General features: G+C 38.4%; 2 protein-coding genes across 2 annotated transcripts; one reads left to right on the top strand and one right to left on the bottom strand.

The window, feature by feature from the left end:
- Nucleotides 1–11,322: 11,322 nt before the first annotated feature.
- LOC110889031 lies at nt 11,323–11,703 on the bottom strand. The gene has a single exon (XM_022136524.1). It carries the CDS (start codon nt 11,701–11,703, stop codon nt 11,323–11,325), a length of 381 nt encoding a protein of 126 aa, XP_021992216.1.
- Nucleotides 11,704–22,298: 10,595 nt separating this feature from the next.
- LOC110914616 (protein SRG1) lies at nt 22,299–25,342 on the top strand. The gene is made up of 4 exons (XM_022159405.2): nt 22,299–22,565; nt 22,703–22,950; nt 24,285–24,609; nt 24,965–25,342. Exons 1-4 carry the CDS (start codon nt 22,326–22,328, stop codon nt 25,202–25,204), a joined length of 1,053 nt encoding a protein of 350 aa, XP_022015097.1. The 5' UTR covers nt 22,299–22,325; the 3' UTR covers nt 25,205–25,342.
- The last annotated feature ends 39,007 nt before the right edge of the window (nt 25,343–64,349 follow it).

Genomic DNA, 64,349 nt, shown 5'->3' with positions numbered 1-64,349 from the left:
ATACAACATAATAAAGCTATAAAGCATTTCTGTACCGGTTCCGAAAGAGCGAAGAAAAAGGGGATGTTTTGTTAATAGGAACAAGAACGTGTTTATAGCCGTAGTGACGGGGTGTGGTACTGGTTCTCATTTCCTGGTTTGGATTTCAGTGAAAAAGCTTTGAAGCCGATACTGACTTACGGTATACCGCTGTTAGTGGACTAACAGCGTCAACTGGAAAGGGGCTTTTCCGGAGAAAATGAAAACTAAGAAACAAGAATAGAAACAGTCTCTTGAAAGAAGGGAGCATTTGCCCACTCTGTGATACATGTTACAATATGTATTGCAACAAAGTGATGCAAATTATATTATTATATAATATATAATATATAATATATAATGTGTATTTTTTCATCATTCATTTCAATTAGGACACTTTCCCATTTTTTTTTTTCATACCATTATTTTTAGGACACTAACCTCCACTCTAAAATTTACATTTTTTTTTGACATTATCAATGGTGTGAAAACCTAAAGTATATTTTTTTAGTCAAGTCTTTTCCTTCTTATATTTGAGTCTTTTACATTGGTTTAGGTAGGAAAGTTGTTAGGGGCCTTTGGTTGTTTCTAATGGACATAAAATCTTTTTAAGATTTCCATCCATGATTTCAATGCCCATTTGAGCAAACTATTGTACAAGTTAATTATTTAATATTAACATAGTATTCCAACATGAAAACTCCACTATATATAATGTCGTAATATATTGGAATTGACATCAGTATTGGACAAGTTTTGTTCTAAAACTAGTAGTTTCTCCGCCTGCGTTGCGGGGCGATGGCCGAATAATTCTCAATCAATTAAAAAAACACTACTATAATTTTGCTAGGAAAAAAACTAAAACGATGATAATATCGTAATTTTTGGCTCAGGGCAAAACTGTAATTTTTCAGGACTAATAAGCGAGTGTTAGGCAGCTCCTTGACACGGGAAAAAATTAAATGGAGTTAACCAATGAAAACAAAAAACTTTTATAGTTTTGCTAAAAAAACTACAACGATGGGAAAAACGTAATTTTTAACTGAGGGCGAAATCATAATTTTATTTCAGGGATAAAATCGTAAATTAAATGGACCAATGGGGGAGTGCCAGGCAGCTGACGGCATGACTGTAATTTTACATTGGGGGCAGAATTGTAACTTAACCAGGAAAACAAAGAAAAAACGATGGAGAAAATGTAAATTTAAGTTGAGGGCAAAATCGTAACGTAGTTGTGAGGAAAAACCTAAGGGCAAATCTGTAAATTTAAACGGGGCAAAATCATAATTTTGATCCGATGACAAAATTGAAATTTTTAGCTGGGAGCAAAATCGTTAATTTATTTTTAAGTGGGGGGTAAAAACATAACTTTGAACTGATGACAAGATCGTAATTTTAAGGGAAAAAAACTAATTGCAAAAATGTAAATTTAAACAGGACAAAATCGTAATTTTGAACTGAGGGAAAAATTTAAATATTTAGCTGGGAACAAAAACATAAATTTATTTTTATGTAGGGACAAAAACATATTTTTAAACTGATGACAAAATCATAATAAAGTAAGGTAAAAATGTAAATTTATTGGGCCAATAGAGAAATACCAGACAAACTGTCTGACACTATTACCCTAGCCGCCCAATTCAACCAATAAATGGCCACAACTATTAGCGGCCATCTTTTTTTTTGTATGTGTTGAAAATTGAAAATGAATGATAAGTTATAGGGGTGTTCAAGATCGGATAATCCGGTTTTCGGATATCCGAAAATCGGATATCCGAAATTTCGGATAGTGAAATATTGACATCCGAACCCGAATCCGAAATTTCGGATATCCGATTTTCGGATATCCGAAATTTCGGATTCGGGTTCGGATATCTAATCGGATATCCGAATATCCAATTTTTTATTTATTTTTTATTTTTTTATTATTTTTTAATATTTGGAACCAGATTTTTCGGATAGTTTCGAATATCCGAATATAAATTTCGGATATTTTTCTGATATTTTTCGGATATTTCGGATATTTTTTCGGATACTTCGGATATTTTTCGGATATTTCGGATATTTTTTCGGATATTTCGGATATTTTTCGGATACTTCGGATATTTTTGGATATTCGGATATCCGAAAAAAATAAAAATTAAATTTTCGGATAATCCGATTATCCGAAAATTCTCAAAATCACTATCCGAATCCGAATCCGAATTTTCGGATTATCCGATTTTCGGATATCCGAAAATTCGGATATCCGAAAATTCGGATATTTCGGATACGGGTTTTCGGATATTTCGAATTCGGTTTCGGATTCGGATTTTTTTGAACACCCCTAATAAGTTAACACATGTTCCTATCATGTGCATTTAACCTTTTTTACAATCAAGAAAAAAAAATCACTTTGTGGGCCCTTAATTCCAACCTAAATTTTCAATTGAATGGGATGATAAGTCATCTAATATTATTATTCAACGTATAAAAAAACTATGTCCGGCAATAGTACTTTTATTGGATTGGTTAAGTTGGCAGTCACATGCCACCCACATTTTTCTTTTCTTGCCAAATTATGTTTTTGCTTCGTTTATATTTATAGTCATGCATTATACTCCTCTATTGACCCAACAAATTTACAATTTTATTCCGTTTTAAAATTACGATTTTACAATTAGTTCAAAATTATGCTTTTACCCTCACTTAAAAATAAATTTACGCTTTTGCTCCCAGACAAAAATTTTCAATTTTGCCCTCTGTTCAATATTACGATTTTGCTCCGTTTAAATTTATAGTTTTGCCATTAGGTTTTTTTCCTTATAATAACGATTTTGCCATCCATTCAAAATTATGTTTTTACCCTCATTTAAAAATATATTTACGCTTTTGCTCACAGCTAAAAATTTCAATTTTGCCCTCGGTTCAAAATTATGATTTTGCCCGTTTAAATTTACAATTTTGACATTAGTTTTTTTTTTCTCTCACAGACAAGTTACGATTTTGCCCTTAGCCCCATTGATCCATTTAATTTACGATTTTATCCCTGAAACAATATTATGATTTCCCCCCAGTTCAAAGTTACGTTTTCCCCATCTTTTTAATTTTTGTAGCAAAACTGTAAAAGTTTTTTTTAATTGGTTGACACGATTTAATTTTTTTCGTCTAAAGAGCTGCCTAACACTCACTCATTAGTCCTGAAAAATTACAGTTTTGCCCTGAGCTCAAATTTACGGTCTTATCATTGTTTTAGTTTTTTTCCTAACAAAATTATAGTAGTGTTTTTTTAATTGATTGAGAACTATTTGGCTATCGCCCCACACTCAAAACATTATATTATATTATTATTATTATACATATTAAACTAAAGTCTTCATGAATAGTAATATAATATTTAAATATTGTTATAGTTTTTAAATCTTTATATTTTGTTTTTGTAATGTTATATATTATTATTATTATTATTATTATTATTATTATTATTATTATTATATATTAAACTAAAGTCTTCATGAATAGTAATATAATATTTAAATATTGTTATAGTTTTTAAATCTTTAATATTTTGTTTTTGTAATGTTATATATAATAGGTTTAATGTTATATTATGGATAAGAGCTTTATAATATTATTATATGTGCTAACTTGAGTTGATATGATAATAACTTATAGTGTTTATTTATATTTTATTATTATAATTAATCTTAAATATGTATACATATTAAACTAAAGTCTTCATGAATAGTAATATAATATTTAAATATTGTTATAGTTTTTAAATCTTTATATTTTGTTTTTGTAATGTTATATATTATTATTATTATTATTATTATTATTATTATTATTATATATTAAACTAAAGTCTTCATGAATAGTAATATAATATTTAAATATTATTATAGTTTTTAAATCTTTAATATTTTGTTTTTGTAATGTTATATATAATAGGTTTAATGTTATATTATGGATAAGAGCTTTATAATATTATTATATGTGCTAACTTGAGTTGATATGATAATAACTTATAGTGTTTATTTATATTTTATTATTATAATTAATCTTAAATATGTTTTGTTTCTTTTAGAATTTTTAAAGACTTGATGTTTTATAAATTAACGTCGTTTACTATTTTTCATTACCCTAATAATATTGTGTAATGTTTTATAAAATTCTGAATATACTGTTGTGACATGTTTATGTTATCTCTATTTGGATAAAAGCTTTGTTCAAAATTGAACGAGTCAATTATAATTGTTTTTTTTCCTTTACTATGACAAACTGAATCAATATTGTTCGAACAACTTTGGTAGCCGTATAGAGTGCCTTTTTTATATCATAAGTTATAGGGAGTGTCGGTGATGAATAAAACTGATATCGGCCGACCATCGATACCCTGTCGATTTCAACCGAACATCGGTACTGGTATTTGTACTTTTGATACCTTTATCAACATTCTTATGGTTTTCTATCAGTGTAAAGATGTGTCGATATCCTTTTAGGCATATCATGACTTTATTTTTTTGGATTTATCTTATGATCTCCATACAAAGTGCCGATTACTGTATCGATACCTTATTGAATCGGACTGATACCAACCGACTTCCCGCCGCAAAGCGCGTGGGAGTAACTTTTTTATATTATAAGCTATAGCGAGTGTCGGTGATGAACAAAACTGATACTGTTCGAACAACATCGGTACCATGTTGCTTTCAAGTGAACATCGGTACCGGTATTTGTACTTTTGAGACCTTTATCAATATTCTTTTGGTTTCTGATCGATGTAAAACATGTGCCGTTATCCTTTATGCGTATCATGATTTGTTTTTTGGGGCTTATCTTTCGATCACCATATAAATGGTTGATTACTATACCGATACCTTAGTAAATCGAACCGATACCAACCGACTTCCCCGCTGCAACGCGCGGAGAAAGTCCACTAGTTATGTAAACAAACTTTAGAGTTAAATGCCATTATAGTCCCTATGGTTTGGGCCATTTTGGTAGTTTAGTCCAAAGGTTTGAAACGTTGCCATTTTAGTCCAAATAGTTTCAAGCGTTGCCATTTTAGACCACTAGGTTAACTCCGTCCATTTTTCTGTTAGCTAGAAGGTTAATTCGATCATTTTATATGGTCGAATTGCCCTTCTGGTTAACAGAGATACATATAAAATGACCGAAATGCCCTTCTAGTTAACAGAATAAAGGGATGGAGTTAACCAAATGGACTAAAATGGCAACGTTTGAAACTATTTGGATTAAAATGGCAGTGTTTCAAACATTTGGACTAAACGGGCAAAATGACCGAAACCATAGGGACTAAAATGGCATTTAACTCTAAACTTTAAATAGAACTGTATAGAAAGATACCCACCTTAGGCGTTCGTAGACAATACACATAAGCAAATTCTAACCTGATGAAACACAGGTTAACACCAAGGTTAATCTGTGGGGTTATTTCTTCTGTGGGTTCAACCTCTTTCCTTACCCGTGACAATAGCTCGAATCCTGCAAAACAGTAACACCGTTAGTCTCGTTAAGAGGGGGAGATGGGGGTTTTCCCTCTTAACCAGGCTCCAGCGTGAGAATAAGTACTGTTCTGAGAGAATAAAACAGTGTGTGTATAGAGTGAGTAAAGAGAGTAAAGGATCCTGAACCTGAATGGTGAAGGGTCCTATTTATAGCCGGAGGGTGAAGAAGGGAGGAGCAGCTGTGCCAGCTGTGGGTGCGCGCCAGCTGTCCGACCAAGGGGAATATTCTCTTAGTCTGCTCTGTCACGGCAGGTGTAGTGATACACGTGGCGCTCTTACATTTGCCCATGCTGGAAACCTTGTACCGGTGTTGTCAGCTCTGCCCCCTGATTTGCCGCAGGCCTATGTGGCGTTCTGCGAGTGGTGACACGTGTTGTCCTTTTTGTCTGGTAGAGCATCTTTGGTGCCACCTGCAGATCTTCCAGAAGTTTCTAGAAGCTTCTGGATTGCTTTGCTGATGTGGTCGCCATGTATGCTCAAAAGTGGTGTGCTCCCTGCCATGTAGGCAGGGAATTGGGACCATACCTCTTCAAGTCCCCCAGTCCAGTGTGCCTTCTAGTTGAGTTGATCGTCTAGGAGGGATTCTGGACTTATAAGAGTAGTGGTTTTTATGGCGCGTGGAGTTTGGTGATTTTTATAAAAAGTGAGCCAAATGGACGCATGGCGCATGGGTTTTGGCCTTTTGTAAAAAGTGAGCCAAATGGACGCATGGCGCATGGGTTTTGGCCTTTTGTAAAAAGTGAGCCACATGGACGCATGGCGCATGGGTTTCGGCCTTTTGTAAAAAGTGGGCCAAATGGACGCATGGCGCATGGGTTTTGGCCCTTATTGTTTCCTTCTGGTGGAAGTTTTGTGGACTTGGGGAAGGTTTTGATGTGACTGTCTGATGTCCCTATCTTATCGGAGATGAACAGGTGCCTTTTCAGTTACTTTCTGTCACGACGTCAGGCTCTGTTACCCATGCTTCCCGAAAAAAGAGGTGACGTCTTCTCTCTCTTCTGACGTGTCACTCCCTTATTGTTTGCTTTTCCTGTATTCTGACGGTCCACTATCCATCGCATTAAATGCAATGGGTATAAATAGGAGGCGGTTACTTCTTTCTCTTCACCTTTTCAAATTTGAAGTGTGCCTTTCCTCCATCTTCTCCGTTCGTTCTCCTTTGTTTGAATATTTTGCTTGAGTTCTTTCTTCCGACTTCTCTTCATCTATATCATGTCTGGTACAAATCCATCCCAAAAGAAGAGGAAACACAAGGGGAAGGCTCCTCCTGGTCCTGACCAAGCCGTTATTGGATGGAAGGAAGAGGAGTTTCAGAACCTTGTTCAAGGTATGGGTTTCCGCCCTGAGTGGGGGGCTCAGTACCCTACTGCTGGTTCCACCGTCGTGGACGCTCCTCCCGGCTACATGCCTCTGTATGCTGCCTTCTTTCGGGAGGGTAACTTTAGGTTGCCTATTACCAAGTTCACTGTCGCCGTCTTGAGGAACTATGGGCTGCATATCTCTCAGATTAATGCGATTGGGCTCCCTCACATTACTCACTTTGAGTATGTTTGTAGAGCTTGCCGGGTTGAGCCGACGTTCGAGATGTTCAATGTTTTTTATAGTGTTACTTACACGAGTGGCTTCTATTCTTTTACTGCTCGGTCGGGTGTGTCTCCGGTTTGTTCTGTTCCCTTAAAGAGCCTGCACGACTGGAAACAAAAATTTTTCTATATTCGTCATGGTGTGATTCCTATAGATATGCACTACCGGTCGGTGAGTGAGGGGATTCCGAGGGTGGATGCACTGGTGGATTATGCTTCCCAAGATTGGTACAAGAAGATAACACACAAAGCAACTGCTATTGCTCAGTTGGAGGAAATGGCTCTAGTTGGTGCGGGAATGAGTTTGCTGTGGGTACCCAAGAATCCTTTGGGTGTACCTGTTTATAGCTACCAGGGCAAATGTATGTGACCTTTTTAAAGGATATTGTATTAACTTGATGTTTGTATTTGTGTGTTTCCTTATGGCTTTGTCGTTTGCAGTTGGATATAGCTTGATAAATGTTTTGGGTCCCAAGGCTGCCGATGCCATGGTTGAGGCAATTCAAGAAGAAGGAAAACCAACGTGGTTGGATCAAATTCGTGGACGTTTCTTGCACCCCTCTGACGAAAGTTTTGCTAAATATGCTGGAGTTGCCCTAGGTGAAGATGCTGGGGACGATCTTGTTGGTCTTACCCGAGAGGAAGTTGTTGTCCTTTCGAGTAGTAGTTCTGGTAATTCCCTTGAGGATCTAACGTCCCATTCCGCGCGTGCAGGTGCTGCGCATGCTGCTGCTAACGAGCCTGTTCATGAGGTCGTCGGTGATGATGCAGAGGTGTCTGTTGACCCTTCTGCACAGTTGGAGACAAGGAAAAAGGCGAAGATTGATAAGTCTGAGAGGAAAGAGGAAAAGGCGGAGGGAAAGGCTACTGGTTCTTCTCGTAAGCGACCCTCTATTCTTCCTTGTCTAGATTATGTGGTTGTCTCTGACACGTTGTCTGGTCTAGGAGTTGGTGAGAAAACTCGAGAGTCGGATCCGGGTGACAGTGCTACCTTAACTGAGCATATGAGGAAAAAAGCCCTGGAGGATCATAAACGCAAACTTGATGAGCAATCCGCTGCTCTTCTTGCTTCCAAAAAGGCGAAACTTCGTAAGGAGGCTCCTCCCGCGCCTTCCGAATCTGAGATTGATCTGGGTGTTTTTAGTGGGGGTCGCGGGAATCTTCTGGAGGAGATATATGCTGCGTCTGCTCCTCCTGCTGGTAATTGGTTTTTAGTTGTATACTTCTTTCGTGTTTCTTCGAGTTGTTTTTAATTGTTGTTTTGTGACAGTGGTCAAAACTGGCAAGAAGCCTCGGATGGTGGATATTTCCCAGATCACGCCCCCTGCTTCCCCTCCGTCGATGACCGTTGGCTTGACCCCTCCCCGCGATAATTTTGAAGCGAAGAAGAAGGGAGGTGAAGGGGTTATTGAAAACGTGGGTGAAGGTGGTGGTGATGCTGGAGGTGCTGGTGGTGAGGGTGTTGATGATAAGGGTAAGGGCATCGAGATGGAGGTGGAGTCCAGTGACGCCACCCCGCGCCAGACCATATATACTAAGCGCCCTTCTGGTGGTGATGGTGCTACTTCTGGTGCGGCTCGTGGTGCGCAGTTTGTAAATATCTCTACCGAGTCTTGGGGAACCCAAAACCCTGCATGTGACGACTTGCCACACGCCCCTCGCTGGAACCTTACTCAAGGTTCTAGGATGAATGATGCGAACAACTGTCATGAGTTCTTTTCCATGTCCCGTCCCCCTGCTGAAAGGATGTTCCAGAAGAACCGTAATCGGTTTGCTTTGCTGGACGACCATGTGTGTGCTGGAGTTAATTACTTTGCCACTTCTCAGGAAATTCTTCGTGAATGGCGGCTGATGGGAGAGGAAACTGCCGAGTTTGAGAATGCAAAGAGGTTGTTTGCTGAAGAGAGGGAGAAGTTTAATGCAGAGAAGAAAGGGTTGCAGTGGAGGGTGTCCGACGCTGAGCAGAAACTTGAGGAACAAAAACAAGTTAATGTTCAAAAACAAAAAGATTAGGAAACCGCGTGTGAGCGTACCAATGCTGAGATGCAATCTCAACGTGAAGCGATTGTTCGGTTGTCCGGTGAAAAGTCGAAACTTGCTGAGGAAGCTCATCAGGCGCGCCTTGCGGCCGAGAAGAAAGAGAAAGAATACGTTGACCGGATTGATAAGTTGGAGGTTCTTGTGCAGCAGAAGGTGTCTGAGTGTGAGACTGCACAGCGCCTTCTTGACAAGAAGACTGCTGAGTGTCGAGCTTCTGAACTCCTTGCTGAGGAGGCGTCTGCTGATAGTAAATGGTTGCTTTCTCGTGGTGTACCCTTGGTAATTTCCTTTGTGTTTGCCCCTCTCTTTCTTCTTCTTTTATTTTTGTGACTTTTCTTTTATTTAGCTGCCTTGCTTTACGCAGCTTGCCGACCGTATTTTAAACTCAACTGAACTTGCTACGTATATGTTCGAGTTTGGTCGAGCGGGTTACAATAGTGGTCGGAAGTCTGGTTATGCTGAGGGCAAGGCCGCAGTTATCAACAAAGAGAAAGATTACCATTTCGAGTTACATAAAGAAGATTGTGACGACACATATGCTGCTAAGCGCAAGGAGTTTTCAACCCTTGACTTTGCTGTCGTTCGGGCTGCGCAAAAGTTGTCCCGGAAACCGGATGGAGTTGCTCTGCTTAAAAAAGCTCTTAGAGATGACGCGGGTGCGGCAGGAGGTGCTGGTACCAGCCATACTTGGCTGGTGGATTCCGGCCTGTGAGCCGCGTATGGCCTTGAGTGGCCCTGTAATGTTGATGGTGTGTTTAGACAATTTTATTTTGCTTTACCTGTTATGCATGTGGGTACTTGATCACGTTTGTTGATGGATATTTTAACGTTGTCTTTATGCTTATGCGAATTTTGTTTATCATCCTAATATGTGCATGTGGAATTACTTTGATTAGGTGTCACGAATGAACGATGGCGCTTACAGGTGATGTTGTGTTAACTACAACGTTTTATTCTGTCGTTTTTGTGCGCACATTGATTTGTGACTACGAAGTGATCGAGTTGCAGGTTATTGTGTGAGCTCAGCTGTGTTCAGCCTTGGGAGCATTACAATGTTTAATTACCTTGCTATCGATATTTTCGTGTTTATGTGGGCACGAAGTTTTGTTTTGGCGTTTTGTAGGCTTTGGTTGTGTTTCCCACCCGGCTGTGCACTTGGTTGTGACGAGCCTTGGAGGTCTACAACGTTTCCTATGGTCGAGCCATTGATGTTTTCGTGTACGCCCGAAGTAATAAATGTAGTTGTGACAAGAAATTCGCATGAATCAAAAGTAACCAAACACTTCTTGTATTAAGTAAATGTGTTGGCGTTTCGGCCTTTGCGATTACATAGCTGTTTTACATATAGCACTTCCTAAGCTGCTGAGCGTTCCAAGTTCGTGGAACCTCTTTGTCGTTGATGGTGCGCAGTTTGTAAGCTCCTTTGCCGAGTACTGCATCGATGACATATGGGCCTTCCCATTTGGGGGCTAATTTTCCGGGCTTTTCTGCGTTGGAGGCCTCATTGTCTCTTAAGACGTAGTCTCCCGGGTTGAAAGTGCAGACTCGGACTCTGGAGTTGTAATATTTTTCCAGCTTCGTTTTGTACTTTGCCTCATTGATTGCTGCCATCTCTCTCCTTTTTTCTAGGAGGTCCAGATCGATCCTCCTTTCTTCTTCATTGTCGATTAAGTTCATCGAGAGCATTCGTGGAGACGGCAACCCGATTTCTGCTGGTATTACTGCTTCAGACCCAAAGACTAAGCTGAACGGTGTTTCACCGTTGCTTGTCTTTGGCATTGTCCTATGGGCCCACAGTATGTTGGGCAGTTCGTCTACCCAACCTCTTCTTTTCTCGCCTAGCCTTGCCTTGATACCATCGACAATGCTTTTGTTGACTGCCTCTACTTGATCGTTCCCTTGCGGGTGCGCAACCGATTAGAAGGTGTGTTCGATGTTCAATTCTTTGAACCATCGTTCGAGGTCGTCTGCTGCGAAGTTCGTTCCGTTGTCGGTGATGATTCTGAGAGGTAGGCCAAAACGACATATGATTTGTTCCCATATGAATCGCTTAACGACTGTTGATGTGGTTGATGCAAGTGCCTTCGCCTCTACCCACTTGGTGAAATAATCGACTGCGACTATTATGAATTTGACCGTCCCTGGTGCTTCCGGGAAAGGACCTACCATGTCTATGCCCCATTGTTGAAAGGGCATGCGGTTGTGACCGGTACTAGTTCATTTTTGGGGCGCATGGTCTTAGGCGCATGTCTCTGGCATCCACTGCACTTCCTCAACTCTTTCACAGCGTCTAAATGCATCCCGGGCCAGTAGTATCCAGCATTCATCACTTTTGCCACCACCATTCGAGGCCCGGCATGAATACCACAAATTCCTTCATGAACTTCCCGGATTAAGTAGTTTGCGTCTTCAGCGTCTACGCATCTTAGCAACGGGCCCAGGTATGACTTCCTGTATAAAATTCCATTGGCCATCTGGTAGTGCTCGGCCTTGTATTGGATTTTTCTTGCCTCTGCTTTGTTTTCCGGGAGAATCCCAGATTGAAGGTACATGATTATCGGAGTCATCCAAGACGTTGTCCCTGTCTGGATGACGCTTACCTCTCTGAGTGGAACGGATGGGTTGCTCAAACTTCTATGCGCACATCCTTTGCTAGATGTTGAAAACTTGTCGATGCGAGTTTACTCAGTGCGTCTGCTGGCTTGTTCTCGCTTCTGTTTATGTGATGCACCTTGTAGGAGTAGAAGGTTTGTAGCAACATTTTTGCTTGACTTAGATAGAGCGCCATTACATCACCATTTGCTTCGTATTGCCCATTGATCTGGCCAGCCACTAACATGGAGTCCACATGCGCTTCGATGTGTCGGACCCCCATTTTGATCGCCAACCTTAAGCCAGCAAGGAAAGCTTCATATTCGGCTTCGTTGTTCGTACTTTTGAAATCCAGGCGTATGGCGTATGTGAATTCATGTTTATCAGGACTCACTAGCCGGAGTCCTGCGCCTGCTCCGTCTTCGTTAGACGCGCCGTCTGTGTATAACAACCATGGTTCTTATACTTGCTTTTTCTCGGCCTTTTCCATTGCTTTACATTCTCGATCCTTGTCATCTGGAACTTCCGTCATAAAGTCTGCCAAGACTTGGCCTTTGATTGATGGTCGTGGTCTGAAAACCACATTGTGACCTCCTAGCTCAATCGCCCATTTAGCTAGTCTTCCTGAGATTTATGGCCTTGCGAGGATGTTGCCAATGTTGTAATTTGTTAACACATGGATAACGTGGTTGGCAAAGTACCTGCGCAGCCGTCTTGAAGCATGAATTAGTGCGAGGACTAGTTTCTCCATGATGGCATACCGCGTTTCTGGGTCAGTCAAGGTTCGTGACACATAGTAGACTGGTGTTTGGATACCTTGACGATCGACAAGTAAGACTGCTCCAACTGCCCTATCAGAAGCTGATAGATATAGTACCAAGGGTTCTCCTTTGTTTGGTGCGGTTAGTGTTGGCAGCTTGATGAGGCAATCCTTCATCTCGCGGAATGCGCTCTCTGCTTCTGGAGTCCATTGAAACTGGCTTTTCTTCATGCAATTGCGCAATGTTTTGATGAACGGAAAAGACTTTGCGGCGTGATTAGCTAGGAAACGATTGAGCGCGACTAAACGTCCTGCTAATTTTTACATTTCTTTGATGTTTGATGGGGAAGGCATCATCCTTTCAATTGCTTGGACTTTTTCTGGATTCACCTTGAAACCATCTTTTGTGACAATGAAGCCTAAGAATTTCCCTTCTTCCATACCGAATGAGCATTTTGCTGGGTTCAGTTTAATACTTACGCTGCGCAGCGTGTTGAAAGTCTTTTGGATGTTTGCTCATAATCACCAAATCGTCCATATACACTTCTATGTACTTGCCGATGGCATCGCTGAACGTTTCGTTCATCAATCTTTGGTAGGTCGCGCCCGCATTCTTTAGAACGAAAGGCATCTTGGTGTAACAGTACAGTCCTGTCGGCGTGCGGAATACGGTTTTGTCCTCGTCTTGGACAGCCATTTGGACCTGGTGATATCCTTTGTAGCAGTCGAGGAAACATTTCCACCTGAATGTTGCCAGAGAATCGATTTTTTCGTCTATGTCTGGTAAGGCATAGCTGTCGCGTGGACATGCCTTGTTTAGATCTTTGTAGTCGACACACATTCTACAGCTGCCATTTGGTTTCTTTACCATCACTGGGCTTGCTACCCATGTTTGGTATCTGACTTCTCTAATGATGCCCGCATTCAGCAACTCCAGTACTTGCTCTTTCATGGCGTCGTGCTTTATATCGCCCAGGTGGCGCTTGGCGTGTACCACTGGCTTTGCTTCGTCTGAGACGTTTAAACGGTGTTCTGCTATGTGTCGTGGAACACCAACCATATCAGCTGGTGTCCAGGCAAACACATCCATGTTCTCATGTAACAACTTCTTGAGTGCCGCGCGCGTTAAATCGGACATCGCAGGTCCTAGGGTAATTGTTTGCTCTGGGTATGCGCTGTTCAATACCCATTTTTCTGCCTCTGCCCGTGGCGCTGGTTTACTTGCTTTTGCAGGCCTGACCTCATCTGTTGCTAGTACCTCTTTGCTCGCGTATATTAGTGCTATGCCTGTTTCTGTTGGGAATCCAACAGCCGAATGTGGTGCAGAGCATATCATACTGAAGTCTCCTTGGGATTCCCTTCCCAAGAGGATGTCGTGTCTTGAGTGTGCTGGTACCACCATGAATGTGACTTCTTCTGTTCTTGAATTTCTTCCGTCTGAGAGTAACACCAGGAATGATATCTGCCCTAAGGGAAAGACGGCTTCGTTGTAGAAACCAGTTAGCAGGTAATCGACTGGTTCCAAGCGCGCCTTGTCCTCCTGGTCAAATTGATTGAAGCATTGTTCGTATATGATATCCGCGGTGCTCCCTGGATCAATGAAAATGTAGTCTGTCTGGTAGTGACCAATCACACCTGGAATGACTATTGGTCGCTTTTCCCTCGGGCCTCCTCTAACAACTGGAAAAATAACTTGTCTCTCGCGCCATGAATCGTCTTGTGTGCGCTTGTTGTAGTTTTTCCTTGGACTGCGTGGTCCTCCTTGAACTATGTGGGTTTCTAACTTTCTGAGTTTTTTGTTATCTGGCCCTTCTTCTTGTCTTTGAATTTGGCGGTAGTCGCGCTTTCCGCCTTTTACCAAGTGAGTGAGCTTTCCATCTCTCAGGGCCCTTTCAATTTCTTGCTTTAGACTGAAACAATCATTGGTTAAGTGACCCGTGTCTTTGTGGAATTCACAGTAGAGATTGGGATCTTGACCCCTTTTGTTGCGCATCTGCAGGGGTGGTTTGAGTTAGAGATTTTCAGTGGCCAAGACCTCTGAAGGGGTCTTTGTCAATGGCGTCCACTGTTTCTCTCTGTTTTCTCTTTTTACTTCTTTTCGGTGGGCTATCTGATTGATTGTGTGTCGCGCGTCTTCTCTTGGTGGGCTTATTTCTCTGTGACTAAAACAACTTGCAACTCTAAACAATATACTATCACAGTGTTTCACAATTAAAACAACTTGCAACTCTAAACAATAATACACTAACTCTATTGTCTTTTTGTATTCTTACAAATCACCCATCTCAGCACATTGATTTTCTCATATCAAAATTCAATATTTGACAAATCATTTTCATGTTTTCATTTCATTTTGAACCTGTCAATCTTAAGTCTTCCTTAGGTACCAATCAAGGTAAGTTTTCTTCTAAGAATTTTATTAATTCTAAAAAGTTCTTCACATTCATTTTAAATATCTTTGATCATATATCTTTTGGCTTGAACATAATCACCTTGGAAACTATATCATTTCATCGGAATGTCTCATCTTTTGAAATATCTAGATTCGCTTCCTTGAAACTCTCAGTTAAATTCGAAAACGGTAAATTTATTATTAAGTTCTTTCAATCATAACAATACCTTGCAGTATCCATATACATTTGTAGCCTGTGCTACTAATAAACCCTATTCATACGTCATTCGTTTGATTTGTCATATTCTTGGTACAATTATGTACTCAGATTACGATACACTAAATTCTATTGTCCAGTACCATTTAAGTAAACGATATTGATTTTCGGATAATCATTAACAAATCATTTTCCATACTTCCATTCACAAATAGATATTTATCAATTCGGAATCTCCCTCAATTGATCAAAGTAAGTTCATTTCGGATATTGAATCCAATTGTTTCTATAAATCATTTTTTCATACCCCTCAAATATCTTTTGATTCCATCCCACGATACATTGTTTCTATTAATTAAAAGAAGTAACATAACCCCAAGAAAATATCATAGTCCAAATCTCGAGGACGAGATTTTTTTAAGGTGGGGAGGATGTAACGAATCTCACTAAAATTAATACTTATTATGTTAATTGTATAAAAAGGAAACCCTAATTGAGACACCTAAGTAATTCTGCATAAACCCTAAAATTTTCAGAACATTCAAAATCAGGATCAGGGCCCCTAAAACTCAAAGGGGGTTAAACCCTAATTGATATTTATCTTCGAAATACGTTGTCAAAATAGAAATTCGTTCGTACGTCGACTCACCCAGGCTATGCTAGTGACGAGGCTACCCTAGGCCATAGGGGCACGCCCCGCGATACGCGACAGGGGGAGAGGATCCCTCCGCGACTCGCGGGCGGCTCAAATTTTGGGTATAAATGCAGGGGCTTGGGGCCTGAACTATTTGCTAAGTTCGACGGTCTAAAACGTCGTCCTACTCTTTGTATCTCCGTTTCTTTCTATCAACGCCCTAAAACCCCGAAACTCTGCTCGTTATTAGGGTAATAACTCTAATCGCTGCTACGATTCAATCTCCGATCGACTAAAACTATCCGACGGGATGTTTAAGTGCTATCCTTTGTCATTAGTCGTGATTCCGACAAGATGTTTAAGTACCACCCGAACTCGGGGAATACTCTGTTATTCGTTGTGAATCCGATGGATGTTTAAGTGATTACACTTTGTCATTCATTGTGAGGGTTTTATCTCGTGATTATTGTTAAAGTTGAATTGAGTTAATACACTAATACGAGTTCCATTGTATCTAAAAAATTAGAACTCGTAAGCAAGGAGCTGCTAGAGTACTTAATAGCTAAGTAAATTTAATAGTTAAATAAACTTAGCTAGCTGAGTAAATTAATTAATCTATTAATTAAGTTATGTAGATTAATTAATCAAGATTAATTAAGTTAATCAAGATTAATTAAGATTAATTAAGCTAAGCAAGATTAATTAAGCTAAGCACAATTAATTAAGCTAAGCAAGATTAATTAAGCTAAGTAAGTTATTTAGTTAAATAGATAAGCAAACTTAATAGTTAAGGAAACTTAATAGTTAAGGAAACTTAATAGTTAAGTAAACTTAATAGTTAAGAAAACTTAATAGTTAAGGAAACTTAATAGTTAAAGAAACTTAATGGTTAAAGAAACTTCCTAGCTAAGGAGTAAATCTACCTATAAATAGGAAGCTTAGGATTCATTTTCCTTTGTTCATTTCTTCTATTCTTCTCTCTATACGTTGGTGTTCTAACCAATAATCACCAAAGCGATGTCCTGTCCGATCGATTCAGGAACCATCTAACGAATGCCGAAGTGTTGTGCTTTGTGAATTTCGTTAAACGGAATCCAAAGTACTATACTTTGTGAGTTCATTAAATGGATACCAAAGTACTGTCTGAATAAGACTATACTTTGTGAAATTCGTTAAGGTTCGAATCTCATGACTACCGTTAAGGTTTGATTTGGGTTTTACACAAATACGTAGTCCATTCTGTTAAACTATGTGTTTAACTACCAAGAATACTCCCAACTACACACTTACAATCAAACAAACTATTAAATCATCAGAAGATCCAGAATAATAAAGTGCATGCTTAATTATCAGAAGAAGTAGAATCAAGAAGCTTGTTAACTCAATCCTGCATGCTTATAAAGTGAGTCATTCTCTTTTTATCAACTGTTTTACAATACTCCAAATTGTTTTCAGAGTTATAATTACAATGGTTAAGTTTATGTAATCACCAAATTACAGCCGGTATGTGGGGTATTGTGCACATTACTACTGTTGTTATCACTTTAGGTGGGCGAACCTAATTAGTGATATTCGTCACCATTGGGGCAGCCAATGGGGGATATGACCACAGTCACCGAAATAGGTCGAGTGACAAATACTGTGGGTAGTTGGTTTGATATCAGAAACATTGTAATCTCTCTTAATACTGTAAATTATAACAAATGAGTCGTTTTAGTAAAATGAATGATTCACTTAGTATTTCTCCGCTAACAAAACCTTTTTAAAACGCGTTTCAGGTAATTACCGTAGATTGGAGTAAGGATTGGATCCGGCATTGAAGGACTTCAAGAAGTGGCTTATTTTATTAATTAAATCAACTTAAGAAATATTGTTTTTGGGTTTATCCCGTATTAAAAGCTACCTTTGTAAAACATGGAATTTATTCCATCTATTTAAATAAAATCCGGTGTTTCTAAACTCTGATATTTTTCCTAACTCACGGTCCTGATGAAATTTTCGCTGCAATGTTTTTAAAAGTAATCACCGGTACCACGTGGCTGTTCGCGGCTCCCGATTCCGTTCAGGGTGGGTCGAGGGCCGTGACAGTAAAGGTGGTATCAGAGCCACTGCTTTAAGCTTATAAGTGTTGTGATAATAATACTTAAGCTTAAATAAAAGAGTTAGGAGATTGCTATTAACTGGTAGCACACCTGATAGCATTTAGACTTGAACATAAGAAAAGATGCCTTAGTATAAGCTAAGCCACTTATTTAAAGCAATTAGGTGATGTAATAATACCTAAGTTTAAACGGAGAATTAGGAACTTAATATTATCTGATAGCACTAAGGACGATATTTAGACTTGAACTTAAGAATTTTGCCTTAATATAAGCTTCAAGATAAATTACTTATATAAGTATAAAGTAATGAATATTGATATACCATAAGAATGGTAATTAGAATATTGCAAGATATGATAAATAAGCAATAACACTTAATTGCTATTAATCCTTGCTTATTTGATATTGCTTGGTCTAGAATAAAGATATGTTATGGAAATATAAATTTCCTTGATTCTGGATAAAAGTCCTAATAAAAGAGGCACTTTTAAAATCTTGAAAAGATACTATTTATGGGAAATCGAAAATTTTCTCCAGCAAGACTGGGTATGGTGTAGCAGACTCTCCAGCTTGTCCGGATATACTGAGATTACCTCTCCGGCGTGAACCGGATAAGACGGGGTATATAGTATGTCAAACAAGTGACAAGATTTCCCTAAATAATATCATGACCTAATATCTGACTTGTTTTTGGAAATATGAAACTGTTAAATACATTGACCTTATAGAGGGTATGTATATTACAGCATGTGAAATATATGATTATATAGATATGTGTATCTATAAGGAATTCCAAAAAACCAAATAGGAATAAAGCACAAGCATATGTATCTAAATTTCTTTATCAGGAATCTCTTTTCCGATATCAAACATTATTTCGTTTAATCATTTGTCTCGTAGCTCGTGTGACAAAATAAATGGAAACCCTTTAAATTGAAACACCATCCAGAAATATAAATGCATTATCATAAACAATTAACGCAAGTAAGAAACATGTAAAGTTGTGCTAGTGCACAAGAAAACACATGAAACTTAAAATTGTACGTCCACAAGACGTCAAAGTTTATCACACACGACTCCCAAGGCAAGACCTTTGGAAAATATAAATTGGGCACGATGACACCAATACTAATTCCGTCAGTAAAAGAACTACTAATCAAAAAGCAGCACTTTGCCACATAATCTTACAAACGATCAAAATCTCGCTGAGGTACGTTGGAACAATATTTCACAACCATCGGTGCACAGTCTAATCAGAATCATAATTATTAGTACTACAAAAGAAGTCATACACCTTTGCAAATTCCCCTATTTCATTTTATTCGACATTCCTTGGTAATGTCATTTAATAACGATTATTACACGAAATTCCAGATAAAGTTCTTATATTTCTTTCATAGAAATTCTGACTTCTGCATATTATAAGTAGACTTTCATATTTTTACTTTCCCTAATGGTCATCACACCATGAGAATTTCTTTCATAGTAGCAAATATTGATGTATTTCATTTCTTGGTAAATCCACACGTTACACATGCTCTGTTTGTTGCGCATATGATTCGCTTGCTTTATGAAGACCATTGGAGGGCTTCATTCCGATTTACCAAAACTCAAATATCATTTCGCTTTTTGCACTATGAATCGCATTATTGTAAAACAGTGACTCTTTGATATCGAGTTAATGAATTTTGTTAAACCATTGAGGTAAAGAATTTATATTTTATATATATAAAAAAAATTTTGAAGATATATTCTCATTTAAGTTTATATTTAAGTTATTTATTATTAATAATTTTATTATTAGTAATAAATAACAGAAGTGTTAGTATTATTTTTAGGTACTAGGGTTATTGTGAGGGGCAGGTATTGAATAGCCTAGCCTTAGTTAGGCATGGACTGGCCACCTATGCTTAAACAAGGCAACACTAACCAATATCCAACCATGATAATAACTATTTAATATATATAAATTAAGTTATCATACTTATTTAATGAATTTTAAATATATATAAAAATATATACATATATATGTATATATATACTTTGTACTGTAAAAAAAAACAAAGCATATTTTCATAAAACAATACAAGAATTAGAGGGACGAATAAAATTATATAAATTATGTATCACATGTTTTGTGGTAACTATGTACCATAACACTCTGACAAAAAAATAACCATATAAGAATAATATAGAAGTCATCAACTACATTGAGTTAGGAGAACATTGTAATATATAAAGAATAGTCCCCGTTTTCACTTATTTACAACATTTGTAAATACATTCACAATGTTATATGGTTTCAAAATGAAAATCAGTAATCACATAGAATCAACCCATTACGTGTTATATATTTACAAAATATTTTACAAATACTTTTATACAACAAATATTTTTACACCTTTATTTACAACTTTCATTTAACATTATAAATAATAGTGATTTCTGTTAAAATATTTTGTAATGTAATAACTTTATTGCAGTATTTTGTAATATATATTACATAGTAAATATAAGTTATTTTACATAGTATAGTAAAATACTAAAATAATATTTATTTAAAAGCAGTGACCATTTACATATAATACGTGGCAGCTGATGTGGCAGTCTACATGGCATATTTTGATGACGTGACAGCTGATGTGGCAGTCTACATGGCATATTTTGATGACGTGGCAGCTGATGTGGCAGGTGACATGGTAAGCCACATCAGCAATTTTTTAACCTAGTTAGTGTTTTTTTAACTGAGAGTATTTTACAAACAAAAGTGAATAGTTCGGATTATTATTGGTGATTAAATGAGTTGGAATTATTATTGACCAATAACAGTGAGTTGGGATTATTTAAATTCAATTTGCCTATTAAAAAACCTCAAATCTATGTCTCTTCTCTCTCTACCTCTATCTTTTTTTTTGTACATTAGCATTTCTTGTCTTTTAATTCAACTCGACGTAATTATAGGCCACATAAACTTTTGATTTTTTGTAACATTTTATTTTATTTTCTTTTATTTTTGTACATTTGTGTTTTTTGTTGTCTTTTAATTCAACTCGACTTAATTAATAGGCAGGCCACCGAAAACTTTTGACTTTTCGTAACATTTTAATTTATTTTATTAACTTTTGACTTTTTGTAACATTTTATTTTAATTTAATTTATTTTAAATAAACACCACCTAATACATACACACCAAATATTTTTTTAATTGAAGTATCAATCTATATTTAGGGGTAAAATTAAATAAAAAGTTTATTTTATCAAAGTAGAATGAGAAGTAATCTAAACTATTCATTTTTCAAATCAATGGTTAAGATGAAATTATATGAAAAAAAAGGAGTGTAAGGGTATCTTTGTAAAATCCTATTTCTTGACTTTTCTCTCTACATGGCACATGCATATTTCACTCTCATTTTTTAAACGTTCATAACTTTTTATACGACATTATTTTTCATAAAAATTTCACCATAAAAATCGAGTGTTTTTTATCTTTAATTTGAGTACCATATTGCTATATAAAATAGGACGACTAAAAAAACCACAAAAATGTGTTGAATTTCTATTTTGTATAACGTTTTTTTGTGTTGAATTTTTGTACTATATTTTTTTGCTGAATTTTTTTGTCTTAATTTTTTTTCTCAATTTTTTGTGCTGGTTTTTTTTACTATATTTTTGTGTGAATTTTTTTGCGCTAGATTTTTTGTATTGCATTTTTTGTGCTATATTTTTTTTGTACTGGATTTTTTGTGCTATATTTTTTGTACTGGATTTTTTTGTTGTATTTTTTAGATAACAAAAGGGTGGCACATGTCATTTCACACTCCCTATTTATAAGGACCAAAATGTCATTCCTTCCTACTTATATGGAGTGACACATGACATCATCACAATCTTTTTTAGGCTACTTAGGCAAAATCTACTTTTTAGTGGATCTTTCCCTATATAAATTCATATATATATATATATATATATATACACACACACACATATATAGGATTAGGTTCAAGAGTGAACACTAGTGTAGCTTGCGAACTGAGTGAACTAATCCTGGCCATACACGTGTGTAGATCAATGACCAGGATTTGATGTTGAAATACACTAGTGTATTTTACGATTTGATGATGAGATCCTGGCCATACACGTGTGTAGATCAATGGCCATGATTTGTTCACTCAGTTCGCAAATACACTAGTGTTCACTCTAGAACCCCACCCTATATATATGTGTGTGTATGTGTATGTATATGTAATCGCAAAGAGTAGATTATGATTAATTTGGTATAGTTTAGAAATAAGAGAAACTAAAAAAAAAAAAAAAAAGAACTCAAGTTAAAGATAACTTTTTTGAAGCTTTTTTATTCAAACGATAAATATATATTGATAAATTTTGTGCCACCGTTGTAACCTTCTAGAAAAAAAGAAAGTAATATATACACATACGTTTATAGATGAAAACACATAATCATTGAGTGAGAAATATCATGGAGTCAAAGGGTGGTAGATTCGGGGCTTCACTTTTGGTTCCAAGCGTACAAGAACTTGCTAACGAACACTTGATCAAGGTTCCATCCCGATATATTCGCGATGATCAAGAATCTGTCATACCATCATCCATGCCTCAAGTACCTATCATCGATATGGACCGATTAACATCCGAAGATTCCATTGACTCTGAATTAGAAAATCTACACCTTGCTTGTAAAGATTGGGGATTCTTTCAGGTATATACTTTTTCAATCATTTTTATTAAAACAACAAATAACAAATTACAAACAAATGGCAGGTACGTATTTAGTTCATACAAAAAGTTATGTAAAGTTTCTTATGAAACATGATTATTTAATTGATATAATGACAGATAATAAATCATGGGATTAGTGGTTCATTATTGGAGAAAGTAAAGAAAGAAACACAAGAATTCTTTAAGTTGCCAATTGAGGTGAAAAAGAAGTTTTGGCAAACGTCTGAAGATGTTGAGGGATTTGGACAAGCCTTTGTTGTATCTGAGGAGCAAAAACTCGATTGGGCTGATATGTTTTTCTTGGTTACTCTTCCTCCTCATAGTCGAAGGCCTCGCTTATTTCCTAACCTACCTCTTCCATTCCGGTAATTTTCTCCTCCCTACGTGTGTGTTATAATTAGGGGTGATAATTGTGTCAAGTTAACCGTCTGAAATTAGTGAACCCGAACACGACTCACATATTTTATTCTTTGAAAACCTTAATCTTAACTTGGATACACTTAAAATCGTGTAACCAAACATGACTCTTAAATAAACCCATTTATCCAAACAGGATGTGGGTTATAAATAGGTTGTAATAAATTTGTAAACATATAAAATGGGTCGGCGGGTTATAAGTAAGTTATATTCTAGCGATAAACAAGAGTTAAATGTCATTTTAGTCCCTGTGGTTGGGGTCATTTTACCAGTTTGGTCCAAAGGTTTCATTTTTCGTCTGTGGGTGCAAAAAAGGTTTCACTGTTGCCATTTTAGTCCACTGGGTTAACTTCATCCATTTTTTTTGTTAACAAGAAAGGCGATTCTGTCATTTTATATGGCCGAATTGCTCTTCTCGTTAACAGAATTACATATAAAATGACCGAATTGCCCTTCTCGTTAACAGAAAAAGTGGATGAAGTTAACCCAGTGGACTAAAATGGCAACGGTGAAACCTTTTTGGACCTATAGGCAAAAAATGAAACATTTGGACTAAACTGACAAAATACCAAAACCACAAGAACTAAAATGACATTTAACTCCAATAAACAATTTGTAAGGTTTTGGCGGGTTGAAAACAGAATAGCTGGTTGAATATTGTAATAGGAAATATATTTTAGTTTAGAGCAGATTAATCGGGTTGGACTTACTAATTTAGATAACCTGACAATTGGTTTATTTATATTTGGGGTATGTTTGGTATGAAACTTTTAGAAGCTTCTAACTTTAAGTTTTTAAGAAAAAGCTCATACTCAATAAAAAACCTTGTTTGGTTGAATGAGCTTGAAGTTTTTGGTTGAACGCTCCTAATAGTAGCGTTTAGAGAGAGCTACAAACTTTTAGGGAAAAATTACTATTTTAACATCTAAAGATAATGAACTTTTTAACGCATAAAGTTTTTAAATTTTAGTTATGTCAATTTTGGTCATTTTATACATTTTATTAAAAACTGCAGCTACTCTACCAAACACCAAATATATCTAAAAAGCTACAGCTACTAGCTACCAGCTTTCAGCTGCCAGCCTCCAGCCACCAAACATACTCTTGGTAGACAAGATATAGAAAGAAATGAATATTTTCGAGCCATGAATTTCAACCCATAGTTGAGATCTATGTAAACGTTATACGTATATATACTCTATAGTTTTGCATATTAATTATTCGTACAAGGCATAAATTGGTTCATATATAATCATTAAGTGCTTTTATATTTAAAAAACAGAGATATCTTAGATGAATATTCAAGAGAGATAATGAATACAGCGAAAAAAACTTTGCTCTACATTGCAAAAGCATTAAAGATGGAAACCAAGGATTTGATGGTATTGTTTGAGGAAGGAATGCAATCAATGAGGATGAACTACTATCCACCATGTCCACAACCCGAACAAGTCATTGGTCTTACCCCACACTCTGATGCGGTTGGGATCACCTTCCTTCTCGAACTAAATGAAGTACATGGTCTCCAAATAAGAAAAGATGGCATTTGGATCCCAATTATACCACTCCCAAATGCTTTCATTGTTAATATTGGAGAGATCCTAGAGGTCATTTCTTTCTCTATCCCTTACTAATATTTAGCACTTTCATTTTAGAGTTAAATGTCATTTTAATCTCTGTGATTTGTGTCATTTCGCTAGTTTAGTCCAAAACGTTGTTGCCATTTTAGTCTACTGTGTTAAGTTCATCCATTTTTTCGGTTAATGAGAAGGGCAATTCAGTCATTTTATATGGTCGAATTGCCCTTTTAGTTAACAGAATTACATATAAAATGACCGAATTGTCTTTCTCGTTAACAGAAAAATGGTCCAAACCACTGGGACTAAAATGACATTTAACTCTTTGTTTTATCTCACATGATTTTAATTGAAACGAAAGAAAGATCGATATGTTGTGTTTCAGATTGTGACAAACGGACAATATAAAAGCGTTGAACATAGAGCTACAGTGAACTCAGAAAGAGAGAGGCTGTCTATAGCCACATTTATCAACCCAAAGGATGGTGAAATAGGACCAGCACCAAGCATAGTGACGCCGGAAACGCCACCAAAGTTTACTAGGGTGACAACTTCTGATTTTTTCAAGAACTTATTCTCTAAGGAACTTAAACGTAAATCAAACCTTGAACAATACTATATATAGAGTATACATGTTTGTGTTACTTATTGAAAATAAATGGTGCGTGTATTTACAAAAAGAAAAATAGCATTGGAATGTATGCCATATCTATATAATTTAAACTAGTGAGATTGCCCGCATTATGCGATGGACTTTTGGTCATTATGGATTTGGTCGGTTATAATATTGGCATGAAACCAATGCTTAGTATACAGGGCCGGCCCAAAGGGCTTCAGACCCTAGGCCCAAGCCTAGGGGCACCCAAACTAAAAGTCCTCCAAAATTTGATGTCTTTTCTTTATAATAGGCTCAGTTATTAAAAGATAATATACTGAATAGCCCACTAAAAAGGCTTGCAATTGAAACAGTCCATTAGTCCATTACCTAAATTGAAAGGCCTACATTTATTAGTTATTATATCAATCGAAAAAGTTTTTTAGAATAACTTGATTACGATAACTTCATCAAACAATTTGCCTCAATTAAAGCTAGAAAAATAATTTTTATTTGAACATACACTATATCTATAAAAACATGTAACTTTAACTTTTTTTTTTTTAACTACGCCAATTATAATTTTTTTTTTGTTTTTAATTGCATTTCCCAAGTCTGGGTAAAGAAGGTCGGTTTTGTTACTAAATATGTTGAAAAAGATAATTTTGCAAAAGTACCTCCACTTTGTAGTTCGCTTAGGGCCTCCGAAAACATAGGAACGGCCCTGTCAGTATAGCAATCGACACATTTTATATCATATCAAAAACAAAAAAAATGAATAACAGTACTGATGTTATTCAAACAGTATTGGTTTGGTTCTTCACGACAACGGTATAAAACCGACACTCGATATAGTATATGATACAAAAAACTACTCTACAACGAATAGAACTCCGTTTTCAACTAAATTTATGTCGGGACACCAAGAAAAGTATAAAAACAAATACCGATATTGGTGTCAATGTTGTTCGGACGATATTGGTTTCATTCACCACATTAAAGAAAAAATAATTGTATTTGAATGTAGACTATGAACATAGAAATAAAGATAAAAATAAACATGTCGCAAAGGTATATTCTTTTCATAGAATGGCGAAAAAGGAAAACGACATAACTTCATTAAAAAAAGTAGATCGTGAGACAACTTTAATGATATGTCTGTCCGTACTTATGTTCCTTGTAAATAACTATTTACAACTCAGTTTTAAACAAAATTATATCTCGATGGGTTAGTTTACGGTGGCCCAAACAAGAAGTTAAAGAATTCATTTGAGTTAACTAAATAAACTAGTTTTACCCGTGCCGCGCGCTGCAGCGACAACCTAGCGTTTGCGACTTGTGGTGTCGCTCGGTTAGTATTTGTTCACTTCATTATGGTATAATATCAAATATGATATCAACACTCCGTCTCTTAGAGCATTCACATCCAATCCATCAAATTATACATACATTCCACTAAAAAACAACTCCTATATCAATATATTTTCACTAAAAACAAATACTTTTTCTCTCTCCTTTTCAATTAAATAATATTATCATTACATTTTTCTCTCTCATTCACTCACAACCACTTTCAATATATATTAAAAAAATTATAGTGGGTGAATAGTATCCCCTCAAATATACAGATGAACAGTAACATTTTCTCTCTCCTCCACTCACAACCACTTTTTATACCCTTTATAATATAAAAATTCCCCCTCACATATTTTGATGGATAGAATGTGAATGCTTTTAGATACTTGGAAATAAATTATCGGACACTCATGATATTTAGTTTTAGTGTTATAAGTTTCTTTCTACCTATTTCTGTTTATGTTCCTCTAAAACATAGATTACATTTCGATTTGTGACTAGGAATGAGCAAATCGTTCCCGGTACCGGTACCGAATTTACAGAACCGAGTACTTTTTCGGTACCGGTTCGGTACCGACTTTTAGCATTTTCGGTACCGGTTCGGTACCGGTTCGATACCGGTATTTACCGGTTTTCACCCTCAAATACCGGTACCGTACCGGTACCAAACCGGCACCGGTACCGAACTGTACAGAACTGGGTATATTCAGTACCGGTACCGGTACCTACTTTTGGGGATTTTCGGTACCGGTACCGGACAGTACCGAGCTCATCCCTATTTGTGAGATCCCATTGGAAGAACATAATCAAAATTTATGTGTCATTTGAATAAAAAAAAAGTTCAATTATGTTGTTCACTGACTATTAGGAGCCACTCAAAATTTTACCAAGTATAAGGAGCCAGAAAAATTTTCATTTGGTAACAAGTTGTGTGTGTGTGGTGTCCGATTTTTCATTTTGATATACATATCCGTTTGTTTTTAAATATATAGTTAAGAAATGTTAGTAATAAATATTAGAGTAAACTGCTATTTTGATCTCTGAGGTTAAGTTATTTTTGTCACTTTAGTCCAAATTTAAAAGCTTTTGCATTTGGGTCCCTGTTGTTTAAATCAGATCATATTTCTCAAATTAAATCCTGGTATTTTGTCATTTTTCTCATGGACAAAATGGTCATTTCTTTCTTATTTTATTTAAAACTTTTATTAAAATAATAATCTTCTGTGGGTTTCACCACACCCTCACTTCTTCCTCTACCTCCTTTCTCTCTGTCTCTCTCCTATCATAACAACCACCATCCATCACCACCTCCACCACCATCAATCTCCACCGCCGCCACCATCTATCTCCACCTCCACCATCTATCTCCACCCCCAAAACTCTCCTTCACCCTGATTTCAGAACTGAACCACCTTCACCATCTATTGCACACTATGCATAAGTTTCATCAAAATTTAGACTTTTTTATATGCACAAATAGACATGCTATTATTCAACTTAAGCCTGTCTAAAATCAAGTTGAATTTTGCTCCATTCATTAATCAATATAGCAAAATTATTTTATAATCATTAAAACCCACAACCAAATTACCAATACTTTTTTCTTGGGTTACAATTAATGTGAAAAACAAGTAAGGCAATTCATCAAACACCTTGCGTGTAAGAAACTAAACCAAACATCAACACCCAAATTCAACATACAAGATCATCAGTCAAAACTAACAACAAAACAGATTAAGTTCCCACAGTTAATAACTACAAAAATCGATTGAACTGATGAAATCAAGGATGAAAAATTACAGGTTCTTCGAAGATGATGCAGAGTTCAACGGTAGAAACACCTTTTTTGGTGAATTCAAGAGCTCCATAACCAGCAGCAACTCCCCCACCAACTATATCACATACATAAACGCTCTTCCGATTTCAAATTGTTTATCTATTTCTGGGTTTCTCTCTAAAACTATTGTTTGTTCATCACTCTTTCTCTCTCTACAATATCCCGCATGATAATAAAATGGGGCAAAAGTAAATGAGAAGGGAAGAAGATGAGTTGCAGGTACTACTAGTGTCCTGGTGAACCCCTTTTCTGCGTTTACCATTTGAGTGATTAGAGAAGAGAAGAGAGAGAGAAGAGAGATATAGAGGAGTGTTTACCATGGCAGTTTACTCTAAATATTAGTTGGTTGTAGGGGTGTGCAATAACCGAACCGTTAACCGAAACTGAATTAACTGAAAGTCGGTTATCGGTTTTTTTTAACCATCGGTTAACCGAAATTAATCGAACCGAGCCATTTATATTTTCATATATTTCTAGATTTTATACCTCCATTTTATGTATTTCATTTTTATACCTTCATTTTATATATTTATACGTCCATTTCATTTATCTATACCTCTATTTCATGTATTTATACCTCCATTTCATTTATTTATACATCCACTTCATGTATTCATACCTCAATTACATGTATTTCTAAGCAAAAACTTTAGCCCTTATTTGATTTGATTATTAACCAAAATTAACCGAACCGATTAACCGATGGCTTTGGTTACTGTTACGGTTAATGCCAATAACTGAACCGAACCGAACCGTGCAGGGTAGGATATGTTTAAAGTGTTAATGTACTTAAATATTTAATTGGTTAATTTGCTTAAAAACAAACAAATAAACCATGTGTTAAACTTTTCCAAATTGGTTAACCTGTTTCGATAGGCAGATTATACCTGAGTTAAACTTATCCAAATTAGGATTAAGTTTTTTTGAAACGATTACTTGAATTATGGACTAAACATGAGAAAATAACATATTTACAAAAATGAGACTATGACTCTATGAGAGTGTATGTGACCAACCTTTGCTTTTGTTTTGGGCCACCACAAGACCTAATTATTTTTAAGCTCAAAACATGAGTCATCCATCCAGAAAGCCCAAGTTAAAGATTTTATCAAAAGGCTGAAACCCGAAAGGGAGTTGGTGACTTGGTGCTCAATGCAAATTTATGCAATCAACTTGTCTGGTGAAATACTTGTTTGTAATTTGTTAAATATGATCTTTCAATACCTACTTTAGTGAAACTAGTAACATGACCGGTGGATGATGCGTCGCGAGCCCGTTGGAAACATCTAATTGATTAGTTCAAGCATTATTTGATGCGTTAACTTTATGAAAACGTGCGTTACAATGTATTTGATTTAGCTAAATGTAACCTATACAAGCATTACGGTCGGATCAAAACGTAAAGCAAATCAAATTTATATTGTACAATCATACCGTATTATATGTGACATGACTCATACATATGAAAAGTCCAAAAAAAAACATAAAACATGTATAAAGGAAAAACTGACATGTGTAATGAAAAGTAATTAACTAAAGCTTATAGAAAGAATAATAAAACCACATAATGACAAGAAAACACATTGGTTAAATATGAGTGATTTGCAAAGTATATAATATAATATTGTTTTTTCTGTCGCAACAAATGTAAAGTAACTTTAATTTATACAATCTAATGAAACGTATTATATTTGACCCGACTCGTTTTGGAGCAAAATTTTCTTCGAAATGCGGACCAACTGAAAGCGTACATAAAAAAGTATGAAAACTTATTATATTTGACCTGCCTTATTTCCAAAATAAAAAAAGATTACGTCAAAATATAGTACAAACATGAATTTTTACCTACACGTACATAGTAATATACATGTAAAAATAGTATTTTTAAAGCAAAGGAACGGAAGGGGTAAACCTGAAACATTAGAACCTTGAGAGGGTTAGAATGATATTTACAAAGTTTTAAGAATTGTGACAAATTAGTTTTTGAAAAAATAAATTATCGAACGAAAGTTATTGAAGAAAAATTAAGTTAATAAAAACTTAATAGGTTAAAAATGTATATTATATATGATACAGGGTTAAAGTTCGAACATTAAAAACTGAATAGGTTAAGTTTGTAAATCTTATAAAATGATGTAGGGGCTACAAATGACAATTTGCGAAGTGAATGGGGTTTAAGTCCTAAATGCTATGTTCTCAGTTCTTGGTTCTTAATATAAGAGATAACAAAGGTTGTAAATGGTGAGGAAAATAAAATCTAGACAAAAAGAGGGGCTATTTATGAAACATCCACAGACTTTTAGCTTTAAGAATATATAGAATATAACTAAGAACGTGTAATAATAATGATTAAAAACAGAGCAAATATGAGAGGTATTACTAATGAGAATTGGTGTAATAAATGTTTGAATGCCATAGAAGGTTAGGGTGTACGGGGTGTAAGCGGTGAGGTGGTTCGGTGATGGGATTCCCCGATCGGGAACACCGCCGCCATCAATGCGGGGTCCCGATTCGGGGTGTGTTTTGGGTGTGGACTCACCGCGTGATTATGCACGAGAAACAAGGAACGGCTCTTTTCAAACGGTCGGATTTTTTAAAAAAAAAAATTCACTTTTTTTAAACATATATAAATAACCATCTCATTCTCACCATTTTTTTATACTCAAACCATCTCATTCTCACACATTTTTTAAACTCTCCAACCACACCCACTTCACTTTTTATTTTTTATACTCTCAAACCACACCCCCTTTACACCGAGCAATGGAGAACCGACCCCGCGAGGCCAAGAAAAAAACTAAGGGACGGGTAGTGAAACCGTCTCGAGATGGTTCGAGCGGTACAAATGCTCAACCACAACCCCCTTTCGGATACACTTCACAACCCCCGTTTTTTTCCAACAACCTACACACCCCTCGTTCTACAACACCCAACAACCCAATTTCGGCTATTTTCAAAATTTGTTATCAATGGACGCTCCTCCTCAATCCCCCGCCTTCGACCCATATGCTTATCGTTCTCCACAAGTTCCTTCTACACGAGGAAATGTCGAACGTCCTCTACCTATTCACGACGACGAGGACGATGAGGTAGTGCCCGAAACTCAAAATTTGGGCGACGACGACGAGGAAGATGAATATAATGTGGATGAAGACGCGGGCAACGAAGAAGATGACGCTCGGGAAAAAAAAGGGAAAACGGTGAGCGAAAAATGGACAAAGGACCAAGAAGAGGCGTTGGCGAAGGCGTGGGTACATTGTTCTACCAACAAAAAAAAGGGCAATCAACAAAACCGCGAAAGTTTTTGGCGTAAAATTTTAGAGCATTTTAACAAAACTATCGGTGGAAGTAACCGGACCGTTCATCAAGTACAGTCTAAGTGGAACCCGATGATGGCGAAAATAAACTTTTTCAACGGCCTATACCAACAAGCGGTAAAAATTATATTTTTTTAACATTGTATATTTTTAATTTTTTTTTCTAAGTTCATACTTTTTTAACACTTTTTAATTTTTTTTATTTTATAACATGTAGGATCGCACACGAGGAAGCGGATGTAAGGATCTCGACGTGATGAAAGTCGCGTTAAAAGAATTTAAAGAAAGATTTCCGAGCGGTTTTCAACACATCGAGGCGTGGGAGGTCGTTCGAAGACACGAGAAATGGGCCCAAGTCCCATTGATGGGTGAGGAAGGTGAAGGTTCGGCACATAAAAGAAAGCCCGTTGACGTGGACCCTTCGATACCGGATATGAACGAAGATCCCTCGCCACAAAGAGCACAACGGCGAGACAAGCGTCAAGCTACATCGTCCGAGGGAAGCTCGGCCGAGTTGGCGGCACAATTCAAAGTGTACACCGCCATGAAAGAAGCGAAGCAAGCGATAGAATTGGAGGCGATCGAATTGAGGAAAAAAAGAGAGTCGGAGGCTCGCGAGCTCATATCGGCACAACTCGAGACGATGAAAAACTACAATTACGATCGAGATATGAAAACATTCCTTAAGCCGCACGACGATGTTCCGCCAAGTATGTTGCCGTTCATCCTCGCCCGAAAGCGAGAAATCGCTAACAAGTACGGGTGGCCATGCGATTTCTAAAATTTTAATTTTCTAGTTTTAATGTAATTTTTATTTTCTACTTTGAATGTGTTTTTTATTTTCTATTTGAATGTATTTTTTTTTAATTTAATGAAATGTCTTTTATTTAATTTATAAACATCCATAATTTTACAAAAAAAAAAAAAAAATATTTCGAACTCACCTAAGAGGGGAGTGCCGCCAACAAAAAGGGGTATTAGGGGAGTGTTAGAGGGGAGTTGACGTGGCACTTTCTGGTTGGTTATGTGTAAGAGGGGGGACTCACCTAAGAGGTGAGCACCCCTTACACCCTTAGGGTGTACGGGGTGTAAGCGGTGAGGTGGTTCGGTGATGGGATTCCCCGATCGGGAACACCGCCGCCATCAATGCGGGGTCCCGATTCGGGGTGTGTTTTGGGTATGGACTCACCGCGTGATTATGCACGAGAAACAAGGAACGGCTCTTTTCAAACGGTCGGATTTAAAAAAAAAATTCACTTTTTTTAAACATATATAAATAACCATCTCATTCTCACCATTTTTTTATACTCAAACCATCTCATTCTCACACATTTTTTAAACTCTCCAACCACACCCACTTCACTTTTTATTTTTTATACTCTCAAACCACACCCCCTTTACACCGAGCAATGGAGAACCGACCCCGCGAGGCCAAGAAAAAAACTAAGGGACGGGTCTCGAAACCGTCTCGAGATGGTTCGAGCGGTGCAAATGCTCAACCACAACCCCCTTTCGGATACACTTCACAACCCCCGTTTTTTTTCCAACAACCTACACACCCCTCGTTCTACAACACCCAACAACCCAATTTCGGCTATTTTCAAAATTTGTTATCAATGGACGCTCCTCCTCAATCCCCCGCCTTCGACCCATATGCTTATCGTTCTCCACAAGTTCCTTCTACACGAGGAAATGTCGAACGTCCTCTACCTATTCACGACGACGAGGACGATGAGGTAGTGCCCGAAACTCAAAATTTGGGCGACGACGACGAGGAAGATGAATATAATGTGGATGAAGACGCGGGCAACGAAGAAGATGACGCTCGGGAAAAAAAAAGGGAAAACGGTGAGCGAAAAATGGACAAAGGACCAAGAAGTGGCGTTGGCGAAGGCGTGGGTACATTGTTCTACCAAAAAAAAAAGGGCAATCAACAAAACCGCGAAAGTTTTTGGCGTAAAATTTTAGAGCATTTTAACAAAACTATCGGTGGAAGTAACCGGACCGTTCATCAAGTACGGTCTAAGTGGAACCCGATGATAGCGAAAATAAACTTTTTCAACGGCCTATACCAACAAGCGGTAAAAATTATATTTTTTTTAACATTGTATATTTTTAATTTTTTTTCTAAGTTCATACTTTTTTAACACTTTTTAATTTTTTTTATTTTATAACATGTAGGATCGCACACGAGGAAGCGGATGTAAGGATCTCGACGTGATGAAAGTCGCGTTAAAAGAATTTAAAGAAAGATTTTCGAGCGGTTTTCAACACATCGAGGCGTGGGAGGTCGTTCGAAGACACGAGAAATGGGCCCAAGTCCCATTGATGGGTGAGGAAGGTGAAGGTTCGGCACATAAAAGAAAGCCCGTTGACGTGGACCCTTCGATACCGGATATGAACGAAGATCCCTCGCCACAAAGAGCACAACGGCGAGACAAGCGTCAAGCTACATCGTCCGAGGGAAGCTCGGCCGAGTTGGCGGCACAATTCAAAGTGTACACCGCCATGAAAGAAGCGAAGCAAGCGGTAGAATTGGAGGCGATCGAATTGAGGAAAAAAAGAGAGTCGGAGGCTCGCGAGCTCATATCGGCACAACTCGAGACGATGAAAAACTACAATTACGATCGAGATATGAAAACATTCCTTAAGCCGCACGACGATGTTCCGCCAAGTATGTTGCCGTTCATCCTCGCCCGAAAGCGAGAAATCGCTAACAAGTACGGGTGGCCATGCGATTTCTAAAATTTTAATTTTCTAGTTTTAATGTAATTTTTATTTTCTACTTTGAATGTGTTTTTTATTTTCTATTTGAATGTATTTTTTTTAATTTAATGAAATGTCTTTTATTTAATTTATAAACATCCATAATTTTACAAAAAAAAAAAATATTTCGAACTCACCTAAGAGGGGAGTGCCGCCATCAAAAAGGGGTATTAGGGGAGTGTTAGAGGGGAGTTGACGTAGCACTTTCTGGTTGGTTATGTGTAAGAGGGGGGACTCACCTAAGAGGTGAGCACCCCTTACACCCTTAGGTAATATGTTGTATGTTCTGTATACTTTTTGTTTGTAATTGTTAGCCAACCAATATAACTTCCCTTTTGTGTTAAAAAACTAACATACTTAGATTCTAGATATCAATTTATTTTTAATATTTTATGAAACTACATGTAAGTAATTAGGGTAAATTACTTTTTGAGTCCCTGTGTTTTATGGGTTTTAATTAGTTGAGTCCAAAAGCAAAAAGTTTAACGACCTGAGTCCCCATAAGCATTTTCTTTAACCATTTGAGTCCAAATTTCTAACACCATCCACCAAATCTGTTAACTATGAGGATAATTTGGTCATTTATACACAAAGTACAAGTCTTGTATGCACATGAGTAGAAGGAACAAGTCTTTAATGCATTAACTTTTACTTTTAATATATAATATATATAAAAATAAATTATCAACCTTTCTCCAGCCATCACCACCGTCTCTCTCTCTCTACCTTTCTCCAGCCACCACAAACAACCATCCCCAGTCACCAACTGCCCCAGCCACAAACAACCTAATAGAACCCATACACACCCAAAAACTCAGACAATAAAAAGAATAAACACCCTACAAAACCCTACCCCAACAGACAACAAATACCAAGGTTGGAGAACTCGCTAGTCGCTAGCGGGTCGGTGAGGTAGGGACTAGCGACTACTCGGGATTACTCGGGATTAATCGGGATTAATCGGATCGGACTTTTTATGTATAATTTTAAGTTTTTATACATATATACATATATTTTTATACGTAATTTTTTAAGTGGACAAGTTTTGACTGGAATCTGGGAGGTTTTGGCCGGAATATGTGTTTTTTTCCGATTTTTTCCGATTTTTTCTGATTTTTTCCGATTTTTCTTGGTTTTTCCCGATTTTTTCTGATTTTTCCCAACCGACTAGTCGCGATTAGGGCCGACTAGGGCCGATTAGGGCCGACTAGGCCGACTAGCGATTTTTTTACTGATTAGCTGAAAATTACTCAGTTGATGGGCGACTAGCAACTAGTCAGCGATTAATCGCCGACTAGTCGCGATTTTTGCAACCATGACAAATACTACCCAAATTCAATTCTTCCTCTGAACACCCATCATCCCAAACTTTGACCCAATTCAACCTGTAAATAAACACACATCAACAAACACCCATCATCCCAAACTTTGACCCAATTCAACCTGTAAAAAAATTCACCATCAAAAACTCATTTCTTCAAACTCAACGACACCGTACCAAATCAAATTAAAAAAAAAATAGCATCAAGAAATCAGCATCTGTTCCGGTGAGTCTAAAGCTTCGTTGCAAGACCAGTAACAGTCCTAAGTTGTTCCAGTGGTCATCGACTCCATCATCACCTCGCTCGCCTTCGACTTTCTCTCTCCTAAAATCAAACCTACGCCTCTCTACAGTAAGTAAATTAGATGATTTAGATTCATTTCTTACTAATTTTTATCATTTCCTTTATCACAGATTCATGAAATATTGAAATTGAATGAATCTAAATTGTAGCGATCAATCTGAATTTGCAGAATAGATGTGGATTATGCTTACAGAGCGTGAAGAGTGGGCGAGGCTTTGCGATTTTCACAGCGGAGTGTTCTCACAGCTTTCACTTTCCGTGTATTGTCGGTTACGTGAAAGAGAAAGGTAGCCTAGCTTGTCCTGTTTGTGGTACCATGCGAAACACCTGTGTTTTCTGTCACCGATCGGAATCAGAAGCTTGCAGAAGAAGGTAAGATGAGAGAAAATGATGATGTTGTAGATAAAAAGAGCAAATTCAACAAACAGAATTCGTTCAGGCTAGATTTGAAAGTGTAGTGGTGGTGGTGGTGACGGTGGAGGTGCAGCGGTCGTGGTGGTGACGGTGGAGGTGCGGTGGCGACGGTGATGTTGATGGTGGAGGTGTGATGGTGGGATGGAGATGGTTTAGGTAGAGAGAGAGAAAGTTATGGATGGACTTATTATCTGGATATGATCCAGAGAATATATATATTTAATAATAAATGATTTTTTTAATTAAAAGGGTAATTTGGTCATTTAACAAAAGTTAACAGAATAATTTTAACATTGTTAGAAATTTGGACTCAAATGGTTAAAGAAAATGCTTATGGGGACTCAGGTCGTTAAACTTTTTGCTTTTGGACTCAACTAGTTAAAACCCAGAAAACACAGGACTCAAAAGGTAATTTACCCAAGTAATTAAATTATCAGTAGGCCATTTTCCCAATTTCTTTTTGGAATCTCAATAACCTTACTTTCCCAAACACGCAATCAATTTTTATCAATCTTTTACACAACCTTTTTCTTAATTTCTTTTTGGATTTTTCTCCCGATTTCATTGTTCAATCTTTTACCCACTTTTTGGATCTTTCTCCCGATTTCATTGCTCAAAGCAAACTCTTTATCCTTTATCAATTTCTACATGGCAGCAATCCACCGATTTAAACCCCCGTAAACTTTCATCCCAACCAATTCAATTCCATTAAAACACTCTAAATTCCTCCTTCAAGATTCATCAATTTTTAAACTTTATTAAATACTCATTACTAATTCACATTCAAAGTGTAGGAGGCAAAAAGTTTCAAACTTCCTCCGATACACATCTCTGATTCTTTCTTCCCAATTTCATTAGAATAAGTTTTGTTAAAACAACAAGAGTATGGCAGGGGGAAGGTCCAGGATCCCGTCGGACAGATAGCTTTTTGGTCGGAATCTACACACAAAAAACACCGTTAGCCTTAACATGAGAGGTGGTCTCCCGCGTTTGGACTTCGGCATGACAATCAGTAAAGAGATCTCTAAGATTTAAGCATAAGTAAGAGAGAATTGTTTTAGAGAGAGAGAGAGAGAGAGAGAGAGAGTGAAGTGATCATACCATTGGAGTTGGAGGAGACTCCCTTTTATAGGCAGAGGTCTCTACCCAGGGAAGCCTCATTTACAACCCATACCTTCTACTTGTTGTAAATTTTATCCTCTGGTGACGTTGTTTGCACGAGTGGCATTACCTCTTTGGTAAATGTCATATTGTGTCTCTCGATGTTATTTTATTCACTTTTAGGCAAAATCCAATCAATTTGACCTTGCGGGTTCGGGACCTGATCTGTGTACAGTGACATAAGCTTCTAACTCTTGATCATCCCTATGACTGCTTCTAGCTTCTGGTCACTAATGTAATTGTGTCCAACTTGTTACTTCCATCTTTGCTGAGTGGGATCTTTTGAGCGCCCACATCATCAACCCCCGATCGTAAGTGTCTATGTTGCAAATATAAGTACTTGTGACTCAATAGGTTGTTATTTCTAGGGACTTAGCTGAGTTGGAGTATGTGTCTTAGCCTTATGCTTGTTTGAATATTAGCGTGTGGCTAATACGAGGGAGCTATAAGTCCTTTTTTCTTTGCTTCTTGTTGTGGCGTACTTTATGTTATCAGCTTTTATGCCATGTGTGAAGCTGTTAAGTAATATACGGGGAAGCTTGAAGCTATGAGCTCACGGCTAGGAGCTTATAGTTGGAAGCTACTAGCTAAGAGTAGCATAGGTGTGTCAAACATTTTGTATTTTCTTGTTCGCCCTTTGGCTTGCTTCTTGCCCACTTGCATATGCAAGTTGTACTAGACAACCAGGATTTAACTGATGGGACAGCGCCGCAGGGAAGGGTATCATTACCCTAGCCTTCTAACTAGCGACAGTTTTGATCTCAACCTTCCATCTGTCCGATAGTTGTGGGGATTCAAATTTTGAATTTATAACCCTACTTTATAACCATGTAACTTCTCTCCTTTCTTCTTCATCTTCTTCTATTTTTGTTTTCTTACAAAATACGTTGGGTATTACGGTGGGTCTTCTTCTTTTCTGGCGATACATAACCGTAAGTGTTCCATTTCCTTTCTTTTAGTTTGCAATGGCGTCGGGTTCTAAAAATGATATCAGTATTCAGTTTCGAAACTCACCTAAATTGATGTTGATCAGTTTTGTTCCGACCATGGTATCTAACCCTCTTTTGGTGCTATTGTCCCTAACGGTATGACCACAAACAAGTGTCCCAAAGGTCATGTCGTTTTTTAAACTCGAATTTTGGAACAACCAAACCTGCATTTCCCTTTCACGAACTTTTTTCTGGAGGTTTTAAAGTATTATCGGTTGTCTCTTGGTCAATTAGCCCCTGTAGGAGTCGCTCGAATCATGCATTTTGAGATAACATGTCATGCTAGTAGTTATGAGCCTTCGTTAGTTATGTTTCATCGCTTTTTCTGTCTTGCTCGCAATGGGGACTGGTTTACCATAAAACAAACTCAATGTGAAACCGCTTTGATAACCGCTACTGTTGGTCACACTTATGCCTGGAAAGATAGGTTTTTTTTTTATTTCTGAGAAACTTGTCCCTTTTGTAACCGTCCCTCGTAAGTTTGCTGAGTGTTTAAATGAGAAAGAGCCTGAGCCTGTTGAGCTTAAATAGGAGTTGTTGCTGAAACTTCGTGCTTCTCGTTCCAAACTCAGGGATTACCCAGAGCAATTTCTTGTGTCACTAGGTGTTAGTAAAAGTTGGGATGATCCAGAATTTGAACCATCTTTTGTTGTGACGGTAAGGGTATGCCCCTTACTTATGTTTCTTATTTTTGTTTTTTAGCCTCTTGCTTACGATCATTGTTTTATGTGTTTTTCAAAGATGAGTGCTTTGGATTTTATAATGCTTGACGATCCATCTATTATGTAGATCGAATCAAGGGAAGTTCCTGTCAGTCGTTCTTCTATTATTCGTTGAAAAGAGCATGTCCGGACTGCATGTGATTTTGCAAGCGTTCCAATCCAACCAATCAATGATGCTTCTGTTGGAAAGAAGCCTCCTTACCGTGTTAGGAGGTCTACTCAGGGAGCTTCTTCCACTTGTGCTACCTCTCAGTCCTCTAACCCCATTTCGGTTGATAGTGAGGATGCCGATGACACGAATGTGATAGCATATGTGACTCGCGTCAAGTTGGTGAAGGCCGAGGTTATATAAGAGGTTGTTGGTGATGTTGGGGGTGCTTCTATTGTCCCTTCTAAAGCTGATATTTCTGCTGTTTTGAAGAAATTGAATGAGGGTAAGCGGTTAGTTGAGAAGGAGACACATAAGAAGGTGTCTAAGGAGGTTGTTGGTGGTTCTAAGCAATCCGAGGGAAGTGTGAAGACGAAGGATAAGGTAGGTTCGTCGAAGCCTATTGCTGAACAGGTGGAGAAGGTCGTTGAGAAGTTAGAGAAGGTTGCTAAAAAGGGGAAAAGTGTGGTTGGGGGTGAAGCTTCTGTCGATGAGACTGCTTTGTTTGAGCCCAAGTGCCAAGTTCGTCCAATAGACACTATTAAGGACGGGGTAGTGTGTCAAGAGCTTCTTATGAATGTGGCCACTCCTGCTGAGAAGCAACTATTAACGAAATCTAATGATGAAGACGTTGCTCATAGGATCATTACTCAGGCTGCTCGATTGATGCTGTCCCTTCCCGAGGGAATAGAACGTTGGGTTGATCTTCGTCATGAAGCTGATGATCTTAAGGCTTCTCTTGGTAAGAAAGAAACAGAGCTCGAGGCTTCGATTATGAAGTTGGCTGCTTCTAAAGCCAAGGAAGGTGAGCTCATCAACCAGCTTGCTGCTTCTCGGGTTAAGGTAGATGAAGTGATGAAGAAGCTTAACACCTATTAGCGCCAAATGTCTAAGTTTAATGATAAGCTTGCTAAGGATAGGTCAGATTTCGGTTTGGAACGAAGTAAGTTTAAGTTGGAGAAGGCTGCCAATGATGGCGCTGGCATTCTTCGCACTTAGGTAGTTTACCCATGTACTTCTTTTCCCTTTCGGCCTTGTTCTTGTTATTTGCCTGATCACCTTCTTGAAATTCACTGAGCTTCCTTTTGTTCTTCTCAGATGTCTCCACTGGAGTTTCCTTCTTCTCATTCAGGATTGAAAGTTTTACCAATCTAAGTGCTTCCTTAGTGAGCTCCAGGCTTATCACATGAGCAATCATAGGTGTTGGTGGCGTTGATACCATCATCAGGCTCAAGGCTTGAGGTGTCAGTTCCCAAATGGATTGCTCCATTCTCTTCAACTCGGGTACCACCAGGTATGGAACGACTAGTGACAAATCGTAAAGCCTTCGCACATGCTCCACCACATCTGGACCTTCCTTCTGTAGTTTCCAGAATTCTAATTCCAGCCTTTGGATATCAATCTGAGAACAATACTCTTTACGCATTATTTCGTTCAGCTCACCCCATGACATCGCATATGCTACAGCCTCGCCCAATTCTCGAACCTTAAGGTCCCACCATAACAGAGCCCCATCTTGTAGCAATCCGGAAACATATGGGACTTGTTGCTCTGGCATGCAACCACTCGTTCGCACAACGGCGTCCACATTCTTAGCCCCTTTTACAAAAGCTATGGCACCTCCTGTGCCACCAAAGTTCAAGGGTTTGCATTCTAGAAAATGCTGGTAGGTACAACCTGTATTTAAGAATCCATCATCACAGTAGGTATTAGCAAGGCACTTTGGGGATTTTCCAAACGTGTCGTAATGTGTCCTGGATGACTTAAACATTACCATTAGGTAGGTTTCTCCTTGAGGGACCTTCGCTGTGTTTGTAGCGAAGAACCTCGTGCTGAGCTCTGACTCGTGAGGTGTGCGTTAACCATTCTGCCTCGGTCAGTCGTGTGATCTCTTGATGCGACATCCTCTAAGAAGAAGCTCAGGTTAGTTAGGTCTCTTCTACTTAGGGAATGTAAATAGTCGTTTGGATTCACATGCATTCGCACGTATTTAAATCATCATATTACACATCACGCAATTTTACAAGCAAGTAATTGGAATCATGTTTACTGAAAGTATAACAAGCAAACACGTGTATCTTAGTCATAGCACATTCCTGTTACATTGGTAGCACGTTTTATGATTAGGTTTTCATTAAACAGGTAAGCACATTGCATCATAATCATGGCATCAGCACGTAATTTGGGGATTATGTTTATCGAGGGTATAACAAGTAAGCACGTAGTATTAAAAATTTTTAGCACACGCATAAGCATAACTGATCGTATTCATCAAGGACATGGCGACTGAGCTTTCAAAGTATTGTCGCATGTTTAATGATAATTGGCTCCCATCGTTTTCCGGCCACAATTTCATTATCTTACAAAATGTATCACATTATCAGGGTTACTGGGTCACCCTACCCATGCCTAACAAGTGTATCAGCAAATCTACATTACGTAGTCAGACGTGGTCTTCAAGAGTCTTCACAATCTCGGCTCCTCATTAGTGTCTTTACCCAAATGAAATCCGCATAGTCCAGAAATCAACCATACTGGTGACTGAGATGGAGGAGGAAAGAAAAGTAAATTGTTACCCTGAGTGGAAATCTCCTCGAGCTTGTGTATGCGTCGAAACGTTTGGCTGTTCTGCCGCTTGGCAGTAAAGGAATGAGCATCAAAATCCCGTGTATGGTGTAATGGCAATGGTCGAGAGCGCAACCGGAAACTTGATGTATGTGGCGGATCGAAGTATGCTGGCAATAGACAGGGTGGAGGACGGAGTGTCTTGCATAGACCTTTCAGACAATATGCTGTCTTGTGATGTAGGCACCTAAATCACGTTTTTGGTTATGTAATGTTTTGCATTTGAAGTTGCCCTTTGTGGTGTTAGCTCAAGCTTCAATGTTCTGCGACTCATATCCTCAAACTGCAGTTGATGTTACAGGAGCAACTCATTTCGTGTGTGGCCTCCATAATGTGAGGGATGATAAGGGTCTAAAGTTAGCATAGTGTGTTTATAGGAACCATCAAATTGGCTTATCGAGCGTTGTAGAGGTGAATGTGGCAAGCAGTGTGGCCCGTAGAAAATGCTGCTATGTCAAGAGGATCGTTATGCGGGTGTCGTCCTGGAGCATCTCTCCGGGGTGCGGGCATGTCCTGAAAGAAAGTGATTGGCATGATGGCGCAATGGGCGTCGGTCTTCACAAGGGAAAGGAGCGATGTCAGTGGTTGCGGGTGTAAAAACAAACATCTCAACAAATGAGGAGATTGCCCGATGCAAGTAGATATAAGGGGTGCAATGTCTGGCAGACCAAAAAGAAACAGGACCGTGACCACGTAAAGGTGTAGGTTCAGCAGGCGAAACATCAAGCTGACCCAAATGGTGTAGAAGCTGGCTCGAGTGCAGGCTCTGGGCCGTGTAACGGTGTGGTGAGCATCAGCGGTGAGTGTGGGAACAAAGGTGCATCCATAGGAACTGAAAAAAGGGGCTGAAACAGGAGCCACAGGGGGTGTCACAGGAAACTCGAAGGGTGGGTAATCATTGTCATCGTCTATCCACCCATTTCGGGTGTGCGCGTGTCGAGGACAAACATGGGTCGCAAAAGGTGCATGATCGAACTGCACAAGCACAGGGTCAGGAAGAGGAGCAACAACAGGATCAGCAGGAATGTCAGCAATGTGATGAGCATCAAAAGCATGATCATCCTCCAATAGTGGAGCAACAACATGATGACCATCAACAGGTACATCACCAACCAAAGGAGCAACAGCAGGCGCATCGGCATGATCAGGGTCATGCTCTAATGCGAGGACAGGAGCATCAACTGGCTCAGGGGCCACAACAGGCTCCAAATCATCAAACTCCATCTTGAAATCAACGGGATCGACAAACATAGGGTCAACAGGGGCTACGGGATCCTCCATGGGCTGATCTAGATGAATAAACTCAATGTCATGATCGGGATCAAAGCCCGGTGGGAAAACAGGATCCGGATCGTCACCAACGTCATGACCAAACTCAAAGCTAGGGGCAGGGGCAGGTGCAGCGGATGATGCCATATTAGGGTCCGTGTCGTGCGAATGATGCTGCACTCCCTGCGCATGTGAAGGTGCAGATGCCACAGACTCAAAGGAGTCTGGGACAGGTGAATGGATGGGTGCCTCCTCTGCTGGAGCATCAGCGAGAAGCATCAGCGAGAAGTAGGAGATCACCAGCAGCAATAAGGGCCTCGCCCTCCAAGTCATCCTCGAGTGGGTCCTCATCAAGCAAGTCGACGTCGTCGTCAGCGATTACGTCAAGGGGCATATCAACAATAGGGTAAGCGGCAAGGGGTACAGGGGCGGGGATCACCGAGTGCGGCAAATCCCCAGCGATAGGGCCATCAGCAGGCTTAGCCACGACATCGGGCAGCTCAAATGGCTGGAAATCATCATCGTCCGTGCTGGTAGTATCTGAGGTATACACCTCGTGCTCTGATGAGACTATGTCGTCTGATACTATGGGCATGGGGTCTGTGGTGTCCGACTCTCCAATGCCGGATGAAGGCATGTCGTCTGTAATACAAATACACATATGCACAAATAATCGATCATATAGTCATATAAGCACGTTAATCAACAATAAGCAATCAAATAGTCCTCCTAGTCCCACTAGCCTCCCAGCCTCCCAGACTGACTCCCTAGTCCCACTAGTCAACTCTCCCAGCCTCCCAGACTGACTCCCTAGTCCCACTAGACAATTCTCCCAGCCTCCCAGACTGACTCCCTAGTCCCACTAGACAACTCCCTCAGCCTCCCAGACTGAGCCTCCTAGTCCCACTAGACAACTCCCTCAGCCTCCCAGACTGAGCCTCCTAGTCCCACTAGACCACTACCTCAGCCTCCCAGATTGAGCCATAACTAACAAATAAAATGTGCTCAACTTTTGTTTGTAAAAATATTTTATACTTAGGATCTGGACTTAGTGGATGCAATGTAAAAATTTTTCGTGAGAGCCCTAGTGATCATAGTCTAGACTCGAGAAGGAATCCTAGTTCGCTATGATCAGAGCTCTGATACCAAGCTGTCACACCCTGGCTTTGCGGAAGCGTGGGTTTATTTGATGTGACTTCTTAATACCATAGCTTAATCACAACAAGATATATGAAAATAAAACCATGCAGATCATCCGTTGATTTAAGTTTTAAAATAAAAGTAACACAACATTGTCTTAAAGCGTTGACACATGCAACGGAAATTACAACCTAATAATATAAAAACATTGTTCGAAAGACACAACCACAAACTCAAAATAGACGTAGTTTAAGAACTGTGACTCGTCCAGGTAAAAGCCACAACTCCTAAACTTGGATGATCCCATAACTCATACGCAGCGCGAAAACGTAGCATACCTTGCCAGATCCTTAATTCCCTGAAATACATGTAAGTTGGAAAAATCAACAAAAATGTTGAGCGAGTTCATGTAAAGTGAGTATGTAAAACCTTTGTAAGTATAAAAAGAATCCTTGGTATGTAGCAAATAAGGAAATAAAGAGATCACCAATGGTTTGCAAGGCCATTGATATGTGTGATGTGCAGTAGGAAGACTCAAACCTTGCAGATTTTTGCGTTGGGTACAAAGTCACCCTGAGGTCCGTTCTGATGGGCCTGGGGCTGGGCTCGCTACACCCAGATAGATCTACCGCTACTGTCCCTCGGTCCTATACTGAGGATTAATGGTCTTCAGTTCCCGCCTACCCACTCACATGATCTAAGTAGTAACCCTCCTTACGCTAATCATACCATGTGTAAAAGTACTCATAATCATAGTAACATGTATTTCACCCCCGCAGTTTAAAACTGAAAACAGTTAAGAGAAAAGGGGGACATGAACTCACAGAAGTGCGTCTCTAACAAGTAATCTCCCAGTCAACCTGCTGTGCGACGACCAACACGTACTAACTTCTATTAGACGAACGATCGTGCCTTAGCTTAAGGTTTAATGTCTTTGGGAAATAGTTAGGCAACTATTTCGTAATTACACTTCGTAATTATTTGGTAAATATATTCCTTCCCAAGGATGGGGGTTTTAATACATGTGCGTTCGTATAACTTCGAAATATATTATTAAGTCTCACTTAATAAAATATATTTTATTTCATTTGTCCAAAACATTCTATCTCCAAAATATAAATATTTTTCCAAAAATATTATATTTTATTTCATAAAATTTTCCCAAAATAATACTTTTATCAAAATACGCAAGTAAGGGTATTTTCTGAAAATACATAAGTTACGTTTGTAAAGTTCGTGTGGTAATAATAATAATAATACCGGTGTAACTTAGATATTATGAAGGCGTTTGTATTATTTTGGAGTCGTTACTTTTCAGTGTATGCGAGTTATATTATTTTTACTCTAAAAATAATATTTGTACGGTTCACAAAATAATCATAAAAATTCATACAAGTGCTATTATGAAAAATATATATTCCAAACATATATTTTAGCAAGTTTTATTTGTGAAAATCCCACCTCCGACACTTAGAAGTTTTGTAATAAAATTGTGGCGAAATTTACATTTTGAAAGCAAGTTAAAAATATAGTTATAGACACTTGTCACCAGAAATATTTCCAAGTGTTTATATTTCTGTAAAAATTTCGCCAGAGTTTCCCCTGTAAATGGAGGTGGCCACGCTTACAAGCGCATCATTTTCTTTTCAAAACTCACTCTACAATTTTCTCAACATCAACAAACAATGTTCCAACATCAAACTAGTCAAAATATACATAAATCGCAAACACATGAACTTGTGGGTTATGTAAAAGTGCGTAGTAACCTTCCAATAATTTTAGTAGATCTTTCTATCTTTATAAATGAATCGGTTTCTTGAAAATCTTATTTTTAGAGAAAGTGTAAGTTTACAACTTCTAGCCAAAAGTTACGCACATATTTCTTTGGTAAAACCTTTTGTTACACAAGTGTCTACACACTAGTTTGTTCACAAAAACACCTTTGTTTCAAGAAAGATCCGGCTTCTAAAACATGATTTCATTTTACACTTGGTTCTTCGAAAATACCACTTGTAGATCTTTAGATCTACTAGTTTAGAACTCCATTTCACAAGAAAAATCACTTTTAAACAAGTTCATGTTCGTGGTAATGTTCATCATCTAATCACTTTCATACTTTAACATACACTAGTTCATGTTCCATGAACATGACTTAGCCGGGTTAGATGACGATCCGAACTACTACTAGCACCAAACAACATAAAAGAATCATAACAAAACAAGTTTCAAGAGTTTTACACTAATATTTACTCATTAACCACTATGTTCACCATCTTTACTAGACTTTAAGTTTTGTTCTTGAGTGTTTAAGATTTTTTTCCGACAAATCTCTTATTAACCACTTTAGACAAGATCAATAGGGTGTTTAGAGTCACTTACTACTAGCTCGAGGCTAGGGAAGAAACTAGACGGAAAATGGGTGGTTAATAGCGTTGTGGTGAGGTCCTTGGCAATCCGTAAGCACCGAGACTCCTTATGCGTGATCCTTCACCCTTGAGTGTATGTAAAATAACAAGATTGGAAATGGAAAGTGGTGGTGGGTGTGGCTTGGCTCTCGGCCGAGAATGATGAGAGGAGAGGGTGAGATGAGTTTTGTTGTGAAGTGATGTGAATGAATTTGATTATCCCTTAAGCATATTTATAACCCATTTCATCTCATTTATCCATCATACAATATGTAGCCTAGATTTTGGACAATCAAATATAATATTCAAAAAAAATATGTGGTGTGTGTCCCACAAGGGGACCGATTTCGGTCATGGGGTGGGGTAATTGGGTTGGTTTCTAACTAGATAGTTAGGTTAGTTAGTTTAAGTTAGGATTAAACCAATTTCTAGTGTGTTATGCATTATAGCGGGTGTTAGGGTATTCGGGGACCCTAACTGGCTCAGAAAAAGAAAAACGGTGTCAATGACAATATTTTTTTTATGTCCCGGGTTAAGTCCGGTTGTTCGGTTGGATATTGATCCGTTAAAGTGTCAAACGATGCTTTAAAGTGTCTTTATTATTAATTTTTAGTGACACAAAGAATTCCCGACACTTTGGAAAGCATCTAGTATTATTTTCCCATGTTTTTGCACTTTACTAGTTAGCTTAAATGCTGAATTTTATATTAAAGTGCAGAATTTTGTGTTTAGATCATATTTTTGGCACATCCGGTCACTATAACTTATACCTAGTGACGCAGTTCTACAATTCTCACTTTCCTACACCTCCTACTAGTGTAGTAAACTATTCCTGGCTCATACAGGCCTTAGAGGCAGTGTCTGCCTGGTGCTGGCTATGTCAGCACGTTTACTGGGTTATCCGTTCATTGTGCTACTGTGCTATTGTGCATCAAGTTTGTCACTATAGTTCTGTGTAAATAAATGAAGTGTCAGCAATAAGGTATGATGCATGTATACGCATGTAGCAGAAATCAAGTAGCAGTTTAACCACAATTCTAAGCAAGCACAGTAATTAAGCACTAATTAAATATTAATTAATTCATACGGATACCTGAAATTTTTAGGGTTGTCACAGTCGTAAAGGATATGGAGATGCTATCCTATCCCTATGTTGATGCTTTGTCCCAAATGGTGGATCAGCCTATCTCTGAGCTTGAAGTTGTTGAGCCCGAAGATCTGAACAAAAAAATATGTGAGTAGGTACTACCGTTGCTTCTTCTAAGAGAGCCTTGTTCGATACTAGTGATGTGGAAGGTGGTGATGCTGGACCTTCGTCGAAAAAGCTAAATGGGGGGGGGGGGTTAGAGCACGGTCCTCCCAACCGCCGGAGTGATCCCACTCCGGGAGCCGCTACCCGACCAAGCTAGCTCCGCGGTGAATTCCCCTTGCCGAGTTCTTACCCTGGGCGACATATGCCACTCCCAAGACTTGAACCCGGTTCCTCTAGGAAGAGGTGGGTGTCGGTGGCCAACTGGGTTACCCTAGTTGGTTAAAATATGAGCGAGGAGCCGGAAAAAGTTTCTTTAATGTCCATTCCTATCGATGTTGCTCCGCTATCTTTCGCAAGAGTCGAGACTACTCCTATTCCCGTTAAAGACTAAGGTCTGGATGGCTTGGATGACTTGGATGGTTTGTATGATGAACTTCCTGGGTCGTCTGCCGCTCCTTTGGGTGAAGCAGCTGGTGATGTGTCACACCCTGACTTTTGCGGAAGCGTGATTATTGGTGTGACTTCTTAATACCATTGCATATGATCATAACAACACTATATGATAAACCAGTAGATGTACCTCCATTAATTTAAGTTTAAAAGTAGTACAACATACTTGTCTGAAATGACGAGACCAATTTCAAGTTACCAACCATAACATGTTGTAAGGAGTTCAAAAAGACTCAACAAAAGATTTTTAAAACAACCCCGAGTTTAGGACCACGTATCTCGTCCAGGATTAAGATACGCCTCCTAAGCCCTAATGACTTGGATGACATCTTTATTCACAACGCAGCTTAAAAACTCCAACGCCCGCCAGATCCATTTACTAATTCCCTGAAATACATGTAGTTTGAAAAATCAACAAAAGTTGAGCGAGTTCATGTGTAAGTAAGTATGTATTAACCTTTGTAAAAATGTCTGTATGTATGAAAATCCCTGGTATATAGCAATAAGGAAAAACCATCATTGGGTTGCAAAGCCAATGATAAGTGTGAAGTGATGCAGGAAGACTCAACCCTAGCGGATTTATGCGTCGGGCACTTAGTCATCTCATGGTCCACTCAGCGGACTCAGGAGTGGGGCTCGCTACACCCAAATAGATCTATCACTAATGTCCCTCGGTCCTACAACGAGGATTAATGGCCTTAAGTGTCATGCCCACCACTCACATGTTTGCGTAGTAAAAACCCTCCTTAAGCTAACCATACCATGTAAATAAATGTCTGTAATGTCTGTAAATGTTTGTAACATGTATTTCACCCCCGCGGTGTAAAACTGAAAATAGTTAAGAGAAAAGGGGGACATGAACTCACAGTATTGCGTCTTCGGTACTCGTAACCCAAATCTCTCCAGCAAACACGACTACCTACAATGGTCTAACGTATATTAGACGAACGGGTCGTGCCTTGTCTTAGTATTTATGTCTTTGTGTTACGTTTCTTATATTATTGCGAGTGATAATTATTTGTCAAAATAATCAATATTTCAACTTAATCATATGTCGTGTTGGAATATTTGTTCATTCCATATTCTAGTGTCCATACTTCTAAAGTATCTTATATACGCGTTTCCTTCCCAAGGATGGGATGCCGGAAATATATATTTAACCATATTCATGTATGAAACCAACCTCCGATACTTTGTATTTTGTGATAAATATTATGACGAGTTTTATTTTTGAAAACAAAATCTAAAGTATACTAGTAAACACCCGTCTCAAAAATATTTATTAAGAGTTAGGATTTTCGGAAAATTTCATCATAGTCTCCTTTGTAAACGGAGGTGTCCATGCTTAATTAGCATATCATTTTCTTTTACATATATCCAATAGTTCATTTTCAATAACCAAACCGACATATCGACAAACAAAACGTTACATACTTCATTTCAGCTTTATTACTCGAAACCGGACTGTTTTCGAGGATTTTTATAAAATAGTTATCCTTTTCCCAAAATTACCAAATTTTTACAGAATGTCACCTATGTTCCAAAATTTATTGTGTAAAAATATCAAAGTCCAGTTCGTTACCCATATTTTACAAAAAAATCATTTTCTCGACTGCAATCAGATTTGTTACTTTCTGATTGCAGTTTACGGAAATATTCACTAAAAATTAACCGTAAGTCCGTTTGACGAAATTCCAGTTGGAGGGTCGTCCTGAAAATGGTGTCCATCTACTGTAAAAATTCCATGAGTCGGTTTCACTCAGGTTTCAGGTTATGACTTTGAAAACAACACACTTTTTCTGCAGTAAAAATGCAGCTTGAGCTGCTGTCCAAAAATAGTCTTTTAAAAATAGTAAACGGTCTCGAAAAATTATGATTCCAGTGCCATTTGTTTAGTTATTCCAAAATATTCATTTTAGGCTTCAGAAAATCCGTTTTTCGATTTAAAATGATCCTATTACAGCCTGTTGAAGTTGGCTGGAAATCCAACTCAGCAAGCTGTTTACATTGTAGAAGTGACTAAAAGTGCATAAACGAAGATCCTAACCATGGTTTATTGATGAACAAATGTTAAAACTTCAATCATGCTTTAACCCACCCTAAACCATTCAGATTTCAACCTCACACAACCTTTTTATATATGGTTTTTAGACAGAAATTTAAGTTCACATTTTAGTGTTTAAGCTTTTGTGTGTGATGAACATTCAACAAATCGTAACAAGAATCAAGGTGGAACAAGAGTATGAAGAGACTTACTACTAGCACAAGGCTAGGGTTGTAATCTTAGGACAAGATGATGGTGAAATGTTGGTGACAAATCTTGAATCAAACTTCCTTGGAAGCCCTTCAATCTTACACTTCTATGGAGGAACTTCACACTTGAAGGAGAGCTTGTTGGAGAAGAAAATGGAGGATGTGAAGAATGATGGTGGTGATTTCGGTTACGGAGAGAGGGGGGGGGGGGTATAGTGTAATTTTTTTGGTAATTAGTAGGTAATTATTAGAAGGTTAAGGGTATTTACAAGTATAGTGGGTGTATGTCATGTTTACATGGTGCATGGGGATTTTTGTGACCATAATTTATTTAAAATGATAAAATAATATTTCTAACAATATTTTCATGTCTCGGGTAACGTCTGGTTGTTCGGTTTCGCATCGTTCCGTTAAAGCGTTTAATTGTCCCGTAAGGCGTCTTTTGTGCATCTTTTTGTAACGAAAATAATTCCAACACTTAGGAAAGTGTCCAGGACCATTTAGTCAATACTCTGTATAATATGAGTGTGTTAAAAGCTTAATTGTTACTGAAAATGCGGAATTCTGTATTTAAATTGCGTTTTAGGCACTTTCCGGCACTCAAACTATCACCTAGTGACATAGTCTTATGGTCCTCGCTTCCCTACACTCCATACTGGTGTAGTGTTTTATCCCTGGCCCATACTAGCCTAAAAATAGTATCTGTCTAAGTGCTGGCATTGTCAGCATGTGTCTGAGTTGTTCGCTCACTGTACTAACTGTGCCTTGTGCATCAGGTTTGTCACTAAGAGTCTGTATGAAATAATTGAAGTGACTGTATGTAAAGAATGCACATGTATGTATATAACATAAATCAGTAAGTAGTTTAAAGCGTCAGATGTAATCAAGCACAGTCATTAAGCTCATAATTAAAATTAATTAATTGTACGAATGCATGCAAAATTGACGGTTGTCACATTCTCCCCCCGTTAAGAAAATTTCGTCCTCGAAATTTGTACTACCTTAACTCCTTAGGGTTTCATTATGTATGTATGCATATGAATAGCACCGAGGTAGATAATCACCAAATCAAATCAAACCCTATTCACATCAAGTGAGTCCAAGAATATATATAATATCACGAATTAAAAGGTATGTGCTTTTAGCATTTGGTGTCGAAGGTACAAGGCATATCGACGCATAGTCTAGTGTAATCCAGTTAACAGGGGTTCCACAAAAGAGGAGTTTTGTCCGATAGGATTCTCAAATGATTGGTCGTAGTATGCAAATTTTCACAAACCATAGCATCCGCTATATGAACTCAAAATCAACAACTTGGAGATGAAAATGACCTGTCAACTTTCAAATAAATAAATGGTAAGGATTTGTGTGTTGACATTCTCGAATTGCGAATATACACTGAATGAAATACAAGTGAATCTGGTGTATCATTGTCTTGATTCGTAGTTGCATCAGGAATGTTTGAATGACTTAGTTCAAACAAAAGTATATGTAGTTTTGGTGAAACAGTTGACCATGATTAGCACAAGATAATGACACCACAGGGTGTCGTAATGACGAGATTCAATAATGGTGGTGACTAAACAAGTTTACCGTGCCTGAATTCAAATGAAAGTGTACAAAGACAACCCGAAGGTTTGATTTACACAATGTCGTAAAGTTTCCAGTTGAACAAAGAATATCAAAGAGCCACTGTTTTTGATCGAAGGTGAAAAAGTATTAAATACCACAAGGTATTCGATTAGTCAATGAAAGTATCGTCAGGAGGTACATTGGGCTTATGAGATGAATCTATGTACCATTGCCTTAACACACAACTGTGTTGAGACTGCTTTAATCATGATAAACAAAACGGATTTAGTGCAAGTCAATAAATAATCAAATCCGTGTATGAGGTGCGTAACGAACTTAGCGCAAGCTTCAATTCTATGAAAGTATCACCGCAAGGTATCGAAATCAACAAATGATTTAGTGGAGTCGTAGGCCAATCGAGTCCACTATGTCTCGAAACAAAAGAACCTTTGCAAGAATATTTGAATGTGATGTTCCCAATACATCACATGGCGTCTTAAATCAAAACATGTGAAATGGATAAGTTCAAGCAATTGAACTTATTTTCAGCATAACCCGACAATAAACGTATGTACCAATAAGGGAAATCTCAGCATGGTTACAAAAATAAACCATGAATGTATCTTGAAACAAAAGAAGTTTTCGAGAAAGTGTGTTGACTTGATAGAAAAAGAGTCAACCGTTACAATAATGTAGGCCATTCGAATCACAAACCAGTAGTTAGATTTAGCAACATAATATTCGAATTTCAATGAAGCGTTCGAAATGAAACCGTATGCGTAGCAAATGGTGCACGCGTAATATATGAGTTTCCAGGTGATGAAACAATGAGTATGAGGTAATGACCATGTATCGAAGTAAATGTGTGTTCGCTCTTAGCGAAGAAAATCAAAGCCATGCAACTACTTTAAGGGGAGTAGAGATGCAAACATCTACTCGGCTTGAAGCAAAAGTGAAGATTTTAACGAAAGAATTTCAAGTACTTTCTGTTCTGTTAACTGAAATGGCATATATGTCAGGTTAATAGTGTTCGATTGAGTTAACAGATATGGTGTCTAAGTAACAACCTTTACAAGTTTGGACCTGGGTTCCCAAGGGTTCTAAGCATATGTTTTCTAGATCCTCAAGGTTTCGTATTCTGTGTAACTCGGTTTTGTGCATTGTGTAGGAAACACCATCTTTGTGTACGTTTAAAAACAAGTTATTGTCCCACAATTTCCCCCGGTATGCTTTCTTCCTGAATTCATCGCTAACGACACTCGATCATCAATCAGTCGTGTAATAGTAGTTGGATCCTCACAGTTAGTTAAGTAAGAAATTTGTTAATTCTCAGCAAGAGTTACTGACTCTTGTGGGTTAGCTCGTTCGGCTCTTGATGGTCGATGCCTATTTGAAAATTACGTCCTCCTTTTTGATGAGCAGAAATCTGGGTTACCCGAAAGGGAATTTTTGGTCTGTTATCTTCCTTCTCCATCAACTTCTGAGGTCGCACTGCCAATTCTTGCATCTCCGGGGTGTAAGTCGCTAAAGTGCATCGACTACAGGCGCAACGCCTGGAATCAAATCGATGCGAAGATTCGTCTTGTCGTTGAGGGGATAATTCTGGCAATTCTTCAGGGTAGACTTCAGGATATTTCCTTATCACATGAATATCTTCGAGTTTTGGTCCTTCGGCTCCCTTGTCCCCGACATGAGCCAAGAAAACAACACATCCTTTACGCGATAACTTTTGGGCCTCCCCGCAATTAGTAATTTGTAGGGGCGTATCCTACTTCATGAGCCACGGTCGTTTCTTCGTTTGCCATTGTGATGCGGTTATCAATCTCCGCTCGAACACTCGGCAGTTGATCCATTCCAATTACCTTGTCGAAGCTTATCAACTCAACTGGCAGTAGATCAAGCGTAAATTCACGCTCTCCGGGTTCTATCTTGCCGTTTCTAGTCACTGCGTTGACTTCCACTAGCTTCACCTAGCTAGTCCCATCAAGTGCAAGTTATCTAACTTACGTGCTACTATATCAGTACACTCTCGAACTCTAGAGATGCGAAACCGAAAATTTGCAACAGTATTTGGCAACACAGATGCATAACGTTGAGTGATATTGGACGTACCGATATCCCTGCTTGGATTCCTGGTGTGCTCCCTAGCTCTGCTACTGAGCTTTTATCCTCGTGCCTGATTCTTCTTAGGGCAGTATCTTCTGAAATGCTTCTTGCTCCCACAGTTAAGACAACCTTGAGCACGTTTTTGTCTGTCACTTGTCCTGCCTGGATAATCGTCACTTTCGTTGCTCCCTCCATGATTCTTGCTTCCATCTTGGCCTCCATTCCTACTTTCAGTAACTTGCCTACAAGTTTCCTTAGGATGCCCTCTCTTGCCACAGTTATCACATTTCCCATATTTACATCGCCCGACATGATAGCGTAAACAATTGTCGCACTTAGCGAGAATACCCATGTAGTCCTTTCCCCTTTTGGCCTTTTTCTTGTTAGTTGCCTGAGTAATCTTCTTGAAATTTGCGGTCTTTCTCTTATTATCCCCAGATGACTCTATAGGAGTCTCTTTTTTCTCGTCCGTAGTGGAAAATTTTCCTAGTCTAATCGCTTCTTCAGTGAGCACCACGCTTGTGTTGATAGCCTCGGTGATCGTTGAAGGTTTAGATGTTGTTACCAGGCTTAGAATTTGAGGTGCCAATCCCCCTATGAAACGTTCAATCTTCCTAGGTTCCGGTTCCACCAAACGCGAAGCAACTTGTGATAATTCGCCAAATCTCTGCACATATTCGGCTATCTTTGGACCTTCCATTTTCAAGTTCCACAGTTCAGTCTCCAACTTCTGCACTTCTGCCCTTGAGCAATATCTCTTACGCATCAGTTCTTTCAGTTCGTCCCACGTCAAAGCATACGCGGCGGTCTCGCCCATTGTCTGAACATGAAGGTTCCACCATGACAGAGCCCCATCTACAAATAGCCCAGCTATGTACGTGACCTGGTGCCCTGGGGCACATTTGCTCAATCTTAAGACAGAATCCGTTTTCTCAACCCAGCGTACGAAGGCTAAGGCACCCCCAGTGCCGTCAAATTCCCGAGGTTTATGGTCTAAGAACTGCTTGTAGGTGCAGCCTTCGCTGTGTTCAGAGCGAAGGGCCTCGAGCTGTGCAATGGGCCGTGAGATGCGCACTTGTAGTTCTGCCGCTGGCGGAAGGTTGTTGGCATTGACGTTCCCTTGTGCCGACATCTTCTCAGAAGAAGATTAGTTAAGTCAGGTTATATTTGTTCAGGGGACGCGTTTAGTTGTTTAGTGGTCATATGTACATACACACAATAGGTTATCATACCAACCAATCAAGCAATAGCATAATCATAGCATAACCAAGCAATTTGGTAATTATGTTTAACGAGAGCATAGCAAGTAAGCACGTAGCGTTAAAATTATAGCACACACATATAGATCAATAAAGTGCTTAACGAAGACATAGCGTCTGAGCTTTCGCTGGTCATTGGCCACAACGTATTGTCGCATGTTTTATGATAATTGGGCTCTCATTATTCTCCGACCACAATTGTATCGTCTTTCAAAATGTATCACATCAAAGGGGGACACAGGGTCACCCTACCCTTGTCCAACAAGTATATCAGTGTCTCAAAATCACATAGTCTGAAATGGCCTTTAAAAGTCTCCACAATCCCGGCTTATCATTAATGTCTTTACCCAAATGTAATGCAATCCGCAAAATCCAGAAATCAATTATATTAGTGACTGGGGTGGAGTGGGAAAGAAAAGTAAATCGTTAACATGCGTGAATTCCTCCGCGAGCTTGTATATACGTTGAAGTAATTAATTGATCTGTTGCTTTACCGTAAAGAAACGAGCCTTAATAACCAAGAAGGTGTAATAGCAGCAGGTGAGTGTGCCAAAGGAGGCAGTGATGAATGTGGAGGATCAAAGTATACTGGCAATAGACAGGGTGGAGGACGTGGTGTCAGCTCAAGCTCCAACGTTCTGCGAGTCATATCCTCAAACTGTAGCTGTGTAGTCTCCATAGTGTGAGGGTCTAAAATTAGCATAGTGTATTATAGGGACCATCGAAATGGCTCGTCCAGCGCTGTCGGGTTGAAAGTAGCAACAGCGCGGCCTGTGAGGTCATAGAAAATGTTGTAGCAGCAATAGGGATCGTTAGGCGGGTGCCATCCTGGAGTACCTTTCTGTGGTGTGGGTAAGTCCTAAGAGGAAGCGATAGGCATGCTGATGCAATGGACGTCGGTCTCCATAGGAGAGAAGGAGCAATCATCATCGGTTGTGGGTGCAAAAACAAACGTCTCAACCAATAAGGGGATCGTCAGGTGCAGGTACTGGGTTAGATATAAGAGGTGCAATGTCTGGTAAACCAAAAGGAAACAGGGTTATGATCAATCAAGAGTGCAGGATCAGCCGGCGCAACATCAAGTTGTCCCACAAAGGTGCAGAAGCTAGCTCAGGGGCAGTCCCTGGGTCGTGTAACAGTGTGGTGCCTCGAGCAAGTGATAGTGCAGCAGTCATAACGACGTCGTCGTCTGTGTCAGTAGTAGAAGGTTGCAATCCGGCCATCTATAGGGCTGTAAATGTCACAGACTCAGAGGAGTCTGAAATCGTGTGTATTCCAGGCGCAGAGGATAGCCTGATAACAGAGGTCTCAAATGTGAAATTTGTAATAACGTTCTCGTCTAACTTTCCATCACCATGGATGTCGTCAGGAGGACCATCAATAGTCATGTCGACGCCATCGGTTATTCATCAAGTAGCCTACCTTCGGAAGGAATATCCACAGGGGGCGTATTGTCGAGGTTCGAAACCATGGTGTGTTCACCATCGGGGTGACCAGTGATGAAGTGGTCATGGACTGAAATAAGAGTAATAGGAGGATTCTTGTCGGAGAAGCCTTCAGCAAGGATAAATCATCCCAAAATCTGGTAGCGCGGGCTGTTGTAAGTCGTCCTTGCCCTTGGTCAGCATATCAGGATCACTCTCAGTATCTGACGTAAATATCTCCAGCGCAAGTGCAGTCTCATTATTTGTGGCGGCGGCCATAGGGTCATCAATGTTTGACAACCCGCTTTTTGATCAAGGCGACATGTGTATCGGTGCATGGTAGTCATAGTATGTATTTCCATAGTAATTACTATCAGTTAGCGTATGCAAACAGTTTCCACATATGCACGTTTATCAATAATCAGCAATTAAGCATGTATGTGATAACAATGTAAGCAAGTAATCATCCTAGTCTTCCCTAGACTATCCCACCCAGTCTCTTAGACTGAACTCCCTAGTCTCTCAGACTAACTCCCTTGTCTCTAAGACCAACTCCCTGGTCTCTAAGACCAACTTCCCCAGTCTCTAGGACTAAATCCCTGGTCTCTAAGACCAAACCTCCCAGTCTCTAAGACTAAATCCCTGGTCTCTAAGACCAAACCTCCCAGTCTCTAAGACTAAATCCCTTGTCTCTAAGACCAAACCTCCCAGTCTCTATGACTAAATTTTTCCCCAGCCTCTAAGACTGAACCTCCCCAATCTCTAAGATTGAACCCCTCAGTCTCTAAGACTGAACCTCCCCAATCTCTAAGATTGAACCCCTCAGTCTCTAAGACTGAACCTCCCCAGCCTCTAAGGCTGAACCACCCTCAATCTCTAAGATTGAATCCCTCAGTCTCTAAGACTGAACCTCCCTCAGCCTCTAAGGCTGAATTATAAACATATATTTTGGAATGTGTATTTGTGCCTTTTGTTTGTAAAAATGTTTGTTCCCTGGATCTGGGCGTTTTGTGTATGCAATGAAAACATGTTTGTAAAAGCGTTTTCGTGAGAGCCCTATTGATCGTAGTCTAGACTCGAGAATGAATCCTAGTTCGCTACGATCGAAGCTCTGATACCAAGCTGTCACACCCTGACTTTTGCGGAAGCGTGGTTATTGGTGTGACTTCTTAATACTTTTGCGGAAGCGTGATTATTGGTGTGACTTATTAAAGTGCAGAATTTTGTGTTTAGATCATATTTTTGGCACATCCGGTCACTATAACTTATACCTAGTGACGCAGTTCTACAATTCTCACTTTCCTACACCTCCTACTAGTGTAGTAAACTATTCCTGGCTCATACAGGCCTTAGAGGCAGTGTCTGCCTGGTGCTGGCTATGTCAGCACGTTTACTGGGTTATCCGTTCATTGTGCTACTGTGCTATTGTGCATCAAGTTTGTCACTATAGTTCTGTGTAAATAAATGAAGTGTCAGCAATAAGGTATGATGCATGTATACGCATGTAGCAGAAATCAAGTAGCAGTTTAACCACAATTCTAAGCAAGCACAGTAATTAAGCACTAATTAAATATTAATTAATTCATACGGATACCTGAAATTTTTAGGGTTGTCACAGTCGTAAAGGATATGGAGATGCTATCCTATCCCTATGTTGATGCCTTGTCCCAAATGGTGGATCAGCCTATCTCTGAGCTTGAAGTTGTTGAGCCCGAAGATCTGAACAAAAAAAATATGTGAGTAGGTACTACCGTTGCTTCTTCTAAGAGAGCCTTGTTCGATACTAGTGATGTGGAAGGTGGTGATGCTGGACCTTCGTCGAAAAAGCTAAATGGGGGGGGGGGGGTAGAGCACGGTCCTCCCAACCGCCGGAGTGATCCCACTCCGGGAGCCGCTACCCGACCAAGCTAGCTCCGCGGTGAATTCCCCTTGCTGAGTTCTTACCCTGGGCGACATATGCCACTCCCAAGACTTGAACCCGGTTCCTCTAGGAAGAGGTGGGTGTCGGTGGCCAACTGGGTTACCCTAGTTGGTTAAAATATGAGCAAGGAGCCGGAAAAAGTTTCTTTAATGTCCATTCCTATCGATGTTGCTCCGCTATCTTTCGCAAGAGTCGAGACTACTCCTATTCTCGTTAAAGACTAAGGTCTGGATGGCTTGGATGACTTGGATGGTTTGTATGATGAACTTCCTGGGTCGTCTGCCGCTCCTTTGGGTGAAGCAGCTGGTGATGTGTCACACCCTGACTTTTGCGGAAGCGTGATTATTGGTGTGACTTCTTAATACCATTGCATATGATCATAACAACACTATATGATAAACCAGTAGATGTACATCCATTAATTTAAGTTTAAAAGTAGTACAACATACTTGTCTGAAATGACGAGACCAATTTCAAGTTACCAACCATAACATGTTGTAAGAAGTTCAAAAAGACTCAACAAAAGATTTTTAAAACAACCCCGAGTTTAGGACTACGTATCTCGTCCAGGATTAAGATACGCCTCCTAAGCCCTAATGACTTGGATGACATCTTTATTCACAACGCAGCTTAAAAACTCCAACGCCCGCCAGATCCATTTACTAATTCCCTGAAATACATGTAGTTTGAAAAATCAACAAAAGTTGAGCGAGTTCATTTGTAAGTAAGTATGTATAAACCTTTGTAAAAATGTCTGTATGTATGAAAATCCCTGGTATGTAGCAATAAGGAAAAACCATCATTGGGTTGCAAAGCCAATGATAAGTGTGAAGTGATGCAGGAAGACTCAACCCTAGCGGATTTGTGCGTCGGGCACTTAGTCATCTCATGGTCCACTCAGCGGACTCAGGAGTGGGGCTCGCTACACCCAAATAGATCTATCACTAATGTCCCTCGGTCCTACAACGAGGATTAATGGCCTTAAGTGTCATGCCCACCACTCACATGTTCGCGTAGTAAAAACCCTCCTTAAGCTAACCATACCATGTAAATAAATGTCTGTAATATCTGTAAATGTCTGTAAATGTTTGTAACATGTATTTCACCCCCGAGGTGTAAAACTGAAAATAGTTAAGAGAAAAGGGGGACATGAACTCACAGTATTGCGTCTTCGGTACTCGTAACCCAAATCACTCCAGCAAACACGACTACCTAGAATGGTCTAACGTCTATTAGACGAACGGGTCGTGCCTTGTCTTAGTATTTATGTCTTTGTGTTACGTTTCTTATATTATTTCGAGTGATAATTATTTGTCAAAATAATCAATATTTCAACTTAATCATATGTCGTGTTGGAATATTTGTTCATTCCATATTCTAGTGTCCATACTTCTAAAGTATCTTATATACGCGTTTCCTTCCCAAGGATGGGATGCCGGAAATATATATTTAACCATATTCATGTATGAAACCAACCTCCGATACTTTGTATTTTGTGATAAATATTATGACGAGTTTTATTTTTGAAAACAAAATCTAAGTATACTAGTAAACAACCGTCTCAAAAATATTTATTAAGAGTTAGGATTTTCGGAAAATTTCGTCATAGTCTCCTTTGTAAACGGAGGTGTCCATGCTTAATTAGCATATCATTTTCTTTTACATATATCCAATAGTTCATTTTCAATAACCAAACCGACATAACGACAAACAAAACGTTACATACTTCATTTCAGCTTTATTACTCGAAACCGGACTGTTTTCTAGGATTTTTATAAAATAGTTATCCTTTTCCAAAAATTACCAAATTTTTACAGAATGTCAATATGTTCCAAAATTTATTGTGTAAAAATATCAAAGTCCAGTTCGTTACCCATATTTTATAAAAAATCATTTTCTCGACTGCAATCAGATTTGTTACTTTCTGATTGCAGTTTACGGAAATATTCACTAAAAATTAACCGTAAGTCCGTTTGACGAAATTCCAGTTGGAGGGTCGTTCTGACAATGGTGTCCATCTACTGTAAAAATTCCATGAGTCGGTTTCACTCAGGTTTCAGGTTATGACTTTGAAAACAACACACTTTTTCTGCAGTAAAAATGCAGCTTGAACTGCTGTCCAAAAATAGTCTTTTAAAAATAGTAAACGGTCTCGAAAAATTATGATTCCAGTGCCATTTGTTTAGTTATTCCAAAATACTCATTTTAGGCTTCAGAAAATCCGTTTTTCGATTTAAAATGATCCTATTACAGCCTGTTGAAGTTGGCTGGAAATCCAACTCAGCAAGCTGTTTACATTGTAGAAGTGACTAAAAGTGCATAAACGAAGATCCTAACCATGGTTTATTGATGAACAAATGTTAAAACTTCAATCATGCTTTAACCCACCCTAAACCATTCAGATTTCAACCTCACACAACCTTTTTATATATGGTTTTTAGACAGAAATTTAAGTTCACATTTTAGTGTTTAAGCTTTTGTGTGTGATGAACATTCAACAAATCGTAACAAGAATCAAGGTGGAACAAGAGTATGAAGGGACTTACTACTAGCACAAGGCTAGGGCTGTAATCTTAGGACAAGATGATGGTGAAATGTTGGTGACAAATCTTGAATCAAACTTCCTTGGAAGCCCTTCAATCTTACACTTCTATGGAGGAAATTCACACTTGAAGGAGAGCTTGTTGGAGAAGAAAATGGAGGATGTGAAGAATGATGGTGGTGATTTCGGTTATGGAGAGAGGGGAGGGGGGTATAGTGTAATTTTTTTGGTAATTAGTAGGTAATTATCAGAAGGTTAAGGGTATTTACAAGTATAGTGGGTGTATGTCATGTTTACATGGTGCATGGGGATTTTTGTGACCATAATTTATTTAAAATGATAAAATAATATTTCTAACAATATTTTCATGTCTCGGGTAACGTCTGGTTGTTCGGTTTCGCATCGTTCCGTTAAAGCGTTTAATTGTCCCGTAAGGCGTCTTTTGTGCATCTTTTTGTAACGAAAATAATTCCAACACTTAGGAAAGTGTCCAGGACCATTTAGTCAATACTCTGTATAATATGAGTGTGTTAAAAGCTTAACTGTTACTGAAAATGCGGAATTCTGTATTTAAATTGCGTTTTAGGCACTTTCCGGCACTCAAACTATCACCTAGTGACATAGTCTTATGGTCCTCGCTTCCCTACACTCCATACTGGTGTAGTGTTTTATCCCTGGCCCATACTGGCCTAAAAATAGTATCTGTCTAAGTGCTGGCATTGTCAGCATGTCTCTGAGTTATTCGCTCACTGTACTAACTGTGCCTTGTGCATCAGGTTTGTCACTAAGAGTCTGTATGAAATAATTGAAGTGACTGTATGTAAAGAATGCACATGTATGTATATAACATAAATCAGTAAGCAGTTTAAAGCGTCAGATGTAATCAAGCACAGTCATTAAGCTCATAATTAAAATTAATTAATTGTACGGATGCATGCAAAATTGACGGTTGTCACATGATGAAGGTGTTGGGGGATCAAGCTCTAGTTGAAGGTTATGTTGGCGTTTCTTCATGTCTTTTGTTGTTGTTTAAAGACTTAATAGTTGTTGTGTTAACTTTCTGTTGCTTTAGGCCTTGTGTGAAGGCGTGTTAGTTTCTATGCCCCTTAAGGGCTTTTAGTTGTATGAACATTGTTACTTTTTAATGGAATAGAAACTACCCGCTAGGTGTTTAGCTTCTTTAAGCGTGTGCAGGTGATCCAGAAGACTACTGAATGTCAACATGAAGAACGGAGCAGCCTGGCACGGGAGGCAGATTCCTGTGGATGAAAAACAAGAAGTTTGTTTGTTAATAATAATACATAAATAAAAAATGAAAAGAAATAAAAAATAGAAAAACATAAAATTGTTAAAAATTCAAAAATTTTGAAAAACTATGTTGATGGAATACGCCGAAATCCTCACGGCTGAACAAACATGATTAATTTCACAAGTGTTGAAAATGGTTTTAACATTGTTAAAAATCGATGTGTTGTAAATCATGGGGGTACTGTATGCAAAACAGAGCATGTGATTGCAGAAAATAGATGGCGAGATAAAGCTATCTACATCGGTTATCAAAATTTCCTTAAATATTTTGGATTTTAGGGGGAGTAAAATTTTGAAAATACAAAAACATTTGAAAATTTGAAAACAACAAAAACATGAGAAAATGCAAAAGAGTTTTTGTGTAAAAAAGAGGAAATGATAGTACATCAATAGACAGTCACAGCATGCTAAAGAAATGGAAAGTCAAATGTGATAAACGGTCTCACTGATGATATGCCAGTAGGTTTTTACACACTTAGTAAATTGATTTTGAGATATAAACCTAAATATCAATTACTTTCTTATCTCGTGGGGAACATCTCTCGGATATATGGACTTAGTACTCCGAAATTTCGTTTGAGAGATTGCCTGATTCTGAGATATTAGGTCTTTATACTTATTGATATCTGGGGTATTATACTTGGTCTTCTGATTTTGTGTCAGCAATGGCCTAGACCTTGTACAATACTTTGTGTGCTTAAAAACATTCCCTCTGCATAAAAATTGAGAAAACATCGAAAGATATATATCAAGTGCAATTGTAAAGAAGATTCCTAAGTGGAACACACCTAAAGTCGAGCCTTCATCTCTTTGACTGAACGGTAGTTCATATCTGAGCTCTCAAGGTCTCGTACTAACCTAGAGTACAGATATCAATACAGTATATTCACTTGTAAGACTGAATGTAGGGAATCTTGATACGAGAGTATATTATGAGGTGGGACACGCGAATAAGTTTAAGTTTTTAAAATACTTAATCTCGTATCTTGAATCAGTTGAAGTTTGTGTGAAAATTTAAGTGGATCAGTATACTGACAATCTAAGTGAATCGTTTAGAGCTTAAAGTCTAAAAAGGTCAACGGTGCTAGTGATTTATCATAAACTGATATGATCCTCTGACACGAACTCAAACAAAAATATGTCTGTAAATATTTGTTTACTGCATTTCTTTAAAGAAAAATTACAAAAAGATTTTCAGGGAGTTTTAGCATAAACTTTGTAAAATACAAAAAGATTTTGTTTCTATTTTATTTTTGACAACTGATCTTGGAAAGCTGAGTTTCAAAATCTGAGTATGCTGATCGTGTCTCTAAA

This window comes from Helianthus annuus, chromosome 2 (assembly GCF_002127325.2).
Source record: "Helianthus annuus cultivar XRQ/B chromosome 2, HanXRQr2.0-SUNRISE, whole genome shotgun sequence".
NCBI classification, from domain to species: Eukaryota; Viridiplantae; Streptophyta; class Magnoliopsida; order Asterales; family Asteraceae; genus Helianthus; species Helianthus annuus.
The sequence above is the reverse complement of the archived record's forward strand: the minus strand, read 5'-3'. Positions and strand labels throughout refer to the sequence as shown.

Excerpts from the sequence above, each read along its gene's own strand:
- LOC110889031 (XM_022136524.1), bottom strand. The coding sequence starts at position 11,703 with ATGTACCTTCAATCTGGGATTCTCCCGGAAAACAAAGCAGAGGCAAGA.
- LOC110914616 (XM_022159405.2), top strand. The coding sequence starts at position 22,326 with ATGGAGTCAAAGGGTGGTAGATTCGGGGCTTCACTTTTGGTTCCAAGC. Across the intron at positions 22,951-24,284 it reads AACCTACCTCTTCCATTCCG|AGATATCTTAGATGAATATT; the intron begins GTAATTTTCTCC and ends TTTAAAAAACAG. Across the intron at positions 24,610-24,964 it reads ATATTGGAGAGATCCTAGAG|ATTGTGACAAACGGACAATA; the intron begins GTCATTTCTTTC and ends GTTGTGTTTCAG.